The sequence below is a fragment of the Magallana gigas genome, chromosome 2 (assembly GCF_963853765.1).
Source record: "Magallana gigas chromosome 2, xbMagGiga1.1, whole genome shotgun sequence".
Classification (NCBI taxonomy): Eukaryota; Metazoa; Mollusca; class Bivalvia; order Ostreida; family Ostreidae; genus Magallana; species Magallana gigas.
This window is the reverse complement of record NC_088854.1, coordinates 14,292,402-14,364,255: the sequence shown is the minus strand read 5'-3', so window position 1 is coordinate 14,364,255 and position 71,854 is coordinate 14,292,402. Positions and strand designations below refer to the sequence as shown.

Sequence of the window (71,854 nt, the reverse complement as noted above, 5' to 3'; positions counted from 1 at the left end):
ATCGGCCCAGGTTTTTTTTAAAGGAATGATGAAGTTCACTTTATTCGCTCAAAACCATCCGGGAAATGCATGGTGCATGAGGTTATTACATATAAAATACCTGTATTACAAATAAATAACGTCATAAAAATATGTGCTTAAAGGATAATATATATAATTCTATAGATGTATGTAAATAAATATCTACATAATACACAAATCGGGCATGAACTGTTTTACAAAGAAGGATACATTTAGTGAGATAGTTTCAGTAATACACTAAGTGTTTTGAGGTTACTAATTGATTAAATTACTTGAGATTTTATGATATATGGTTTCGTGCATTACTTTGGTGATATTTCTGTAAATTAATTGATCATATGGTACATTCTAGTTCTGAGTTTCAGAATCATGATTGAGAATCATGTACTAGTCTCTAATTGGGTAGCAACGATTTTTTAGCGCAAAATTAAAAAAAAAATAACTTTGGGGTATTTAAGGTTATTCTTTTATATATCTTTGCATGACACAATTTATCTTTAAAAATTCTATACATTGATTGTTTATAAAAATGAATATAAAAATAATAAATTATAAAAATGATCTACAAAGAAGGGTTAAATATCAGGAACAGTACAAGCTAATATTGGTTTCAAAAGATAAATATATCATTAATATATGCATTATTTCAAAATATCTAAAAGGCATGAAGAAAAAACTTTTTACGGTTAAAAAAATGTTATGTTTTTTGTTAAGAAAGGGTCTAAAGAGAGTTCGGAAATCAACCCTCCAGAAAAATTCAAAATTTCTTAAATTTACATTGTTAAATACAAATAACCCAAATTTGCATTGCACCACAAGCAAACTTACATCCTTAAGACCCCCTCCACCCGGAATAGATTTCTTGATCCGCGTATAAAATGATTAACAATGTAATGCAATGATCAGAATTTTTTGAACATACATTATTTTTACTTTTTACCACTGATCTGCGTTACTATTGTAAAAAAAAAAAAAACAATTGTAAAGATAATCTTTATCTTGTCATGGAATTTATTCTACAGGGTATGAATTACTTCAAGCTGGAAAGTAATATCTTTTATACAGGACCTGCTCTAAAACTTTCACCAGGTTCGGACGCCGATGCTGCTGGTAAAGCATAACAACCCCCCCCCCCCCCCCCCCCACCACCAATCGGCTTCGTCTCAGTGAGCCAAAATTCAAACCACGTAGATTCATCAGGAACGTATACGTTCCTGATTCATGATAAATAAGAAATTTTAGGATTAAAAAGGGTATCCATCGCATCCGGATTTTTTTTTATGAAAGTAAGCCTTATTGTTGAGAAAAAAGTATATAATGGGCATGTTTCTATATTGTAAGCCTACTTCACGATAATTTTTTTAAATTCCTTTTTTCACCTTTTTCATTGGTTCTGTAATATTCTCAGCCCAAAGTAATTTCTATAAACTACATGGAAAATAAACGATTAAGTCTAACCATGCAAGTAATCATCAGTTTATTTAAAAATAAAAATGTGTAGTAATTAATTTAAGCACTCAAAGATTTTTTTTACCGGCTTGATCCTCTTATTTCCTATATAAACAAGATATCTGTGAGCCAATGCTCACTAGTGATACCCCCGCTCTGATGTGAATATGCAAAATAAGCAAAGTCGACATTTAACAGAAAGCTGGCATCCGATTGGTACAGAAATATATCCCACAATATGGCATGCCTAAACAAATTCTGTGTTAAAATTTCAATCATCTACAATAAATAGCTGCTGAGAAATCTTTGAGGAAAATTTGTTTGAAAATTTTGGCTAAAATAAACAAAGTACTCATTTGACAGGAAGTTGACGTCCGATTGGTACAAAAATATATCCCACGATATGGCATGCGCCTAAACAAACACTGTGTAAAAATTTCAAGCATCTGCGATAAATAGCTGCTAAGAAATCTTTGACGAAAATTTGTTTGAAAATTTTGGCTAAAAATGAACAAAGTCATTATTTAACAGGAAGTTGACGTCCGATTGATACAAAAATATATCCCACAATATGGCATGCCAAAACAAATAGTGTGTTAAAATTTCAAGCATCAGCGATAAATAGTTGCTGAGAAATCTTTGAGGAAAATTTGTTTGAAAATTTTGGCTAAAAATAAACAAAGTACTCATTAAACAGGAAGTTGACGTCCAATTGGTACAAAAATACATCCCACGATATAGCATGCCTATACAAATACTGATAAAAAATTTAAGCATCTGCAATAAACAGTTGCTGAGAATTCTTTGACAATAATTTGTTTGAAAATTTTTGCTAAAAATTAATAAAGTCGTCATTTAACAGGAAGATGACGTCTGATTGGTACAAACATACATCCCACGATATGGCATGCCTATACAAATATTGTGTAAAAATTTCAAGCATCTGCGATAAATAGTTGCTGAGAAATCTTTGACGAAAATTTGTTTGAAAATTTTGGTTAAAAAATAAGCAAAGTCGTCATTTAACAGGAAGTTGACGTCCGATTGGTACAAAAATATATCCCACGATATGGCATGCCTTAACAAACACCCTGTTAAAATTTCAAGCATCTGTAATAAATAGTTGCTGAGATAAATGCGACAGAAATTTTTGTTACGGACGGACAGACAGACAGACAGACAGACACACCAGGGTAAAACAGTATACCCCCTCTCCTTCCGAACGGGGGTATAATAAGGAAATTCTATGCATTTACGAGTGCAATAAATGGGCTTTTTTATGTAGAAAATATAGTTGTATATCTCTATTCATCACTCGAATTAGTCTTAAATTATGTTAGGATTCTTAAAGCAACACACTGATATTTACTTTGATAGCTGCTCTGTGAACAATCGTGTGACGCAATGCAAGCATGTTGATGTCTTTATCGTAGCCTCCTCCGATCACGGTGGCGACTGGAATCCCACGTGACACACACAAATTGATTACATAAAAGTCTCTTTGAAATAACCCTAAACAAAAAGAAAAAAATATACCAAAAAATAGGATTTTTAAGACTGGCGACAAGTTTTTGCTTTTATTTGAAAATGATGATTTCATTAAAACAAATGAATATTCTTTTGGTGATTCATGTGGGTATGAAGGTAGTAAACATTGCAAAAATAATTCATAACCCGTTTCTTTTCCAATTTGATGGCTTTCTTATAGCCCACATGAATCATCAAATTTTTCATATATATTAAACTACCAGCAATGCATAACCACATGTAAAACTAAATAGAGCATTACTCTATATAAATGACTCCCCGCCAAGGGACGGTTTGTTTTTCTGTTTTTTAAAAGCAAATAAACAAATTCATAACATGTATCTAATTAAGAGCAAGTATTCCAATCGCTTTCTTAAGATCGATATTCATCATTTATAATTGAGCTTTCATTTATGACTAAGAAAATGTATGATTACCTGTTTCATATAAACATACACTAAATTCTGGAGCTAGAAAATTTGATACTGTGGTTTCATCAATATTCATTGAATACCAATTTTCGGGGATTTTATTGTTAAGTTAATCCATGAAATAAAATGTTCATTGAAGTGCAATTTCTATTAACATTTAGTATTGATAGGGTCACTGGCCACGAATTAATCCTCGAAACTGTGATTTTCACTTTATCCACGAAAATTGATACCCTCGAATATTAATGAAACCACAATATTATAACTAGAATCAAATGAATTATGAGGAATGACAAGGTATTACCATAATAGGATGTTATGGATAATTTGAGTTGTTTTTAATGCCATATTGATGCAGGCACAGTATGAAATAAAACCCAGAGTGAATATCCCTAAACATCTTTAACCAGTCCTAAAAAATAATCTCTCTTTTTTTAATTCAATACATGTAATTATCTTATCATGAATCTTATCAAAACACTACTGCTATTAATTCTAATCATGCAATTAAAGTTCTTTTATAAATTAAAGTTCTTTTATACATACATGTACACACACACACTATGAATTCTGGAAAGATTTTGATTCAAATTTCTCGTTAAAATAATAATTTTAGTATTTTTGGACAAAAATTTATATTTTCAAATTATTTCATAAGAAAGGCATTGTCTGTGAAACACTTACTGAAATAAGACCTCTTACCATTATCTGTGAGGTTAAGTTTACCCAGCTCATCTTTTTCGTGTGGGTCCACCCCAGCGTCGTAGAGGACAATGTCTGGTCTGAAACTTTCCAACAACCAAGGAAGGTAGGAATGTAGGTGAGCTAAGTAGTCCTTGTCCTGTCAATAAAGAATTTAGGCCAAATAAAATGGTCCTAAAGGGACTGTTACATTCCATCCACATAACCTTCCCAAAAAGCAAAATTTGTCGCAACCATTGCAAAAAAAACCCCGTATCTTTTTTAAAGCATTTGGTATTCCTTTTGTGTTTAGAAATTTAAGTATGGGATTCATTTTATCTAAGCACTTTATTGTTCTTACCAGTAATTCTTAATGCCAAAAGAAGGAAGAATATGTATGGCAAATTCAGTATAAAAGCACTCAAAAATCCAACTTTTAACATTTTTACACATCAAGCATACATTTCTTCCAATATCTCTTCAACAAGCTGCGACAGAGGATATCAAGGGTTTTTATTTGGTGGGGGGGGGGGGGGGGGGGGGGGGGGGGTGGGGGTGGGAGGGGGGGGGGGGGGGAGGGGATTATGGTTGCAAAATGTGTCATTTTTTTTTTTTTAACATTAACTGGTAAAAGTATTTGGCACTCATTTTACATTTATGTCATTATATATGTAATATCATCTTCGGGAAAATGTGCTATATATCACCAATTTGAACTGAAAATCAAAGTGATATCACCAATTCAAATAACTGATAAGACCCTCATGACAATAACTACCAATACAGCTCCCAATATGTAAAGACCTTTAAGTTAATATAAACAAACTATTAAGATTTTGCTCATATTAGGCTGACAAAATTTGAGAAAAAATAAGTTTGTTTTTTTTTGAAAAGTCAAGAGCTTCAAATAGGTAGTAATGACAAAATATTATAATGTTAATTATGTTTTATATATACAGGTAACTGTTAAAAAAACTTAATCATTATCTAAAGCAATCTGTCTGCATATGAGTAAACATGTCAACAGGTTATGTATGTTTGCATTACCAAATACCTTCATACCCAACGGCATATGAATCCCCACCAAAAAATTTTATTGTTGTATACACAACTTGTAATTTGTAATTACAACAGGAAACATACTTATAACATACTTACAATTTTGAACTTGTTTAAAAATCTTTTGTAACTTCTGGTAATTATACACTAATTATACACTATAAATTTTGTTTACTTCATAACATACACATAGTACGGTTTACAATATGTACAAAATCTAATAAGACATCTTTGAGATGTCAACCATCTCAAAGGCCCTGCTTTAATAATGGACATTGGGATGAAAAGCATTTCAGGGACTTTTGCTTTGACCTTAACCTCTGACTTTGAATTTTCCAGTAAGTTAGAACTTTAATTTGAGCTCCTTGTGCACCCCTTATGTACAGGCATTCTTTTGGTTTAATCTGAGCAAGATTAAGCCAATGGGAAATAATGTAAATGTTTGGACTATTGGTATATTACTTCAACTGGATTTTAAACAAATCTGTATTTCCTTAAAACGTGATTCAAGGTCACTGCACACTCTCTACCCAAAAGCTCTGTTTATGTGAAGTATGAGCAAGTTAGGGCTAAAGTGAGAGTGTATATGTTCTGATTTAAGACTTTGTTTAGTTTTCTGTTATGAACTTGACCCTTGACCTATAAACTTAATTTAAGGCCACTGCACACTTGTAAACCATTAAGACACTCTGTGAGAGAAGTTTGAACCAAGGGGAGAGAATATATAATACAGACTGGATTTTTCACATAATTCTGCTATGACCTTAACCTTCGACCTAGAAACTTGGTTTCATGTCACCGCACGCCCTTCACCCAAAGGCACTCTGCGATTGAAGTATGAGCCAATTTGGGTCAAGAGAAGATATGCTCCAGACAAGTGATCCCGAATGGACAGACAGATGGACGGACTGATTATAATAGGGTGCCCACAGAGAGAGGGCCCTAATTATGACTGCATGGTTTCATTTGCTTACTTGGCATTTTTACTCCAAGATTGTACTTTAATTGCATTTTGTTTCTACCAAATTGAATGTGATACATGGAATGGAATTTATGGGGTACTCACAGTTATTCCAGTTACAAGACCAACATCCATATCACTCATCTGCTTCTTGAGGGGATAATTTTTCTCGCAGTGCATAGAAAATGTGAAGACTGCACAGTTGTCGCTGAATATGCAGGCTGTCCCATCGCCCTGTTAAAAATAATTCGAATGACAAGAGACAGAGTTGTACAATCAAGTTCCTTATAGTTGAAAGCAATATGAGCTGCATTTTTCATGTTTAATTTTTTTTTTAACTAAAATGTTCTTTTCTACTAAAATGACCAAAATATCATGGTTTTTAAATTTCTGTTAGCCATATTTTTGTGGAAAAGGCCGTAAAGAAGCCTTATTTGGAGCAAAATTGAATTATTGTTGTCCTGTACAAAAATTGATTTGCTATATATTCCTTAGAAGAGAAATATTTCCTTTGACAAAAATTAATGATTTTTTCAAATCATTCTTATCATAAAAGTTTAAATTATATGCAGACTTATCGTACTAGCAGGTTTTTGCAGCAAAATAAAATTCTAAAAAAATACAGCTCATATTGCTTTAATATGAAAGTAAGATGTTTAGCAATGGGAGGGATTCTCTTCAGTTATACTTTTTCTCCTCCCCGTCCCGACTCAGTTGGAATAATGTGCAGAATAGTTATGACAGTGTCACTTGGCATTTTTAGATTGATGTATAGTTTCCTTAAATCCAATTAATGGAATTTCATTTGATAAACTGTTGCTTAGAGAATATAAAATTATTTTATTGTTTATATTGTGTCTCATCTGTGAAGTGAGAGTTTTAACTTCAAATTTGCATCCAATCTCATAGGTGCTTGAGGACAGGACCCCCTCCCCCTCTTTCGGTTTAGACCCATGGGGTAGATGAATTTCCTTACAATAGAAATTCCTATGATGTAAAATATCTGAAGATTAAAAGGAAATAATCTCTGTAAGCAGTCAGTGAGTTACAAAACAATAACTCTACATTTTTAAGGAATGAGATCAAATGAACAATGTCTGCTTAAAAAGTAATCTCATATACATGCATGTACATGTAGATTGGAAAAGGTGTAAATTTTAATAATGCTGACTGCACAATAAGCTGGATTTTAATAATGAAACCTCATTTGGATAGCTTATTATTAGATAAAACACAACATTTTGCAAAAGAACTACACTTCAGCTTTGAGGTCCTCCTTTTTATCCCACATGGACTTAAATGCTCATTCTCCACATGACCACCAATCATATTGTGATCAATGATATATGCCCATTTTGTTAGTGGGAAAATTGAAGAGGAGCTGAGGAAGACTTAAGATTGAAAATAATTATTTTTAGTATATAAACAAATGTAATTTGTAAGCAAATACATAAACACAAAACACCTGATGAACATCCAGATCTACGATGAGGACCTTTTTGACTTGGCATTCTTTGAACAATACTGCAGCTGTTACTGCAAGGTCATTAAGAAGGCAGTACCCAGCCCCGTGACTGGGGAAGGCGTGGTGGGTTCCTCCCCCTGTGCTGCAAGCTATTCCATGCTCCATTGCTAACTGACCTGCCAGCAGGGTCCCTCCTAAATAACCAAATTTAAAAGCAACTTGAAATGTTCTACAATTAATGCTCCTGCAGATTCTTATTTATACAGTTGTGCAATAACTGACGTCATTAAGGTATACACTTATACCAATGAAGTCATAAAACTCAAGGGGAGATCATTTATCTTCTACTGACTGTGTATGAAATATACATGTTTCTTATATTAAATTAGCAGGAGGTAAGATATCTGTATAAACCTGTTTCAAGCCGGCATCGTGATACAATTCCAGTACTCCACTGAAAGCCCTGTAAGCCTCTGTTCCTCAACAGACGTGTTTCCACTGAGGAAGCGTTCTACATAATCAGGAGTGTGTACCAGTTTCAGAAAATCAGGATCTATAGCAGACGGCTCTAGGACTTGTTTCATGGATATAACGTTGTCAGTCTTCAAAAATCTCAAAACTCCATGAAATTTCCTCATGGCGAATCTATGCTTCATGGGGAATTCACAAACATAGCCATCATGGTGGATAATAGGAAGCCCATTTATCTCCATCCTTTTTACCTTAATTATAAAAGCATAATTGAAGTATGTGCTAGGCTTTAGCATCATTTTTGAAAGGGGCGCAGACTCCTTAAAAAAAATCTTCACAAGCCAAAAAAATTAAAAGGGGGGGGGGGGGGGGGGGACTTCCCAAAATCATGATAAACTTCAATTCACTGTTAATTCATTTCCTTATTTTACTTCTATTTTTTACATGCTCCAAAAGGGGGGGGGGGGAACTTTATGATCATTCAATGTTTTACAATGTACGTAAATTAAAATGGTACTTGTTGCAACAAAAAGCCAGCTCCCCCCCCCCCCCCCCCCCCCCCCCTTTATTGATGCTACATGTCTGCGAACTGTAAATCAGAATTAATTTAAAAACAGGATGAAGCCCACTCCAATAAAAATGAGAATAAACTAGCTTCCATACAACATAATCAATGTGTAGAAAACATATCGTATCAGATAAGCCATTAACAACATTTTGGAAATAATAGCTAAAAGTTCTTAAACTCAGATTATCAAATATCCATGCATGCACTCTGACAAGGACATTCAAATTTGACTGCATGCATGTATATATTTGATTATTTGATGGATTTACCTTTAAAGAAGCGTGACATCATACTAACTTTTGAGAGAGTGTCCTTGCTGTTTTTAAGTATAAAGCTGTCAAGATTAGCAGTACATAATCTCCTTTCCACTGCACAAGAATTATTGCAAGCTAGTACTCTTGGAAGTCTTTAAAACATCTTAAATAACATCTTAAATAAATCCTCATCTTTTCATTCTCCACAAAGCATTTGGAAATCTCAAATCATTACATAAAAGTTTATCTACAATCAATATTAGTTTTGCGATTGTCATATAGGCTTAGTGTTAAACAGGTAAAATGATGAATCAGGGGTCTATAACCGTACATCAACCACTTATATAAGCCTAACGTTATTCTTTCAATTAAGCATGCAATAGTTAAAATGTCAAACGATGCTTTTGTCCTGATGATGGGTATAATAATTCGTAAAGATTGTCTTTACAACAAAAAGCAGTTTGCAACACATGTCATTAAGGAAAAGCATAGAAATCATCAACATTAACAAGTCAAGTGTGATGTGCTATGTGGTTACTTTGCTTTGTTTATATTTTGGCGTACAAAATAGCTCGTACCTAGTTACAGTTCACAATGTAAATATTATGGATGAAAAAGCAATAAAACTTTTCCAATCTATATTTTTATCATATCGACTAAGTCCTATTCATTTACTGATAAGAATTATATTTGATTTACTTGAAAGATTCCGTACTTACGAAATATTTAGTGAACAACCTACCAATAAAAGGCAAACTTGTAGGTAGACATAAGACAATCTGAAAAAAAGTCACTTGTCATAAAGAGAATTAATGCTGTTGTCTGAGCTTGGAACGTTATGATGATTTGACGCTATAACATATACCTTTAATAACTTATGAACCATATTTCATGGACAACGTTTTGCAGTAAGTTTTAGCATGATAATATTTATAGCCTCGGTCAACCGGGCCAAGGAAAGAACAGTGTAAACATCCGATTGCTTACATGTTTCTGAAAGTTGAGGTGCAGGTTGTTTTGAGGTAGACTACTCTTCTTTTATTTTTGGATTTCAAGTTTGTTACATTCGAACAAATGTTTTTTTTAAAAGACCATTTGTAAATTTACCCCTCCATTTCGACTTTCACTGTTCAGTGACCAATGAAATTGCAGGATTTGATCACACCTACCAAAACAGCTGATGTCGAATTTTGCATGTTTTCCCTAAATTCTTTTTTTTTTTTTTCAATTTTAATTGATTTCATTATCTATTATTTTACATACTGTTATAATTTGTTAATTTTCAAATTTTTATTTTCCCCAATTTGTAACTGCGTGTTTTAAAATATTTAATGTATGAGAGTGTTGCAATTACATTGTATTTACCAAATTGAATTAAACTCTTTTATTACTATAATGTTTATGCTGTCTTTATAAGAATTAATAATTGAAGTATTTGTGTATGTGTGGTAAAAATAAATACAGAGGTTTGGCTCTAAATTTGGTTAAAATTTATATCAGAGGAAGATGAAGATGTTTGAAATATTAGTACTTTACTGGCAAATGACCAATTCTCGCCAAGGACCATTTTCGTAAGTGCTTTGTTACATCATTTTTCGTATTTAATTTTATGTGTTGACAGAATGACATAACAGTGCACTGGCGAGAAATGGTCTTTGGCAAGAATTGGTCATATGCCAGTACAACTTTAAGTATTCAACTTTTAAATTTTTTTCTTAAATTTTTATACTGTGATAATTGCAGGTCATGTTATTAAAGCTTATTCTTCATGATGGAAAGTTATTGCTACAAAAACGTCTACTACAATATCCTGCAAATTTGCACAGAAAACAACAGCATCATTTATTGACTGGTTCATGGAATAGAGCAGGTAAAAATGCAATATTTTATATTATGTCATCGTTTGTTATATTTATAAATGTTACAGAGTTGGTTATATGGCAATCCTACTCTGGCTGGCTGTGCCTAGTGGTTTTCTCTTTAGCTCGATTGGTAGAGAACTGGGCTGCATTTTACACAAGAACTTACAACAAAGTCGTAAATATTTAATTACTTTCTCGTAAAATGATCTTTAGCGAACAAAATTGACATAAAACCATTTGTTTAAAAGTATTTTAATTCCCACAATTATATTTTCCAGCCATAAGAATAAATCATTGATTAGTTGATGATTAATTAGCATTCATTAATTTGGTCTTAAGTCGTAAGTTCTTTTGTCAAACGCAGCCCTGGATAATCATACCAGAGGACCCAGGCTCAAACCCTAGTAGAGGCAATGTGTTTATGTTACGTAAAGTGTATATATGTAGAAAAAAAAAATTCATAAATTAGACTTCGCATTTAAGATCTACCTTGGGTTCCCGTCATTCATTTACCGGTATCTTACAAACAATATGATCTGCATGCACATCATTCTATTTTCCTGAAAAATGTGCTGTTTTGATGTTTCTACTTGTACTGGTAGCTAAACTTTCTCACAGATAAGACATAGAGTGCTGGATTTTATATAATACAGGTGTTATATTCATTATTACCCATTACATGTATTACCCTTTAGTTATTTAATTTTGCTTTAACAGGACCTCTAGATGTGCACTTTGATCACACACAAACACCCTTTTTTTTTTTACAGCTGAACAGACCAGCTTTAGGAAATGGCATTCCTTTTTATACAATCCCAATAGTTGTTTATTGGATCTAGTCAAGCCATGCATCTCTTGTTGTGAAAGACACATATCTAGTTCTAGCAAAAAGGGGGATGATGCTGTTTTTCGTCAAGCAGGTATGTTTGGTTTTGAATAAGGGTAAAAATCACTGTGACATTAAATGAATATTGTGTTTCTATATATTCTATTAATGAGTTGTCAGGCTTCTCTGTTGTTTTTTTTTTCAGAATGTGAATTGATGAGTAGATTAGACTGGTAAGTGATTATTAATGTTGACATTGTCTACATGGAAATCTTCATCTCATTTACCTATTATTGCCCTCATAGTCATTTGGCATATTTAAACATGCACACTGAATACTGATTGTAAAGGGTATATATTATATCATTTCATTTGGAACTTTGTTAAGGCAGATATAAAATTTGGCAAATTGTTTACAATGGGTATTGAGTGAAAATAATACAAGATGAAAATAAATACAGTTTGCACTGCACTGATATGAAAATTTTCTTTATAGTTGGTAAAAGCCCCCTCCCCCTTCCTCATTTAATACTTAATTATAATTGATTGTTTTAAAAATGATAAGTTAATAGTAGTTATTTTGTTGTAACATGCAGGCAATTTATAGCCAAGAGATTACAGCATGATGGAAAAGCAAAGACACCAAAGGATGAGGGGGTTTATCTATTTAAAAGAGAGCCTATCTATGGTATGAAGAAGTAGTGCTTTGATATTAAGATATTAACTTTTAAATATTTTACATTATATCTGCTCAAGTTTCCTACATTAGAAAACTAGATGTTCTTTGACATTTTAAAGGCGTTTTTGTATTCTCACACAGGCATATATCATTTTCTTAAAAACTTAGTTGATCATTATGAAGAGTTGTAGAGTAAAAATGGAATTACAAAGTAAATGTAGGCCTTTGTAGCATAGAACCAAGAATATGTCTGTAAAAGTACATTTAAGAACATTTTCCAAAAGCAATTTTGTTGATATTTTAGTTTAAAAATGAGTTTTTCTGCTATTGTGTTAAATAATATTTTCACATTCTGGTAATTAAGGATGTAGACATACTTGTTTTAGTTTGTTTTTCTTTTCTTTTTTTTTTTTCAGAAAAAATGGAGAATACTATCATCTATGAAGAGGATCTGTACAGAGAATATGGATTGACACAAAAGTATGCATGTTTGTAGCTTTGGATAAGTCTCTAATCTTGTCTTTGTGTTTTGCATACAAAAATCCAGCTTTTGAGATTTTGAACCATAGTTTCTGCAATAGATCGAGAGCCATCTTTTTTAAGTTATGATCATAGAAAACATTGATTGCATTACCTTCAAATTCAATTTTCTCAAACCCAGACATACAACTGTCATCATTATTGCATTTTCATCGTAGCTCCTTCACAAGATTCTTGTGTATAATATGTGGAAGTATTCATTTATACTTGTGTGTTTATTTGAGAAATAAACAGCATATTAAAAATTTCACCGGGAAATGAACTTGGTTGGTCACGTGATCAAATTCTGTGAAGCGCAAAGGGTTTCTCAGAAGATTTGATCACACATGCCAACCAAGTTCATATTTTGGTGAATTTTTTACCGTCGCTATTTATTACTTACATGTACATTCGAAAAAAGCAAATTGTTCAGAATTGTTAAAATTACAGAGATTTTATATTTACAATAATCTAAGCGATAAGCGCGTGCTATGATCATTGTGACATCATGAAAAAGATCATACAGAATTGAACGTTTTCATTAATCTATAGGTTTATATAAGGAAAAATACATGTACATGTATTTGCATATGTAAATATAGATAAATGTACATGTATATTAAACAGTAGGAACAGTAAAAAGTAGTTAAAGTGAACAAAGTTAAAACTTAAAAATGAATTCATGCTTTCAATTAATAATGTCAGTTTACATAACTGTAGATTCCTTATTTTACGCGGGTACTTACGGTAATTTTACGATTCACCTGTTTTCTACTAAACTGTGAGAACATAAAATCGCGTATGCCGAATTGTGATCAAATTTTCATGTAGTTTACATATGCCTGAAAAATAAAAGGGAGATTTTAAAATTAGTGAGATGTGCTTCTCGCGATTTTATGCGGATATTAATTTCTTGCTTTTAATTAGGAATCTACAGGATATAAAAATATAACTTGATAAATTTTTGTATGATTTCCAGAGATGTTGAAAACTTACCTAGAGAGAAGATGAGGAGTGGATGGTCCTTAAATCAAACAGAGGACATCAAATATGGCTACCGAAAACATCTTGTGCACTCTGCGTAATATTTTTTGCTCTTATTTGCTTGTAATTTTTCTTTCCACTCTTTATTTACTATGAAGTTTTACTACACCTTGCAAACTAAGTTTGGGGGTATATTGGTATCACCTTGTCCATCAACTTGTCCATCCAACCATCTGTCTCTGGAAGCAATCTTGACCAGATCATATCATATTCTAATAGAGAGACATTGAAAGTTTTTTCTTCACACAGTTCACTCTATATCACTGAGTTAATTCAAATTCTTTTCAGCAGAGATATATACCCATTTATTCCTGTCATGAACATATTTTGATTGGAAGCTAATAGTTTACACAAAGATCAAATTACTTCTGATCTAATAATGTGCTGTGGTCTTGATTCAAGGTTTAACATCAGGGAATACTGATAAATTGTTTTGCTGCATCATCAGACTACTTTAATGATTGAAAATATTATTGTTCAGCTTGAAGGTACATTAGACTTGTAAACCATTAAGACACTAGACTTTTGATTTATTATGGTACTTAAAATTATAAATTTTGTATCTACAGTGCATTACAAAAATGGGGTTCAGAAGAGGCCATCAAATTACGAAGACTGATCATAAAAATAGAAATGGATAAAAAAGGTAGGAATATCTGAATCTCGTTAAATGCAAAGAATTTTGTTTAAGACTGTAAGCTTTTGAAATGTTAAAATGAAATCTGACAATAAATTGCCTCAGAATACTAGAATATCTTAGTATAGTTATAAAACATGCATGAACAATATTGTTATCGGAGTAGTAGATTTAAGCTTTCAATATATTAATAGATTTTTATTATGCCAAGCTTAAGATTAGATCTAAATATTTTTTTTCTCAGAGAAAGAAAAAGTGCCGTAACTCTGAAATTTTGTACTTTAAATACTGGTGTTTTACTGCGTAGATAGACATAGTTATATGTAAATAGCATAAAAATATGTCAAGTATGTGAAATACTAGTATAGAAATCACATGGATTTGATATTATTCAGAATAATTGGTAAATTCTAACTCATTGGATTATTCTTTTGCAGAGGAGTTTGAAAATGAACAAAAGGTATTTTTTAAATGTTAAATTGTCTAGATTTGATTGCATATAATCTTTTTGATAAATGGATTTTTAAGCCTTTGTATTATATGTGTTTGATTAAATGCTCAACTTGGAACTACAACATTGAAGTTTATTTATGGTGAAAATACTTTATGGTTTATTTACAAAATTCCCAAGTACGTAATTCATTTTTTCATTTCCTTTTTTTCAGAACTATGATATATTTTCTTTTGGATTCAAAGACAGACAAGGAAGAGTCATTTCCATAGCTCTTGTTGTGTAAGTCATTTTTTGCATTGATTATCATTGTGTTACGAGATATGGGAGAAATAATGATGGACCAGACCAGAATTCGAACCCAGGTCCCCTGAATCTCTAGTTATGTACTATATCATCTATTTGGTGCCAGCCATTGAACATGTCTGACCATGCATCGCCTTCCCCCCTCCCCCACCCCCTGTTATATGATCTTCGCCCTCAATGATCACCTTCCTAGGTTCTTTCCCCTGGCAGGAGTGGTCAAGACACCGACTGAATCTCTAGTCAGGTGCTCTGTCAACTGAGCTATCTGGCACTGGTGATCAAAATGATTTTGACCCACATTTGTTTACACCCCTTCTTTATTCAACACAAGAAATTTGAATTATGTAGTATCTTGCTATATATTTAAGTATTTAAGCATTAAATGCTTATTTTTGGATATCATCGGTCTTATAACAGTGCAGACAACCAGGTTATGCAGACAAAATGAATACCAAGCATTAGCACGGTATAATTTGTCTGCACCGCCCTGTGTGTTATAGGACCAGCAATATTCAAAAACAAGAATTTTAAAAATTTCTTGCCTTGTCTGAAATTTGAAATATACCTCAAAATCACTATATTATTCTGTGGGAAAGCTTGAATTAATGAAAGAGCCATTGTAACAGCCACAATCATGAACTTTGATTTTTGCTTGCGACATTGAATTTAAACAGCATTCAATGTTTGTGACATAACAATACTCATCATTTTACCTTTCAGTACCCTGTGTGTGTTACAGTATTATAACTGCATTAGCTTTCCACACACTTTTTACATGCAAAAAATATGTGGAATGTAAATATTTACTATTATTAAAGAGTGTATTGTTATAAAATACTTAACACAAATCTACAGTTTAATTGATTTGGTTTTCTCCTGATGATAGGAATTTCACTGTGTGCATGATGAAGATGGTAGTCTATGCTGTTTCCATGTCTCCCAGCATGCTGGCTGAGTTTCTTCACTCAATGCTGGACACTGCTAACCAGGTAGTACATGTAGTAAATACATATAAATGCAGTTTTAGTCATTGGGTGTTCTAATTTTTGATGGAGATGGACGCATAGCAACTATTTAATGGACTTATTTAAACTTGTTTTGTGACAGGGAATGATTTACTGGGGCCTGTATGTTTCAAAGAAAGCACCAGATAAGCATCACCCGTAAGTACAATAACAGTCTATGTACATGTACATGCTTTTCGCCCTATTTCCCCCCTGAGATGCTATAGATTAATAAGTCAAGTAAGTACATGCATAACAAAGAATTAAAAAAGACGCATATTTTGATATCAACTTGTAGATTTTTTTTATGGAAGAAGGAACATTAATTCATAAGTTAAAAAACATGTAGTTAAAAACTTGAGGTGTTAAAAATTTTAAAAATCTTGGTATAACTTGATCTACAAGAAAAAAAAGCTGAACTCTTAGCTGTTCTGCAGCAATGACATACATCTGTTTTATAAATAGCATAAAAATTATGTAGACTAGAATATACAAGTAGTTAACAATACATGTACTTTCATTGTTTATTTCAGGTATGGCTATGCCAGCTTTCAGAATATTACTTCCCTTTGTAGTGGATTCTCTTTCTTTGTCTTTGGATTTCTTCTCTCTTCTATTATGAATTTTTATTTTTTCTTTGGAGCTGAAACAACACTATCACTTGTAAGTCCAAATTTTAAATGATGAATTATTTAACTTTAGAATTCAGTTGAAAGAAAAACCTCTTTTCTGTGCAGAAATTGAAGGTTGTATGGGACAACAGTCGATATTGATGTGGATATTAGTACACTATAATTAAAATACTTTCACTGGTTTAGAATTTTAAAATTTTACAATATTTGACCCCAAAAATATGTTTAAAAAATTTTTTTGTATGGTAAAAATTATAAAAGCCCCAGCAGGATTCAAACTCATGACTTACAAATTCATAGGTAACACTCTAACCCATTGCACTATGGTGTTAAAATTACGGTATACCTGATTTTAATGTTTATTTCGATAGGAAGTACGTCATAATATGGAAGTGTCCCATTACACCTTAAAATTGATTTTAATTGTAATCCATTATTATCGATTGTCATTCTTTTCAGAGTCATCTAGGAGTAATGTATATAACTTTTCTAATGGAAGGAGGTAATGAGAAGAATTTTTTAGTGCAAAAATTTATGATTTGGCTGGTGCGTTTCATCAATAATAAATACTTGAGACCAAATTTGCTATTTTTATTGTAGCTTCCTTGTATTTTGCTACCAGAGAACTCAAGAGAAAAGCTAAGGAAAGGAATATGAAACTGTTTCCATATAGTAAGAAAAGATCTGATTCAGAAGTATTGTACATAAGCATGGTTTTGGAAAAAAATACTTTAATTGGTATTTGCCCATCATCTTTAAAGTCATTTATTTCCAACAGTATACTTTCATTGAAAGTAAATTAAATTAGAACTTGCTGGTGTTATAATCCGTGTTTTCCAAAGGAAAAATCCTGTTATTGAAATGGTGAAAATGGAGTTTTACAGGCGGCTGCCAAAAGGGTACCCCTATTGTGTGGATAACTCCTCTTAAAGTTTACAAGATTTTTGTTATGCATATCAATTGAACATGTATCAAAGATGTGCATATTACATGAATTTAAATTTTATTAGCTTTTGTTGTTGAACATAGTCTTTTTTGCAAAATATTGCTTATAAAGTACCCTATTTCTCTGTATAGGTAGTATTTATCAATTCATGGTGACAACTATATTATGGATATTGTTCACACAAAAGAAAACCCATTTTGCTGTCACGTGGACAGCTTTTCTCTTGATTTTACAATTTTATAATTGAAATGCACATTTTTTGTTTAACTTTCAACAAGGAGAAAATAGATTTTTAAATGAATGTTCTCTTTAAAACAAAACCTGATCTTCCACGTGCATTTCTAGTTTGAAGTTGGAAACATATTTTTGTTAAATTATTATACCTCTGCTTATTTTTCAATATTTAAGAGTTATTCGATATATTTCACTGATTACCTGAAAATCACTGTAAACAGACCGATTCCCTGCAAAGAGGTGTGTCAGTTTGATGAACTGATACACACATACCATATTCTTAGTAATTCGTTTTAACCAAAGGAAAAATTCTGTTATGGTCCAAATAAAATCATGAATATTCATTATCATATAATTTAATTCTTGTTGCAACATCTTTTTCATTGGCTATACTAATTCATCTGAATTGTATAACATAATTTGCCTATTTCACAATACGACGCTTGTGCCATATGATATATTGACATTATAACTTGAATACATGAAGAATTAACATTATATTAATTTGAACTTTTTCTGATTGATTGTTTGTATCAGTATAATAAAACAGTTAATGTATACCATTAAGGGAGTCATCAGGATTTCAGTTCCTGTCAAGAAAGCTATTTCCCTCAGCTTCAGCCCAGGAAACAAACTTGTTTTCGGGCAACTGGAATCTTGCTGACTCCCTCAATGGTGGCCGAGGGAAATAGCTTGTTTGGGAGGACTGGAATCTTGCTGACTCTCTCAATGGTATGCTTTAATTGTACATTTGTGTATAATGAAGTTCTAGATAGAGTAATACTAGATTTTCCATTCTCTCTTTCACACAGTAAGGAGAGGGTTTGACCCTAACGTTGTGGTTGTGTTTATGGAGGATATGGCAGCGGTGACTGGGGTCCTTATTGCCTCCGCTGGGATGACCCTGTCACACCTCTACGCACAGCCATTCTGGGACACGGCAGCTTCAGGCTGTGTAGCAGGCCTGATGGGAATTGTAGCTGCTTACCTTATCAAATCCAATATTCCATCTTTGGTTGGAAAGTAAGTGACACTTTGAGGAGAGAGATATACTAGTATATGAATGTTTCATTTGTACAAAATCTTTGTATTGTTGCATGGGGCATGAAAATAAAGATTGAAAGGCATTCACTTGCACAATTTTGTAATATATTTGTTTGATTTTTTAAGTCTTTTGGCTTGGCAAGGCCTTTTTAAGACTCATTATTTTATCAAATTTAAGATACCGTTTATTTAAATTTTTATTGTTGAAAATTCTTATCCTTACAGAAGCAAATTATTTATGAAAACTTTAAACTATTAATACGTTTATATAGATAAATAACTTTGACCTCTTTTTTTAATCAGGTCAATTCCAGAGGAGGAAAGAAAAGATATGGCTGACTTTTTGCAAAGAGATAGAATCGTCAAGTAAGCTGATGCATATTAGATTTACATGTACATAAAGCACTTATAATTTTTTTTTAAATGAATTAATCATTAGAATTGGTATTTTCTGTATTAAGGAAATGTAGATCCTGAAGGTTTTATGAGTAATCAACTTTTCATAGCAATGCAATGAAATCTGCATGAAAAGAACAGTAGTTTAAATTCTTTCACTGCATTCCATCTGTCATTAAAGTATATTTCACTGACCGACATCTGACCACATGTCAATTCAGAGACATAAAAAACACCTTCCTAAGGCAGGTGATTTAACAGATTTCACTTTGCATTGTAATACCATATCTATCATTCTTTACATGTGTGCTATTCCAAGTATCCTTCTCAAGTTACCAGAGTCAGACAGTGATTAATTGTACATTCAATACTTCTTGAAATTTTTAATGAAAATAAATGTAATTTAGAGACTATTGCTATATCACTGCTATGTGTTTTTGATGACATAAGGCATTAGACCGGTAACAAAGCATTCTGTTAATTCTGTTCTGTAATTGATACAGGTATGTGTCTGATGTTAAAGCTGTTGAGATTGGGCATGAGGTGCGCTTTAAGGCTGAAGTAGCTTTTGATGGAAAGGAACTGGCCCAGCTTTTATTTGAATCCAAGGAGGGCATGGACATTTTAAAGGTGGGCAAATAAATAAAATTTATATTAAAATGAAGTAACTTTTAATTTGATAGGTGCAGGCTGTAATATGATTCTTCATTTTGTTGAAATGTGGAAATTTGAGAAGTTGTTAGATTCTCTTTTGATATATCATACTCTTTTATTCCAGTTTTATGTACCCCTTTTTTCTAAAACTCATGTCCATATCAGTGTAGTATTTTTATTAGAATTAAAAATTCAAGTCTCAGATAGTGGACGTTTCTAATGCATTGTTATTTAATATTTTATGCACCGATATGCTTTTATATTGTTGTCTGTAATTGATGTTCTGCAATTTAAAACCTCTTTGCACCCTATGATCTGTATCATGTTTAATTGAATAATGAACTTTAAATGCTGCTTAAAATACCTGTATGTTTTATAGTTTGATTGTACCTGACGTTTTATTACATAAAGTGCTTGTCAATGAATGACTATCTAATAAGACAGGAGATTTACTGGGTTTAACCCTACCTGAATTACTATATACAGGGAAATATTCTCCCCTGTTTTATTTTCGCCCCCTTTGTCTTCGTTGTCAGGGGGTGAATTTAAGACTTAAGATAAGGTCTCATATTATCTCTCTTTAAATACAACTGTATCTGGGCGAATTCAATACGGGACGAAATTGTTTGCAAGTGTAGAAGGGCGAAAATTACCCTGTATACAGTACTCATATTGTCTGACACTATCTCATTTTATCTGTCTAGGTGCATGAAAATATTACAACATATTTAAAAGCTTCTTTCCAAAAAAAATTTTCACTAAAAACAATTTTAATTTGTAAAGTCACTACTTTAAAAAACATGTAAACACTGATATTGTAGGGTTTCCAGAATGTTAAAAAGGAGCCAGAAGCTATTGAGTATATGAAAAAATTTGCAGATGAACTTCAAAATATACAAGGCAGAGAAGTGGATCGGATAGAGAGACAAATGAGGGTAGGTTTAAAGAGGAACTTTGTGTATGAGAATGCTTGATAATTCCACTCAACTGAGCAGTATATTTATTGAACAGGCACATGTATGTTTCAACTTTCTGTTACTTTATACATGGATATATGACATTTTTAATCCAATGGATTGAAAACAGTTGTGTTTATTATATGTATATATCTATGCAATGCATATCGTCCCGATCCTGTCAAATTGTCATTTAACTGTATTCCACCTGCTTCTCAAACAACTGTGTAGTAGGCAACCAGTGCACTAGTTCCGTTAGTCATCAAAAGCAAGATTTTTGTCTAGCCCAGTGGTTGCTCATTGCTAGGGGAGGCTTGGAGTTCAAGTCCCGGCCAAGGTGGAGGTGGAGCTCAAATAAAGCGAATTTCCCTGTGGTTTAAATATCTATAATGTACCGGTATATAAATCTTATTTCAGGCTGAATTTGAAGCAAAATACCACATAAGACTAAGACATGTAGATTTGGAGCCCCTTTGATTAAAGAAACTGGGATATAGAAAAGTCTCAACATGTTACAACATCTAGTCAATGAAGAAAAAAGTGAAGATTGCATGACATCAATTCCAATGGTTTACCAGATTCCAAATGAAACTTAACCAGGATATGTACCAAGGATCCCAAATTCCCTCAAGACAGTGCCATTTATGAGATATTCCAGTTTTGGGATCCTTTTTGTACTATGCATCTCCTCATTTAGACCTTTTTATTTTGCGACATTTTTGTTGGATTGGTACTATTTACATTGGACAGGACTTTAGATGTCAGGAGAGTTTTGACAGCAAATTCTTTTTATGCAGATGTACAAGAGTTTTCTTTAGCTCACCTGAGCTGAAGGCTTAACTTAGCTTTTCTGATCAAGATTTGTCTGTTGTCTGTCATTGTCAGTTTTCAGATTTTCATCTTCTTCTCCAGAACCACAGGGCCAATTTCAATTAAACTTGCCACAAAGCATCATTGGGTGAAAGGGATTTAAATTTGTTCAAATGAAGGACCATGTCCTCTTTATAGGAGAGATAATTTAGAATAAAAATTTGTTGCTATTCTTCAAAAATCTTTTTCTCAAAAACAATGTGGCGGGGAAAGCTGGAACTTGTGTGAAAACATCCTCAGGTAGTGTAGATTCAAGTTTGTTCAAATCATGGTCCTCGGGAATAGGGTGGGGTCACATGGGGGAATTAACTTTAAATAAGAATACATAGAGAAGATCACTAAAAATCTTCTAAAAAAAACCATTAGGCCAGAAATGCTGTAACTTGTGTGGAAGCATCCTCATGTAGTGTATTTAATTTTGTTCAAATCATGATCCCCGTGGATAGGGTGGGGCCACAATGGATGGATAAGAATACATACAGAAAATCTTTGAAAATCTTCTTCTCAAAAGCCATTTGTCCAGAAAAGCTCAAACTTATATGGAGGCATCCTCAGATAGTGTAGATGCAGGTTTGTACAAATCATGATCCCCAGGGGTAGGGTGGGACCACAATTTGGGAGGGTGTTAAATTTTTACATCGGAGGATTTAGAGAAAAAACTTCCAGAAAAGCATGTAGCCAAAAAAGCTAAATCTTAGGTAGAAGCACAGGTTGTGAAGATTAAAATTTGATCAAACCATGATTCCCTGGAGAAAAGTGGGGCCACAAGGGGAGATTTTTCATATAAGAATTGAGAAATATTCTCATGAATACTGAAGCAACATAAGGGGGATTGGTATTTACCATAAATATATACATATGTGGATAAAAATCGCAGATTTTGTAACTTTTTGTGTACTTGGTTGTCAAGATATTTTAATTTTGAAACTGTAATGCTGATTTGATTAGCATTGTTGCTCATATGAGCGATGTGGCCCCTGTGCCTCTTGTTAATTTATAGCTCCAAGTATTTGGTTCGTGACACATTAACATGTATATTATGTTTTTACTGACATGCAGAGTGGCAGATTCATTGCATTAAATAAAAAAAAAAAAACAATCTTCTTTAAAGTCTTCTATTCCATGGAACTGTCATGATATCCCTTTACACATATATCTGTATAATTTACGATATAGATACACTGTTTAACATGATAGAGAAACAGAATTGATGAAAATAATTTTTACTCTCCAGGGTAATAAAACATCGACAATGTTAGCTGGCAGAAAGTGTCCAAGTAGCGTAGTGGACAATGCACTCGCTATTCACCGCTACGACCCGAGTTCGATCCCCGTGATCGACGGTGGTTGTATGTGATAGGGTATGGCGGTCGCCCGCGTGGACACGTGGGTTCACAAACATTATCACATATCGTATAAAGTAATCGTCGGGTACTCCAGCTTCTTCCCGCAACAATGACCCCCTCGCGCTAACGTCCGTGCCAACGAGAGATATTAATATAAGTTGTAGAACTTGTTTATCAATCGTGGTAAAATAAATAAGTTCATTTTGAAAGGTGTTATTACCAAAAATTGCTGACTTTGCATAATTGATTTAACAGGATGAAGGGGAGCAATGGGAGCTATTTCTAGAGCAATTTTGATGCATTAGGCGTTTTAGTGTACATAAGATGACATTTAATGTTTCAGTTATGTAACGTAATATATGAGACTAGGTAAATTTATGCTAATTATGTTATGTATATGTTATTTTTTGCTGTTTTACTGATTTTCTTAAAGCGTTTTGGTCAGAGGTCCTCTATCATGCATACCTTGTCATTTCAAAGGGAAGATGTAAAGAAAAAGTGTGAAAATTTAAAACAAAATCCTGAACCTCTTTGGCAGTACATGTATTACATGTTTCAGATATACAGTATACAATGTGCAGTAATACAGAAACTCAGGCTAAGCAACAAAAAATTGAGGTGGGGGGGGGGGGGGGGTCCAAATGATTTGTAGCAACTATCATTTTGTTGTTAAAGGCTAATCGTTCCTCTTTTCTTATACTTTTATTAACTTTAATGGTTTAATAGAAATGCAGACGGTTTCAAGTATATATACTATATACCTTGCATAGTAATAGGCCCTATTTGAAAGATATAAAGAAATAAACAATAAAAATATCCAGGTCTTATTCAAAAGACCTTTCAATCTACTTAGTAACATGCAGGTGCCAAAGAATGTTAAATGACTATTTAACAGTCACAACAGCCACAAATTTATAGGTGGTAGGGTTTTGGAAGAGGAATCGGACAGTATCCACCTAATCAGTTAATATTTAATCGGAGAAAAAATTGGGTCGAAGGAGGCTATCTAAAAGCAAAGAGGGTCATAGTTCGCTTAACTCATTTAAATTAAATTTCTGTACCATCTTCGATATTCTTCTACGCTACCCATGAACTCCAATTGTGGCCATAACCTGATCTGGCATGGAATGGTAATTATTAGAATTATCAATTACGAAGCCATCCCCTTTTAATTTTATACAATCTTTATCCCCATAACAATTTTTCTGGATCTTTCTAAATAACCAAAAAAGTACTTCTCAACTCTAATAAAGCTCCATAAATCGTCTGATAATCATGAACAATATATAAATAGTGCCTGTTTGGGAGGGTAACTGTTGAAATTGACACCCCGAGAAAACCATTGTCGACCGACGCGAAGCGGAGGGTGACAATGGTTTTCGAGGGGTGTCAATTTCAACAGTTACCCTCCCAAACAGGCACTATTTATTTTATTATACGGAATGTCTTAATTTTAAAGAAAATTTTACTGCTTTTATATAGAAATGAAGAGAATTCGACGGCGAACCATAAGCGCATAATTTACGCGCATGTAACAATTCTTTGAGTTACCCGTTGCCATGTATGTTGCTAACGCTGAGGGTAATAAAACGGATTATTATACTTTCATGTTAAATACTGAAATCTGATTGGTTAAGACATAGTTGATAATCCGTTCTATTACCCTCAGCGTTAGCAACACACTTAGCAACGGGTAACACAACGAATTGTTACATGCGCGTAAATTATGCGCATGCGGTTTGGCGTAGAATTCACGTCATTTCTATATAAAAGCAGTAAAAAAAAATTCTCTAATATTTAGACATTCAGTATAATAAAATAAATAGGATAACAGTTGAAATTGACACCTCTCGAAAACCATTGTCAACCTCCGCTTTGCGTCGGTTTCAACTGTCACCCTCCCAAACAGGCATTATTTATATATTACCAACTGCGTCTAAACTAATCAGATTTCAGTATTTAACATCAAAGTATTATAATATTAAATATTCTCTAAAGCCGCATGCGTATACACGTACATTTGTATCGTTTTCGTTCTTGAGAGGATTGTTCCATATGTACACAATTTCATATGCATTTGTATCGTTTTCGTTCTTAAGAAGATATTTCCATATGTACACAATTTTCTTTGCTTAAATTCGCGTTTTCCTTGTCTCAATTTTTGGTTCAGGGGTCAAAGTTGCATTGGTTTTTAAAAATTGAATTAATAAAAATATTAGTACCTACATTAATTTAAAACAAAATTATAGCGATGAAATTCTTAGAAAGAAGATATTTGAGCTTACTTTGAACTGGATCAGTTTTGTGATCCCTGAGGTGTGAAGGGACCCGTTACGTCTACTTATGGTATTTAAAGTAAAAAATTTTAGTGTCTGTGTGATATTCCTACGAATCGATTTTGTAATGTACAGTCCAATAAAATTCTAATGACGTATTGTTGGATAATCATGGATTAATTTGCATAATTATCTAAAAGTTATCTTCGGTCATGTCTTGGAATAACATTTCTGCTTATATGAAGACACTTGCTTTGTCCAGCAGCCCAAATCTGCGTATCAATAAAGTAGTGAAACTAACCCTGTCGTTTACAGGGCCCCCAACAAAGCGTAATCTAAACTTTAGAATAAGTACATTCAAACGGTACATGCGCAGGGTAAATTCACTAATCCCATTTTCCGGATACAAATACTCACGGCTATATATATGCCGTATTAAACAGAATTTTTGCAATATCGGAAACCGACCAAAATATTATGGCTGTTCAAAGTCGGTAGAATTTTTATGCATATTTTTCAGACATCACGTGATACTGAATAATTTAAAATTGGGCGTTTACTAACTGACTCGAAGAATTAAATTAATAATTAAATAGATTATGTAATAAAGATGGATTCAATAGTTTTTGCAGTATAGAGGAGCAAAGTTCAAAATGCTTAATTATTTAGGAAAGGTTTTGGTATTCACGCAAAGGGTTTTTGAATTTTGCTATGAAAAAATACCAAAAATATTTGCAAGTACGTGTTAGCAGCTAGTACTACAATGTTGCAACGCCACTGATTTCCAAACCTTATCATATGCCCTGATAATGATGATCATTATTATTCATTACATTCAAAACACTTCATCGTTTCTGTCATCCAATTACATGTATTTATTTTCAAGAACTAAAATTTTCTATATATGATACGGTGAGAAAACTCCACCCTTTTCAAATTTTCATATCATACTTTTTTGTTCAATTTACTTTCAACGTAGTTTGTGTTATGAAATACGACACTTTAATATAAAATACAATACATGTATTATGATATAATTTTATCAAGGTGGAAGTAAGATACCCAAGGTCACATTTGGAATCATTGGGGAAATGTCCGTCCTTTTATACATGTCGAGTGGCACGTACGTACTTGTGTACACGTCACAATGAAAGGGCGTCATATTACCACTTCCCGAGAAATAAGGGTTGTCCTTATACCTAAATACATTACAGGTATCTGTGCATTGAAATTCCGATTCTGTTGATAAGTTTATTGTAAAAATGCATACCATTGATTACCATTACACCAGACGCATGTCTGGGCTCATATTTCTTTGACACATCCTGAATATTTCTAGAGATTTATTATCTGGTTTGACCAGACGAATTTGAAATTCAAATTAGTATTTTTCTTCCATGATATTTTTCACTTACAGTATTACATCCATATGTTTTTCTATTATTTTCTACATTTGAGAATCGATCCATTAATAAGAAAATATGTCATTTGATAGGCCTTGTTTGTGGAAACTTTGCACTTTATATTGTTTTTTCTGGTGTGAATGGGTTTTTTTTCTCTAAATTTAAAATTATAACTTCTACAACCGACTGTGTTAAAAATAATAATACCGGTGTATTGACATTTTTAATCTTGATTCATCAAATGACACAACTGATATGATATACATGTATATATATATACATGACGGTTTCATTTTTTTAAATAAAAAGTTAATTTGTCGAGGAGTTTTTCACCACTTGCACTTCGGTACTAAGCACCTGTCGAAAAGTTATCAAACACTTAAAAAAATAATGCATCTCTGATCCATTGTGATGCTGATATCAAATACAATGAACTGTATGTAACTATATACATGTGAAAATACACCAGCTTAAAAAATTTTACTTTGTCTAGTACAAAGAACTGATGTATATTTTTCAAGAATATAAATATGAATGATGGAAATTTAGAAATTCTCGAAAGATAAGTGAACTTAGACGGCGGGCATGCGTCGCTTCCAAGCGCTCTTCCAAATGTTAGACAAACACACGGTGGAGTGAAACCGGAAGAAGATGGTCAGAGGAACTGATAGGTGATTGAAAATTGTCCACGCTACGGGTCCAAAGAACTCCAGCTGTACTGGGTTAGCATGAGATCGCTGAATTTCAAAAGTGTTCAAGCCCCACATGGCGATGTTACTGACCAGAAGAAATGTGACGTATTCCCGCCCCGGCTTCTGTCTCTCTTGCTCCCGTCGCCATGACGATTTGCGCATTCCACTCAAAAGGAAGACCGTTTGTAATGATCCTTGGAACACACGGAACACACTGGATAAAACGACTAAATAATCCAACGGTCCCTCCTTTAATGTGGCAGAAATAATACTGAGAAAGGCATACACATACAAGCCCCCTAACCCCAAGAGAAGTAGCGACTCCTCCAAGTCTATTTCTCTGTCCGAATTTACTCGTAACATCTGCATTCTGTGGAACGCTAGCACTACGGCGATTGACGTCACCACGTAGATCACAACGGCGGATAAATGTTCCAGTTTGACCGCCGTGGACAGGTAGGTATCGGACCGTATCAGAACAAAGAACGTTATCATGGTGATCACTGTCCCCACCAGAATGAAGATCCCCAGGAAGAGGCCACGACTAGAGCGGGAACAGTCCACCGTCATCCGCTGAGATTTGGCCTTGCTTTCCTCCTCGTTTGCCACTTCCTCGGGCACCTGCCCACGTTTTCCAATATTTCTCCACATCACGTACAGAATCCCTATACGAGAAGGTTTAAAATTTACTGATCAAATGTAGTTACTGTCAGGAACAAGGGAAATAGCTTTCAGATAAATCTTGCTTTTATTTTTTGCGGCCTTTTTAGACCGTTTGGTATTAATTTTATTTACCTGCACAAATGAGACTGTATTCTATGGTACATGGGTATAGATAGGAACTGGAAGTTTCCACAACGTCAGACATCAAAGAATTCATGTGACATCCGAGACGGTATCTTGTGATATTGCTTGATGAAACTAAGCCTTTTAGGATAGAGTGAGAATGAGCAAGTTAATTAAACAGAGGAAAAAGTAGGGTAATTCAATAATTTCTTTTAGGTTCAAGATAAAATTAGAGTAAATTAGTGTACATATTCTTTCCTCGACTACGATAGGTTTACAACGTAAATGACATCGAACATATTGTAAAGGATCGAGGTGTTACTGTACAGGGGATCTGAATGAACCCTTTGTTGTATAGATTATAACAGATGTCGGGTTAGGCGGGTTTCGCTATAAATAAATGTGTTGAATTGATCGCTACTGTGTTCTTTCTCCACTTACTTATCTCTTTATCGGAGCTCTCGTTGCTTCCTCTGTCGGGCTGGTGCAGATGTCTTATTTCACGTAGGGTCTCCTGGACAATATTCTGGGTCCACACACAAAGGTTTGTAGCCACCATATGCATCATCCCGAATCTCGCTATAGTTTTATACCGGTGTACGCACATCTGAAAATATATAGCATGAAAACGCTGCTCTAACCTTGTAACGCATGCAATTAAGACTTAAGTGGGATATATATAAACGTGAGTCATTCACAAACCTACATGGTTTTAAGAATTATAAAATAATACGGCTTATTAAGTTATCTTCAAAACTCAATAATTAAGACCTCTTATACAGTAAATTGTTTTATCTAATATTCAAAACTAATACTAATTTTATAAAATTAATAAAAATATATATATATATATATATATATATATATATATATATATATATATATATATATATATATATATATATATATATATATATATATATATATATATATATATATATATATATATATATATATATATATATAATTAGTCTGTTTCTATTCGAGTTTATAATGTTCTTTTAATCGTTTGATCGCAAATAACCTGAGTAGCCTATGATCAAATATTTAGGACCCGGTGAAAATTAAAAACACGTCTTGGTCGAAGTTAGTTTAACCCCTGCGATGCTCCCCCCGATACTTTAGGGATCTAAAGCTTTGATGTTGCTTTCTCCAGACAGGTAACAGAATGGCCGTGTTATCGCCAGATGGTTTGTCTAACTGTCGGTATAAATGTACCGATGCCATGTTAACAGAAATGCCACGGCGTCGGGTGTGATTTACTAGATATCTCAACAACACCTTACAAAAAAGATAGGCCTCTTCAGTAAATAATATATCATATATGATCTTGTCTAGGGGTGTGGGACAGAGTGGCAGTTTATCTCAGAAGAAGCGAACAGCGGCAGTTGTGCGAGTACAGGTGGTTGGACACACCCAATGAAACTCGCTCTCTATTCAATGAGGATATGACTTTTTATTACTTTATTTTAATGATACTTGTACTTGTTTTATTCTTAAATATTTACAAACAGGAAAATGCAAGAATGTGTTGTTTTTGTATTTAAGTTTGTTTTGCTTACTGTTTTGTTTGTTGTTTTTTTAATGGGGTGATGATCAAGAACTGTACAAAAGAATCGGTCCCTAAATCAAACTAAGTCACATTGTTGTTCAGATATTTATTTACACAACTTGAATATGCTTTTAAGAAATAAAACAGTCGTCGTTATAAAAATATAACATAAGATTCCTATGAAATACAATACAGTTTGTGAATATGTAGATACATTGAAAATCAATAACATTCCACAGACATTTCGGCGCTGTGAACCATATTTACCACATAAATTACAGAATAAAAGTAATATAATTATACAAAACCCCTATACATGTATACTTTACATTAATATCTTTAAAATCATTTGAAAGATAAATGGTGTTACCTTTGAATTCAAGAAGACAAAATAAAGCTGCACAAAAGTAAAGATGAGACGGATGATGGGCCTTGCCCCCTGGGCGATGCTTTTACAGGGGTGGGTCAGGGGGTCGGTATCCGTGTCAAATACCTCCCCAAACTGAAGACCACTCTGAATCATGCTTCCGATTCCAAAACCTTAAGTAAATTTTGAAATTAGTAAATAAACCAATAAAAAACCTTACTAATATCGAAATAAATAAAATACAATGTAAAACTACGCAAATAAATTAAAAAGTAAAGTCAAAATACTTTATTTTTCTGAACATATCATTTGTTTGCGAACCAAAATATCCGAAAATGTATCTGCCTACCTACGGCACCTAATCTCAGATAAAAGCTTCCGGTATGATAGGTCCGGGAATCATCAAAGGAGTACTTCCGTTTTAAGTTGCTTCGAGAACCGGAAGATGGTGAGCTGTAGTGATTCCTGCGAAGGTTGCGTCGAAGTTTGAGGGATTTGTTTCGAAGGAGGTAGACATACGCATAAATGAGGAAAATAATACTGACTGTGTAAATGTAGATGTAAAATCCCTGCAAAAAAAAATCAATGCAACACTTATTAGGTAAATAAATTTCATATCAACGATAAATAAAAGCATATGACCGTACTGTTTTGCTGTAATGTTAACTGAATACTTGCAACTTGCAAGATTGTACCATTACCAGTATTCATTTATTTATACAGTTCGTATACTTCTTTCAATACAGAACCCCCCCCCCCCCCAACCGATTTGGGAACATTGAAAAATATGTTATCAAGCTTCTCACGGAGATAAAACAAACAATTAATCAATTCATTTTCAACGTGCTTTCACTGAAGTCTATAACGCAGAGTGCTTTTATAGATAGAATTAATTTTTGTTATTAAAGATGAATGCAATAAAACTAAGCATCTATCGAAGGAGTGTTTTCACACGCCATCGCAGACATGAGTGATGAATAAATCGTAATGAACACAGACGTACATCAAAGAGGAAGGAGAAGTTGAAAGCTTCGCTGGAGAAGATCTGTGATACTGGAATAACGCAGCCCAGGACCACGATCGCCATGGCGTAAAGGCCGCTGATGCTGGTGAACATACTGTCCCTGAGAAACAGTCAGAATTATTCGATATTATAATAATATATTATTATTCTTATTGCACTGTTACATTAAAGAAGGTTATAACAATTACCAAAAGGCAGATCATTTCAATTACTGAAATTTCCAATCACATTAAGAATTCTACTAAATTGTCATATTTTCAATACATGTAGTAATTTACCTATAAGAGACTGAGTGTTCAATACTAGTAGTTGGTCCACACGGTAAACTTCAAACATAAGTTTTCACTAATAATATTATTCATTGTCGATTAACTTTTACAATATATACTAGTATTTCGAAGATTAAGGAGAATCATGGTTTGAGTATCATAAGGTGATCAAATCCGGTCGGGTGTGATCAAGTCTATGATAAAGTCATTCGGTTATTGTAGAATTAAAATCAAATGTATTGGACAATACATTGTGCTTGTGCGTAAAAAAATCGATTCAAAGTGAAATCACAGACAAAGACACTGAAAAATGTAGATATTGTGTTATAATTCGTAGGACTTTTTTTCTGTGGGGTAGAAAATTACAATAAAATGACCAAAAAGCCCAAAGACCCTGCATTTTGTTGTTTGTAAAATTGTTTATGAACACATTAAATCATTTTATCTTGTTTCAACAAATTATTTTGTCAAAGAAATGGTAATTTCTTTACTTTACATTATTTGTAAACAAATATAAGACTCGAGCTTTATTACATAACAAAGACTTCTTTCCTGTGTATCTCGCTTGTAACATGACTTCCAAAATTCAAATTTTGGTAAATAATTCAAAATACACAAGTAAACTATTTTTTGCATAAAAATCAAAAATAAATTTTTCATCTGAAATCGTGTCTAGGTCCCTTTAAGGAAGTATTGGACTGACGATTTTGAATCTACCGCGCAACTCTGAATGAAGTAAACCAATTTTATTTTGTTGAAAAATCCTGCTTTAGTTTGAAATTAAGGTATTCAATGTATAATGAAGGGATATTGAACAATTTTGAATCATTTTAAATTGTAAAATGTTTATTAAAGGGACCTAGGCATGATTTACGCTGAATATTTTCACATTTTATTTTTATTTTTTTCGTTTTTATTATCTAGAATGATTAAAGCAATATGAGCTGCAATTTTCACGTTGAATTTTTTTTTTTACGAAAATGTTATTTTCTACTTAAATGACAAAAAATATCATGGTTTTTAAATTTCTGTAAGCCATATTTTTATGCGAAAAGCCGTTGAGAACCCTTAATTGGAGCAAAATTGAATTACTGTCGTCCTGTGCAAAACTTGATCTGCTCTATATATTCCTTAGAAGGGAAATCTTTCCTCTGACAAAAATTAATGATTTGTTTAAATATAATTTATCATAAAAGTTAGCAGGGTTTTGCAGCAAAATAAAATTTTTAAAAATACAAATCATACCGCTTTAATATGGGTATGTTTAATGCCTCGTCAAAATTTGAAAGTCCAATATCGATTTACATGTAAAGTACAAAGTTTGAAAATTCAATTTTTTGGTAAACAAAACTGCAGTCTTGTTATTGTCTACACATGTACTGTAATGGTATAAGTTTTAATCAAATGTTGCTTTCTTTTGTTGATAATATTATTTATGAACGCATTGAATCAGAGCGGCAATAATGATGTAATTTTGCCTAAACCAGGGCCTCTAAAAAGATTTTCCCTTGAATTTATGAGTAATATAGTTTAGTGGTAAACCATAGCTTTTTTGTATTTTAGTAGTTGATTATACATGTAATTAAATACGTGAACAAAATAAAGTTCCAACGTGAAAATTGCAGTTCATGTAGCTTTTAAAAGAGGTTTGTAAGATTAGATTTATTTTTAGAAAAAATGTTTTCAAGAATCAGTTTGTATCAGTTCGTAATCGTCTAAATACTTACATGAGAGTGGAGTCAACTGGAATATTGACGTCATTATATCGACCATTTTTCTTCTTCAGAATTGACCATGATGCATTAGATGGCGAGTCCGGATAAAAGAGTTCCTCCGAGGTTGAATGGACATCATGGCCGAGTCCTGTAATTACAAATTGGGGATTTTGACACAAATGATAAATAATAGACAATCTTCAAGAAGTGATGTATAAGATCATAAACGGATTGCGTTTAATTATTGGATTTAGAAACCAGACTAGATTAATGTTTATAAATGATAGTAAAACAGTGGAAACTAATGAGTCGCTTGACACATTTTTCAAAGATATAAAGATCGTCTTGCGTGAGAAATATCAGTTGATATCCGATGTTATCAGATGGATGATAATCAATGTGACAATGAAAATTGTTTACAGATACATTGTTGGCAAATACAAATTGCTTTTATTTATGCGTTTACTTAAAAAATACTGTATGTAGAATATTTTACACTTGAAAATTTCATTATTATTATTATCATTATTATCATCATCATCATCATCATCATCATCATCATCATCATTTGTTTATTTATTTATTTATTTATCTATTTAATATAATACAATATCAAAAAGAAGCCAAATCAATAATAAAGAAAGATACTTCCTTTGTGCAGAAACATTTCATGATCACCGACCTCTTAGTGACTATGGAGAAGAATCGTGCGCATTTTTAGGCCAGTGTATGAAGTCTGAAAATCCATTTAGTATTATGTTTCAAAATAATTTGTGTAGGCCGTTTGGTTTCTTATGGTTAGTTGGTTTTCACGATGTACAATAGCTGGACACGGAGTATTTGATTTCTTGTGTAGATTAAGACGAATATGTTTGTTTTCTGTGATATCAGGAATTAGGTTTAATAACACTATTATTTTGTGTCAATTTTTGTTATAAAGCCAGATAGTGTCTCAATTTGTGCAATATATAATATTAAGTACATTTAGTTTTTTGTTTGTTTGTTTTGGTTGTTTTTTTTTTTTTTTTTTTGGGGGGGGGGGGGGTCTTTTTAAATGTGCCATAATTTACAAGTAGAGTTGACAAAAGAAAAGATGAATGCAAATCATTCAATCATTTGATTTTAAATGTAAAACACAATCATGGTTATTTTTCTGAGATCTATTCTTTTCTATTTGTTTGTTGTTTTGTTGATTTTATTTTAGTTTAAGGCTAACCCGGAGTGGTAGCCACTTAAACGCCATCCGCACTGATCAAGGTATATCTCTTACACCATTTGTTTTGAATTGTTTCGAATTATAACAAATCCAGACTTCTTTGACTTCAAACTTTTAACGTAACAAAAAATATTTAATAAGTGTATTCAATTGCCAGTGTAACTATGGATATTTTAGAAACATAATTTTAAGCTTTAGTGTCTTCCAGATCAACTTTACAAACAACAAGTTTCCATGGTGTATTTACTGTCATCTGTTAACTCTAACAACATAACACGCCTTTTTTACAATTAGAACAATATTCAATATCAACGTTTCAATTTCTTTCTTAAATCATAAAATATATCCCTACCTTCACCATAGGAATCAAAGTCAATATCCCCATGGTTAGAGCCATCCATGTCTATTCTAATATTTAAGTTCATTTTCATAACTTTTCAATTCACATAAAATCCATTTTGCGTCTGTAACTTTTCTGACAATAGAAATAATTCCTGCTTTTTCACAAAACGGCGTACGTGATGTGTTCATACTCATTAAATCGCCAGGTAGATATTCTAATACAGTGACATTTAATGTTTTTAAAAAGAGAGGTATACGGAAATCTATGTCTCTATGTCAGTATTTTAGGATGTCAAACACATGACACCCCCAGGAGATGTTTGGGGTGATATCATTGATATCGTTAATCGCCATTGTGCATGGCTTTAGACCGGGTGTATTAATCTACGGTCGACTGAAGGTCAATCTGTACCCGAGTTTTCATCCAATGACTCACTCGATCCTATTTCAATCCAAAACTATTTCTATTAATATCCCAGCTTTTATTTTTTTCCTTAAAAAAATACGGTCATGCTTTAACCATAAGTGAACTAGAAAGCAGACAAAAAACTTTATTGTTATAATAAAGATGGAATTATGAAATTGCAATAAGTACATAATATTAATGTGATTAAAATATACATGCAATTAAGCAGCATGTACATGTACTTCAATTTATTATCTATAGCCGGTCTGTCCCAAGTTATTGCTTCCATCACTTTTTGATGATTTTTGATAAAAATACACATACCTGTGAAAAAAGTACAGTTGAAATCGATGAAATGGAAAATATCCAAGATAGCGTCTTTAAAAAATTATCCTTTTTCACTCATAAAAGTTTACAGGGACGAAAACAAATTTCTTACGGATATTTATAATGGGAAATGCATGTTTACATCTTTTCTTCATTCGAAAGTACTAGGGACATCTTGCGTAATTTTTCAACGTTATCATCCGGGCTTATTAATGGCTAATGCAATGCAAAATCCCCGTAGACTTTCTATTTTGGGATGTGTGTTGAAACCTGAATCGGTAGAGGGGGCGTTTCAAAACAGATAATCTGGACATTTTTTATATTAGTGGATGAACGTAGTTTGAGCACAAAGGTATTTATGATTATCTAAATATCAAGCGAAAAGTGGTGGAAGCAAAAACTCGGGACAGAGTACAGGAAAAGAATTCTCGAGTTGCTCTTACTTGTTCCTTTTCCTTTACATTCACATTTAAGACTAACGATTTACGTTAGAAGTGATGTTTTGTTTTATAGGATAATTTTTTTTATTTTAAACCTAAAAAAATACATTGCAGTACTTTTTCTTAGGAAATCAGAGAGATATAATTCTTATGTATATCTGATGTGTTATTTGTTGAGCATTATTAAACTTCTTTTTAATAAAATAGAACATAATTATTTAAGGGTACCTGAATCTCCATTGGGGTGAGTTTCAATCACTATAGTTTCGGTGTTTCCGGTTCTAGGATTATGACGCAGCAGGCTGATATTTCGGGACGACCTCCTCTGGATCTGACATTCTACGTCACTCGGAAGTTCGTGCCAAGAGTGGCTCCGGTCCCGACCAATGTTCGCCTCGTCGCCGGTGCCCGCTAGTGACGTCACAACTGACGCGTTTCCAGACGAGGACACTTCCCGCGAAGAATACCTAGGTATTGTGTTATTCCTGTGGCTTGGACTCTGCACGCGACTGTCGCTAGCGTTTGAGCTGGTCAGGCTGGGGAGAGGGGGTGTAGAGACACTACCACTGGTTCGAGTCCTGTTCCCTACCCATCTGAAACAACGAGAAAAATTATACCTTTGAAGAGCAAACTGATAAGCTTGGCATACTAGTCATTGAAATTTGAATAAAACTTTAGTTGGGAATTAATTTTACAATGGGACAGTATTAAACCTGTTTGAAAGATCCGTTCGTATAATCTTAATCGACCTAACTGTACAAAAGGAACATAGAGATATGAATCATGTAAGTACATGGTATACACAGTTAAAGTTATATAACTCTGTCATAAAATGGAAACGGCAGCATCGATATCAATTTGTAGCCGATTGTCTTCTTCATAGAACTAAGTCAAGCGCTCCTCAATACTTGTATGAATAATAAAGGCTTTGTATGAACTTCTACACATGGGATTTACGAATACTCGTCAAAATTATTACAAAAAGTACACTAGGGATGTCGCTCTAACGAAAGATAAATTTATACACCAATTCTAACAGTCTTATGAAGATCACTTGGACCATTCAATTATCACACATGTTTCCATGTGTTTCCAAGCATAGAGTCACGAAGGGATTTCGGAAACACCCAATATACAAATACAAGATTTGGATATGATACAATATATCAAATACTTTGACGGAGAATATCTTTTTGAGAAACTTTTCTCACATCTTAATTTTAACAAAAACACGAAACAAAATTTGCTAACATCTTTAAACAAAAAATCGTACAAATTAAAAAAAGAAATTTAAAAAAATGCCTTTTGCCGAAAACTGATGTTGACATACTTTTTGATGAAGCTTTTCTAGAGTGGGGACAAACCAGGAAAAAGTGTCATTTGTCCCCAATTGCCAATTCAAAACAAATATAAACCAGCATCTGTATTCCATAAGTACATGTGCTTGTATTTTGTTATGGTGCCCTCTCTCAAATTCAAGATTGTCAGAGGATATTCTTAAAGCGACTTATTTAAAAAAAAAATTGCTTTATATATGGTAAATCAGATAGGTACACACAATTTAACAAATCAAACATTTTGTTAGAATCTATTTTAAAAGAAAAAAAAGCAAAGAGTATGATTCAACCTTTTCCTTGATTTGAGCTCAAACCTTTTGGCCATGTTAAGGAATTCCTTGCCAAACAAGTTGTGAAAAAGTCATTTGAGGAAGAAATGGTGGTACCATGAGTTAGTACATGTAGTTAAAAAAAATTAATCAAATTTCACACGGGGTTCCCCAAACAGATGTCAAAGCTAAAATGTATGTCACAAAATCTCGGCTGGAAATCACTAGGCCAAGTTTCAGGTTCCTGCAGCAAGGTCTTTTCAATGACATGATTAAACAAGCAGACCCCAAAACGAGTTGTAGGATTGGATGCGATAAAAGAAAATCATAATTGAAAAAACAATAACAGGTCTAGAGTGAAATAAGCTTGAAATACTAATAATAAAATACAACTCATTGTCTGAATTGATAAACTTGAAAATCTCGTCATTTAACATTTTAAACTACTAAAATATTGATAATCCATTGAACTGAACGTATTTATCAAAAACCATCGTAAAACCATGTAATTTTTTCATATTCAAAACATAAGTTATTTGATGCACCGAGAACAATCTTAACATTAACATCGAGTTTCCTAAATGAACTGTCCACTATGTTTAATATTTCTTGTCAGAACTATAAAACTCTTCACTCAATCATATTATAAGTCAATAATCTTCAATTTTGTCACAAAATGCAGTGAATTAATCTAGTGAGTGCTATCGACCGAGGTATCCGCCGGGATTTTCTTCGCCACCTCTATGTCTGGTCCCTTCGTTCTGTCAGGAGTTCACACCGGGAGGTGAGGATGACATACCGTAAAAGCCCTGGGCTACGACACAGAATCCGCCGTGATAATGGATAGCGTCGAAGAGTTTTCTGCGATTCCACACCTCGACTAAAATGCGTGCAGTTGCGAATTACTGGGCAGAATAACGGAACTTTGAATCTGAACTCTCTCTCTCTCTCTTTCTCTCTCTCTCTCTCTCTCTCTCTCTCTCTCTCTCTCTCTCTCTCTCTCTCATATCAATTTAAATAAAAGGGGGCTATTTTCCTTAACTTTACTGCTACTTTTCAATCAGGGTTTGGACGGGCCCTAACAATAGCGACCGATGGTTTCTGCGGACACAATGACTTCTGCCCTCCGTCGGGATTTCTCAAATTCACCATCCTTCGCAGACAAAACCAGAGAAAGCTTTTCTGGGTAATTGCCCTAAAATACCGAATCAATTAGTGTCGTAACGCAATCAACATAAAACAAAACGAGATAACCCTCAATCAACATTAACATTTAATTGTACCGAATCCATTTCACTAAAACATTTGTTGTTACGAACTCATTGCATTCCAAGTATTTGAATCATTTTGGTAGCACTTTCTCCTCCCGAGAGCGCGTTCTTAGTTAGAGCCAACATCTGTTCATCGTTTGTTATTCTTGTTTTAATGTTTTTATGAATACATGTTCATTAAAACTACATCGTAAATAAATTCACTCATGTTTGAAGAGAGTGTTTGATGCAACTTTACGCAACTTATCACATGAGGTGCGAAGAAATCAATTTATCTTATTTTTAGGAAGATTTTTTTTCTCAAAAATACTGAAACCAATGCTTACAGAAAATTCATTTTACAGTCCCGATGAACTTTATACTCTTGTGTATGAAAATAGTTACAAACAATATTTGCGCTTAATCGTTTTATATTAAAACACATCTTGACAGAGTTAGTAAACCATTAGCGTTGAATTTGTAAGCCTTTGAAAAATCTTGTAAACCAATTTTCTTTGCGTTTGACCCTTCTACTTACATCTGTGTCTCATCAGATTCCGAGGACGTGCTGGTTTCGTCTGTCGTCTGCCCGCCGCGGTCCAAGATAAACTCTCCCTCCGTACAGCTATCCGAGTCACTACTGATCACACTGCTTACTATGTTCAGGTTATTCAACAAGCACCTGTCGGCTGCCCGGGGGACGGGCGGGGACGGGGGGTCCCCCTCATCCTGGGTGTTGCTGACGTCAGTGTCCACGTTGTCGCTGTAATGTCTGTAGGTATTCTCCGAGTCATCGCCGCTGTCCGACTCGGGTATACCCAAATTACAGTCGTTTTTGTGAAGTCCAATTTTTGGTTCCTGTTTATTAATGTTAATTGCCTTTGTGGAGTCCTTATTGTTGGTCACTGTCGTGTATCCGTTCATGATGACCCTATTCAATGATAAAATCGCCGATTCTTATACGAAAATTATCTGTTGGTCTTTGATGAAGTACACAGGCAATCCATTACTAGAGCAGTTTTGTCAAAAGACGTCTGCATCGCGGTTCGCGCTTCTCCTCTGCATTCATTAGCCCAGCGGTTTGCTGATTTTCACTAGTGCTGCCCCGCATCAAAAGCAATCTGGGATTTTTCTTTTCTCCTTTGTCATAACAATATTCCATACAAAGATCACACTGTGATATTCAAGTTACTGTTTACTTGCGGAGGATACCGAAAATCCCTCTCTTCATAACTCCCTACAAAATGAAATACATGTACTGACTGAACGTTATAGAAACGATAGAATGAGAGCGATAAATCTGTTAGTAAATATATACAGCCAATATTATGCAATCTGTATCAAAGATGAGTAAAACAATAACCTAATTAACATCTCGTTCCTCAGAACAGCGAAATTGTATAGTTAGCATTGAGTGTTTATCTGTAGATGGGGTCTGTTATAGATGAGTAAGCAACTATTGATTTTCGATAACTTTGGGGTTTCCTAACAAATGATTCATGAAAAATAGTGGGTGGTCTGTGAACTAGCCCCCCCCCCCCCTTCCACCTCCCCCTCCTTCTCTTGGTGCTACTTCACATCTTTCTAATAACATGCTTTGAAGTTTACGGATGATAAAAATTTATAGGTAATTTTTTTTGGCTATCCATAGGGTTGAAAATTTAAATAATAAAATTTATGTACATGCGCGATTTAACAGGAGGGGAGGTTCAGGTGATCGCCACCTCCTGGACATTCAATCTCATTACATTTACATAGCAAAGATACCGAAAAAGGCATTTAACATGAAATCCCCTAAAAAAATATTCTCTCGGAACCCCCAACCCCTCAGGGAAAAATTTTCTGGATCCGTGCACGATGTAAAATGAATTTTTCGTATCAAGAACTGGAGTGTTTCACATCAAAATTATTTTTTTAATATTTCAATTGAAATTCATATTTATGTATAAGTTATTGATGACCACGATTTTGAAACTGATAATATACGCATCGGTGTCATCTCAGTTCATTTAAGGTATTAATTTGATTATTTAACTCAAGAAATCGAAATTTTATTATTTTACGACAGTAATTACTGTTTGATATCAGTCTTTTATAATTTGATTTTACGTAATAATTTTAATTCTGGCGATGAAAACATCATATGCGCGGATCTAGAGGCCAAACCTCCTACCCCTTGTAAATTCAAATTTCTTTAAATTTACAAAAATATGCCTCAGGACCCCCCCCCCCCCCCCTCCCCCTAACGGCAAACTCAACCCCCCCCCCCCCAAAAAAAATCAATTCTGGATCCGCGCATGCAGTGAAAACGATTTTGAAATAACGTCGGGTTCGGTTTCCGAAATATATAAAATGGACCTGGATGCTGTGAGTACCTTTGTTCAGATTCTCTTCGCATATTTATCATTTACGAGATGTGCATTCGTTGTTTCATATTTTCTAATTGTTTCTAGAGCCCCGATCATCATGGAGGGCCAAGAAGTGGGAGATACATGGTGAAACGAAGAGTAAACAGAGAGCACAACACCAACTTCAATGCCGGCTACATCAACATCGATGAGCAGTATCTCCACAGAACGGGGGTCAGAGGTCGCAGGGCTTATCTTCTGTATTGCCTAGTCGTCATACTCATTGTGTTGGCACTGCTCAATATTCTGGTATTTTATTAATTTTATTTCTGTACTCATGCAATGATATGAATTCCATAGTGCAAATTTGAGTAAAGATTTTTGTAAAATGTTATAATCAGTAAGTAAGTTTTATGGTCTAAGACAAATTCTCACCAAGTACCATTTCTTGCCAGTGCATGTGCATTGTTAAGTCATTTTTCGTAAATGATTTTATGTGCTGATAAATGGAACTAAGTGGCAAGATTTGGTCTTAGGCCCTTATAGATGTTTTAAAAAAAAATAGCAAGTTTATTGTCCTCATACAGCAACTACCATTCTAAATGGCACAAATTGCTTAACTAAATAATGCAACTTGTGTGTGGAATTTTAGGAAAACCCTTCTAAATGTATGTGTCTGCGGGCCTGGTGTCTGTGGAAAAAAGAGTGTAAATGCTGTTTATATAAGATGTTGCTACTTGTAATTTCCATTTGAATACTATTCAATACTTAAATCAAACTTGTATCATTTGTAAAGTTGATAGGCCAGAAAAAAAAATAAAGAAGGTGTCAATTTTGTGTTGGAAGCTGATTTGCTATAGAAAAATATTTGGTTATTTTAGCATATGTTACTTTGTAGCTGAACTGACATACAATGTAGTATTAAGAATAAAAAAAAAATAAATCTCCATTTTTTTTAGATGACAGCAGGGATTCTATACATGCTGAAAGTGACCACAGCAGGATTGGAGATGTTGGAGTTTATCCCTGCAGACAGTAATTTACTACGATTCCTAGCAGGCACCACTCTGCCTTCAGTGAAAGTGTTTCAAGGAGGAGTTGGCAGCAGGCACTCCTCATCAATACAGCTTGATTCTGATAAACAGGTACATCAGTAATCATAGTAAATATTACATAAATATGTTTAAGGCTAAAGCATCACTTTCTTGAAATTTGTTAAACTTTTTGAGACCACCTATGTACTTGAAAGACAGTCCAGCAACTTTAAGTTATTTTGCAGCAGGTGACACCAGCAAAATTATACCATTACCAGCCAAAAATTATTATTATTCAAAAATTGATTATTTGCCAGCTTTTTTCTGTGGTCAGTAATATTAGGTACCAGTAGGGTAACTGTATTTGCTGAATTGAAAGGTGAAATACATATAACATTAATATACCCGGTATACATTCTAAACAATGCACAGGTTTACTTTAAAACCAATGAATTGCATGCTTTGAAAAATTATCTTTCAAATAGTTTCTTAAGGCCAAAGCAAGACACCTGTATCATATAATATTTTCTTTCTTTTGATTATACAGATTGTATTTAATACATCATCTATCAAGAAAAAGGATGTTGAAGGTAAGAGTTTTTAGAAGCTTTTGTGAATGGACATGAATTAAAGCGTATTTTTGTGGACTAGTCTTTGTCTTATGCACGTAGAAAACAAGTATGATTTTAGTGATGATAAATGTTAACAAATTTACAAATGATCCAATTAAACTTATGTTTTAGGTTTAATTGGACCAAATAAGATTCAGTTTCAGTCTTTGGATGAATTTATTCTAGAAGATTTGGAGTCAAAATCAACATTGTTCTCAACCAAATCACAAACATGGACCAATGTTCAAAATCCGGGTATAAACCTCCACGTTCCATCCCTCACTACGGCTCACGTAAGTTGACGACCTGAACAGGAAACTCTGTCCTCTAAACTTGGTCAGATCAAATAACATAAATTGATGCGGCTATTGACCTTAAACTGGCCTACAAGAGAATGCTGACCTTGATTTATTACGGGCAAGATGTCTTGGGGAAGGGGGTGTTATAGATTTTGTTTTCCATTTGGGTCCATGGCCTTTTTTTTTGGCTTCCCCCAATAGATTCAGGCATGGATATAGAGTTGTACATGTATAATGTTTACCTTTGATAATTTTTATCCAGTTGGTGTACTAAGTAAGTAACCAAATATGGTATTAAAAAGATGAGACATACACAGTATTCCTGTGGTATGTGTTTCTATGCACATTTAATGGTCTTATTTAAAGAGAGAGTAAATATCATCACTGTAGAGCAATTGATTGTACATGTAGTTACTTTTGAGATATTTCTGTATCATAAATAAAATGTATTGAATTATGTAAATAAGTCAAATGATACCTAATTTGATTGTTGTTGTCTGCGGTTTTTCATTTAGATACAAAGTAAAACTGGAGTGGAAAGACTTGTGATGGAAGCAGACAAAATGTACCTGACAGGATTTGAGGGAGTAGTGATGACATCAGAGAGGGAGTATTTCCATGCTGATCTAGGTCGGCGTCTTTATATACAGTCCAAGGTAGGTAACTTCAATAAGGTACATAATGCATTTCCTATGTGTCGTCTGTGTCTATAAACTTATAAATTTACAATTACCTAAATTTAATAGAGCATCACTTTAATATTTGCTTATATGTATTGCTTAAATCAAAATTGTTCACTTTATGTAATATGTAAATGGGGAGGTGCTTTGTCAATAGATTCATAGCACATTCATATTTTATAGCAAAGAAAACTGGATATGTAATATTTTATTTCAACAGCATGATTTATGCCTTTAATTTTTATTTTCTTGGTACATTTTTGTTTAACATATTTATATCATGTTGCAAAGAATTTTTGAATAGTAAACTAAATAAATGCATGTAGTTTTTTAGTTGCATGCACAGTGTCATTAATTCTGATTAAATAAGTTTAAATAGTTAGTTATAGCTTTATCACGGTTTTATTAAAGAATAGATGACAAATGTTGAATCTGAATTTTTAGGATGGAGATATCAATATTGAAGCAACAAACCATACGTTCATCAACAAGAATATCCCAAATAGCAGTCAGTTTTCACCAGTGACCAACATCACAGTATATAAAGTGTGCCTCTGTATACCAAGTGGTAGATTGTTCATAGTGGAACCACTGTCAAACTGCACAACAAATAATGTGAATGACTGTCTGTAAAGAAGCAATAGTATTTGAGTACTTGGTACTTAATTAATAAGTATGCATTTGTTTAGTTATTAACCTAAATGCTGGAAACATTTGAAATCTATGCAAAGTTTGTATTTCTATATACATGTAGTTGCAAATGTATTACTATTATTATATATGTGTCGTTCTTACAGAAACTTGGTGCTAAAGTAAATATTTTTTGTATTTATTACCATATATTTATGAACTGGTATGTATATTGAGAGGCAGGTACTTAATTTTTTTATGTGCGGGGGTTTGAGACTTGCATGAGCATATCTTTTTAAGAATTAAGAGGACTCGATGGTTATGGCCATTTTTACACTGTATTGATCTCCTTTAGATGAAGAGCTCTGTATAAAAATACTGGAAAATGCCTAAATTTAAATGTTAAAGCATATGGATTTTTTCTGTAGTAAATAGTAGATAATTACTTATCCATATCTTAAAATTTTTGGAAGATCTGATAGTTAAATTGTTGACGATTCAGCCCCCTTATTTGTAACTTTATTTGTACGTGAACATGAATTTGTTTACAATAAAAAAAAATTGCTTTAAAATTTTTTTTAAAATTCTTTTTAAGGATAAAATAAAAAGAATAAAAGAAAATCCGACGGAATGAAAGAAGAGTTTGTTTTGACAACATTAAAAGTGTTATAAATCATAAAAACAGATTAGTATTTTCATTTAATAACATCGGGTTCACTATTCAAAATTAAGGCGGCGTGTTAAAAATAACCACCAATGAAAACGAGGGTCTTATATTACATACCTCAACAGGTGAAGTTTTAATTACAGGTAAGACTTTTATATGTTTTGATAAAACCAATTATCATGTTAGTTCATATTTTGCAATTGAAGTATAAATGCACGGAAGATGTCTTGCGTAACAGCATTATTTTGGCAATTTGCTCGCCATATGGTTTGCAACGCAATATATTTTAGCGTCCGTATGAATTCCAACCCCTCCAACCAAAACATGGCCGAAAAACAGGAAGTGATTTTGATGTAAACTTGCACAATTGTGTACATTTAAGTACGTGAATATACCAATGCTGTCGGTATTGATTGATTGATGTTAGCAAGCCTATATATTTCTACCTTCTCGTATTATACACGTATATCTTGATCGCGATCGATGTCAATAGTATAGATTCTGAGTACCTAAATAATATTTTTATCATGTAATTCTTAAAAAAACTTAATACTTTATATCGCAAGAAAATTAAAGCCCCCAAAACTTGTTATAATGCATCTAAATGTTAGTGAAAATCTCCCTTTTCAGGACTTCATTACTGAATTAAAATGCCAGCGGCCACACGAGAAGCCCAGGATTCGGGCTTAGGTAAGATTGAACCAAATACTATGTTAATCATGAAACCAGAAAAATGTTCAGCTAATTATTAAAGGTTTTGTGCACAACAGAATCTTGATATGCGAGCAGATTATTGATTTTATATTATATTTGGGTTTTTGTGTGTCAGATTAAAAAATCAATTCATCTTTAATCACGTCAAGGGCTATACTTTTACATCAACACATATAAAAAAAAAAAAATGATGTACAACGGATGTTTTTTAAGCAGTACTTTGTACTTTCAGGGACTGATATATATACATCCTTGGTTTTGCATATTGATAATTACAATTTATGGCAAATTTTAATTAAAGTATGTAATAATGTTTGATGTTTGTTCAGTGTATGACAGTTCAGTTGGCAGGGTCATTGATGAAAAATAGCCTTTAGATTGAATGAACCATGTACCAAATAACCTTTCATAAATATTTTTCTGTATTTCAGTGTCCCTTCACAAATTAAAAACTAATCTGAATGAAATAGGAGATATTGTGGAGGCTGACCAAGATGATTTGGACTTTCTGAAGAATTTCTTAAATAACCCAGCATTAAAAAGCATATTGCAGGTAAGAATTTGTGTATTGACATGGATTAAGACACAACTTTACTCCTAATTATGTAATCAAACTCCCAGTTAGATATATTGGACAAATGTTTTGGCCTGGGTCTAGCTAATACATTAAATCTGTATATTAGTCATCGCAGCTGAGTCAGGTGTGATGAATAGAAATATACATCTGAGTAGGATATAGCATGTCAATCAAGCATTTTAAAAACATGATTATTACACTACATACCTTAGGGTAAGCTGCTAGGCTGTTAATGATGCAATGTTGATTGAATCTTGTAGTGGTATACTATAGTCATGGGTGCTCTGACCTGGTCAATTATAAGTCATCTGTGTATTCAGTGGATACCTTAATAAGCAGTCTACTTAACTCCACAGTTCCTTTTTATCACTGTTAATATTGTAAATAATGATAATAAACTAAGGAAGTAGTGAATGAGTTTTATTACACAGATGCTTACATTAATTTTAAAATGTTTTCAAAAGATATCAATTTCAAGCCATTGGATAAAATAATATAAAGATGACATTTTATGATATATTGGTACATGTGTATATATCTAGAGATAGCTTTGGCTTGTTTGATATGTTACTTCATATTAATAAGGCCTAAACGCTTGTTATGGTATTCAGAACAAAATTTTGAATTTGGTTAATGTCATTGTGTTTAATGTACTGTCATTAAACTATCATAATTAAAATTTAAGATGTCACAGTATAAAAAAAAAAATCCTATTCATAATTGACAAAGATGTTTAAATTCATTAATGTGAAACAAAGTTAAGAGGTTTAAATAAAAGTTTGTGACTTCTTCTCTATTCAATCTTATAATTCATAAATTCCCATTTAGACCAAAGATACACTAGAAGATGACAATCCTCTAGAGCCAGTGACAGAGGAGAGTGCAGGAAAGCTGGCATCCGATGCAGTGAACGCCCTTGGGCCCTCATTGGATGACAATGAACAGGCTCAGGAACTGGAGGACATCTTGTCCAATCCTCATATTGGGGTGAGAGTTTAATTAGAAAATTTCTTAGAGATGTAGATACTCGTCATTCTATTTTTTATAGAGAAAAGAATCTTTACCAGTCGGCTGATAATCATATGCACACATATCGGTGATTAATTTAAATATTGGTTGCAGGCATTACTGAGGGCACATGATGACGTTGCTGACCGTAACTATGGGGATGAAACTGAGGAAGACTCCCAGCTGTTCTCTCCACCACCCCCACTTTCTATGTTCAGTAACATGCCTGACCAGGTTCGACTTGTTGGCATTAGAAGGGAGAAAAATGCTCCACTGGTAAGTCATATACTTACTATATTGACTGGGGTTGAGGGCAATATCATTGATTTTATTAGCCCTTGAGGAATGAAATATTGCCCGACACGAAGCCAAGGGCAATATATTCGTCCCAAGGGGGCTAATACGATCAATGTTGCCCGAAAACACAATCAACATTTGTTTTGTTATATGAGGAATCAAACCAAAATTCAAGAAAGGATTTAAAAACAGATCACCCTAATTTTTTCAGCTCAACACAGAATTCACAAATTCAATATTACACAAAGTTCATTTCCAAAAATATTGTCAGCATTGGTGATATTCTGCTTCTTGTAGAAATATAGTTTCAGATGCTGATATTACTTCACAGTAGTTCGCTAATCCTTATATCCGTTACGGTAGCAAACGTCGCATTGCGCATCGGTTGTTTACTGGTACTTGCCTTGACTGGTTGCCTATTATAAAGTCATCTTGTTTTGGAGTTCCAAAGAGTTATTTACGTCACCATTTACAAATTAAATAATAAAAGGCGATCAATTGAAATAAAGGGAATATCCTCTAAATATTATTCCTAGTCAGTCAATATTTTAAAAATAATGACCGCTCAGTATTTTTTGGATGAGCTTATATTACAGTTATTGATTATGTTGATATAGAGTTATATTGTGAGAATAAACTATTAAATATAACAATGTTAAATATTCAACCAAATATGAATATCTAGCTTAGAACTTAAATATGAATGAGATTTAATCCGAGGAACTTTTGAATGTTGGTTTTAACTGTACCATTGGATAACCCAAATTGAGTACAAGTTCACTTGTTATTTGTCACAACCAGAATTTTAATATATCTTAAGAATAAGAACAAAAATTATATAATGTGCTTTTTTCAGGGAATAACAGTGAAGATAGATGAGAGAGCAGAGTTGGTAATTGCCCGTATCTTATCAGGCAGCCAGATTGATAAACAAGGTATTGTTATTGTTTAATCAAAGCTGATTAATTGAATAACCTCAGAAAAATTGTTCAAAATCTACTTTTATGTACAGGTATGTGTTATTAACACTATTTATCAGTCTTGGTCAATATTTTGCTGAAAAAAACTTGTTGTTTGTACATAAACATGTAATTAAAAGAATTCTTAGAAATATGCTACCAGCGTATGTACATGTAATGAAAGGCTAATTTCGAACAACCAACTCCTTTAGATGTGGTAGAAAGATAGGACAATTTGTTTAAAAGATGTTATTGATTTTTGAAGGACTTTTGCATGTGGGAGATGTGATAAAAGAGGTGAATGGAATCCCTGTGTCGACCCCTGAACAGTTGATGGACATCATACGCAGCACTGACCAAGGAATCACCCTCAAGATTGTCCAGAACTTCGCCGAACACCAACCCCAAGCCCAGGTATCCCGGTCACTCCCACTTAGATACTAAAATACTGTGAAGAGAAAGGGAGAGTCATTAACTTGTATCTTTATAATATATATGTATGAATGCTGTACAAAGCATGTATTAATGCTGATTTCTTGCCCCTTTTTTGTGCTGACTTGGAATATCCTTGACAGTTTCATGTAGGTTATGATTGTTGTATATTGTACAGATAATGTTCTAATTTTTCTTGTGTGATTTTTTTGTTTGGGGTCAAAATACATAATTTTTTCGTTATGCTTATGATTGCATGTTAGACAGTGTTCAGGTGGTACATGTAAATGGATTTAGTTTTCTATTTTTCATCAGTATCATTTTTCTTCCTCTCTTATCATTTGGAATAAAAATTCTTTTTATAGAAATATGTGAAGGCACATTTTAACTATGATCCTCAAAGAGACCGTCTGATACCTTGTAAAGACGCTGGTCTGCCCTTCAAAGATGGAGACATACTGCACATCATGAGCACTGAGGATCCAAACTGGTGGCAGGTAGGAAGAATGGATCTTACCTGTTTATTTTATCCTTAGAAATTTAGTTCAAGTGTCTAGTTTTAGAGGGCTACCAGGAAGATTGTATTTATGTTTTTGTGTTTGAGGGTTTTATTTTTAGGGGAGACATTTTTTGAATTTTTAGAAAAAAAATTTTGTCTGATATTTTTTTAGGCTCTGGTAAGAATTCATTTGCCGTAGTTGAAATGTTGAAATTATCATTTGATAGACATCATGATATGACTTATGCTCATAGTTTCTTGATTTTGTAGGCAAAGATAGTGAATGAGGAAGGTGATGGACCCACCGGACTAATCCCCGCTCAGCAGCTAGAGGAGAAACGTCAGGCATATGTCCAGCCTGATTATGATTATTCCAAAAGCAGTCTTTGTAAGTATTGCTAGATTTACACGTATGCAAATATATACACACATGTATAAGCTACTATTGTCTTATCTTTATTGAGATTTAGGCAGTGTAGTTGAAACAATAAAGAATATTTTTTTTTAAACCAGTAATATAGTATGTTACAAACAGAATTAAATTTGAAATACCCAGTTCTGGCATATATTAAATTCTGGTTTGTTGAACCCTGAGACTATAGATATTCTGTTGGTTTTGTAGTCTGTGGATTGAAGAAGAGGAAGAAGAGAACAATTAAATATACAACAAGGAACCACAAAGGTAAGTCATTAGATTCGTCACAAATTTTCTCTGTTTTTATACTGTTTATTTTAAAAAAAAAAGGTTAACAGAATGATATGATTAAAGATCTAGCTATTTATGCTTTCAGATTTTGATAAGTGTAACATTACAATATATGAGGAGGTAACAAGGATGCCACCTTTCCAGCGCAAAACCCTGGTCCTAGTGGGAGCTAACCATGTGGGCAGAAGGTCCATGAAGGAACGATTAATCCGGGACGACCCGAGGAGATTTGGTGCTGTCATGCCTCGTTAGTGTCTCCATCTTGAACACTTTATGATAGATATAGATTTATTTTTATACCCCCCGCAAACGAAGTTTGGGGGGGTATATAGGAATCACCTTGTCCGTCTGTCCGTCCGTCTGTCTGTCCGTCTGTCCGTCTGTCTGTCTGTGCAATCGTGTCCGGTCCATATCTTTCTTATGGAGAAACATTGAAAGTTCTTACTTCATACAAAGATTGCTTATGACATAAGGGTGTGTCATGACCTTGACCCAAGATCATTTGGGCAAGGTCAAGGTCACTGGCAAATAAAATACAAAATTCGTGTCCGGTCCATATCTTTCTTATGGAGAATTATTGGAAGTTCTTACTTCACACAAAGATTGCTTATGACCTAAGGGTGTGTCATGACCCTGACCCAAGGTCATTCGGGGAAGGTCAAGGTCATTAGCAGAAAAAATACAAAATTTGTGTCCAGTCCATATCTTTCTTATGGAGAGTTATTGGAAGTTCTTACTTCACACAAAGATTGCCTATGACCTAAGGGTGTGTCATGACCTTGACCCAAGGTCATTTGGGCAAGGTCACTGGCAGAAAAAGTGCAAAGTTTGTGTACCGTCCATATCTTTGTTATGGAGAAACATTGGAAGTTCTTAATTCAAACAAAGATTTCTTATGACCTAAGGGTATGTCATGACCTTGACCCAAGGTCATTTTGGCAAGGTCAAGGTCGTTGGGGAAAATAATGCAAAATTCGTGTCCGGTCATTATCTTTCTTATGGAGAAGCATTGAATGTTCTAACTTCACACAAATATTGCTTAGGACCAATGGGTGTGTCATGACCTTGACCTAAGGTCATTTGGGCATTGTCAAGGTCACTGGCAGAAAAAGTGCAAAATTTATGTCCGGTCATTGTTTTTCTTATGGAGAAGCATTGAATGTTCTTACTTCACACAAATATTGCTTATGACCAACAGTTTAAAAAAAAAAATAGAGCAGTTGTTATTTATAGAAAATGGACGGTGAAATAGATTCATCCAATATTTTCTATAATTGGAGAAATGCACGCATTATGATTTTTATCTTAGCGGGGGGTATCAATTGTGAGCTTGCTCACAGTACCTCTAGTTCACCTTTATTATTCTAACACCAGTGACAGAGCCCACCTTTATAAAAAAAAAAAAATTGCACTCCTTAGATTCTTTAAAATATGGGTTAGTTAAGTAGAAAATTATTTTGTTTTTAAAGTTTAAAAAGAATTAGGGAAAGATTTGAAAGCAGCTTATTTAAAAAATATGTTACTTTATTTACATGTATGATTTTTTCCCCATTTTAAGATACTTCAAGAACCCCGCGTCAAGGCGAGGAACATGGAAAGGGTTACTTTTTTGATACCCGTGAAAACATGGAGGCAGACATTAAGGCTGGGAAATATTTGGAGTTTGGAGAATTTAATGGAAACCTTTATGGAACAAAGCTTGAATCCATTCACTACACGGTTCAGCAGGGCAAGATGTGTGTCCTGGATGTAAACCCAACAGTAAGTCCAACATGTTAGTTTGGTCATTCCAGTTGCTGATGGTAGTATAAAATCCATCATCAAAGGCAAGGAAAAAGATATGAAATTCACCAATATATACGGTATACAATTCCTGCATTTAGGTCACTCACAATTTAAAATAAGTTTTCATATCACTGGGTTAATTGCTACTGGGTTGATCAGTTAATTATTGCAATATTATAAAAGTTCATTTTCTTGCAGAGGTCTACAAGGGTTGGGGCATAAGTGTTTCACAAACATCTCTTGTTTTCTTTTAACTGCAGTTAATAGTCATGCAAAAGAGATAACTCTTGCACCTACTTTAATGTTTTCTTTTATAATTTTAAAGAAATATTCTATTTGTGAAACAAAGGAATGTAATTTCCCTTTCAGCAATTGTGTTTTTAAAACACTACTATTTTTTTTCATTTCTAGTCACTTAAAGTCTTAAAGAATGCCGAGTACATGCCTTACATAGTTTTTTTGGCTGCCCCCAGTGCAGATGTCCAGAGAATTATGTGGGAGGAGGGAAGGAGGAAAGGTGTGGCCGGAAAAAAAGGGGTAAGGATTAATTCTAGTAACTGATCCAGGGGAGATAAAGTACCAGTTATCCAAAATGTATTATATAGATCTAAGGATTGATGATTTTAATACTAAATAATAATAATACACACGAGTTAGATCTATAGTTTAAAGGCGACTTTACACTGTAGAAGAGAATACATACATATATAAGCATTATTACTATTTAACCCTTTTTGCATTTATTTTTGTAGCATGGAACAGTTGAAATGAGAAGTGTAAGTATTCTTTGTGTAAATCCAAATAAAATTAGATATAATTTATGACATTACACATTATAATTTTTGCAATAAATCAGTTTGAATATGTGTACATTGTAAAATCTATAAAAATTATCACATATTTTACGGTATATGTACTGATGAATCAGTTCCAGATTTGCATTATCTAATATTTGCTATTGTGTATTTTCTTTTGTTTAACAGGAAAAAGACTTTTTGAGAACAGTGGAAGAAAGTGCCCAAATAGAGCGTGTGTACAAACAGTACTTTGACGTGACTTTGGTGAACGATGATTTTGAGGAGACCTACCGGGAACTTAAGAAGGCCTTGTCAGACCTCAGTGCAGCCACTCAGTGGGTGCCTGTGGATTGGGTGTATTGAAATTATTGTTCTGCCATAATACCTTCATCTAACACCCATCATTTTCTATGCAGAGTTTCATTACAATATCATTAGGAAGTATAGTTTGTCCACGTCTACTTATTATCCTGAAATCCGCCACTGCTAGGAAGGGTATGTGCACACTTTGAGATGAATAGAGCTAAAATTGTTGAGCACAGCTGCACTAAATCTAAAGCACGAAGACTAAAACTATAACAAATGTTCTAAGTTAAACGATGAAATCAAGTTTAGACACCTTCTTGCATGTACATGTACTGGCACTAGAATCGAAAGATTTTTTATTGCCAGAAAAGTGTTTTGTTATCAGTTCTGATTTTACTCAATGAATTTGATTAATTGGATTTGGAACAAGATTAATGTAACCCAGTTTGTATGAATCATATTTCAGAGGTTGTATTAGCAGAATTGATTGTAAAATTAACACAGAATACAGAACAGAATATTTTCTGAACATGTATGTATATTTTTTCGGATGTGCTATTTTTGTTGATGAAATTTATATCCGTATACATCATACCATGTACATTTATTTGCATTGTATATTTATAATTTCTACAAATGTTATTTCATTTATTACTAGGGTATTTTAATTTGTATAACCAATTTTGCATGCAGTAGAGTTTTTTTATGGAAAAGATTCTGGTTGTGAGTCTTAAGATTGTGTTTTTAACGTAACACTTGTATAGTTTGAAGGTTGTAACCACCCATTATACAATTTTTCATGTTGATTGCTTAGAACACAGCTTGGTTACTAAATCTGCATTTATGAATTTTATGAAAAAAATCCACAGGATGAATTTAAGGTACTGAGAAATTTGTATGCAACTTCACTGTAAGACTTACAGAATCTCATACTCAAATAATCACCACAGTGACCCGCTCATCTTGCTTTGTGAGTCCCTATCATTCATATCAATTTAAAACATTTACAGAGGTTTCAAACGAAGAGTGTTGGTGCCTTGACTTCACACTTACAATATTCAATGCAAATTTTATATATATGAAAAAAAACCTGCTATGAAATTCATTCCATGTAATTGTATGCAGTAGTGGTTAGTGCAAAATCGGGAACAATGGTGTCAGGTGATAGTTTTATTTATTGTAGAGTCAAGTGACCAATATTTTCAGGGTTTAACTTTAAGATGCAGATTTCTTCCATTTCTTTTTTTTCCCCTGAAAGAAAGACAATTTGATATTTTATTGAATCATGTCTTACATTCCTTTGAAATTTCTGAAGATTTTGTATGAACTTTTTTAAAAGTTGTCATTTATACCACACAAACACATTCCATACATGGAGGACACATTCAGTAAGAATTTACAGCTGTGTACAATCCTTAATCTTGAAAAAAAAATGTTGGCAGTGCATATTTTATATGATGTGCAATGTTCTACAGCATTCCATTTATTGTTTACAATAGTGATTATTTTATTATAATAAATACTGGAAATGTACATGTTTTTTATAAGATTCGTCATTTTATCTCAAGTATTAACAGAGTGTCCATTACATTTTTTGCTCCCTTTCTTCCTATGATGAGGAACAGTATATAATTTAGCCAAAGTATCTGTCGGCAGCGACATTATGTGCCCATTTGCTACCCATGTGGTGTTGGGTGCCTTTGGAGATGTACAAAATTATAGAAAAGAATTTACATGTGGGGTCTGTGTTCATGCTTTACCTCTTTTATAAAAATTTTTAAAAAAAAGCTAAAGCAGTATTCTTGCGTCATATGCTTTACAAGCTTTGTTTTGTGTATCAGACTACTTAAAATTGGTTAAGGAATAAATAACAGTGTTGACGTTTGAGTAACAGATATGACACCACACTCCTCCCTTCTAACTTACCAGTCATAATGGATTGCGATTTTGAAGATCATGAAAGTACGGGGTTTTTTTTTTTAGCTCGCCTCACCTGAACCAGAGGTTCAAGTGTGCTTTCCTGATCATCTGTTGTTCATTGTCCGTCTGGCCATCTGTCTGTAAACTTTTTACATTTTTTACTTCTTCTCTAGAAACACTAGGCCAAATTTAATGAAGAGAGATTCCTTATTTTTATTTATTATTCCCTTGCCGTATTACATATTTTTTTCCTGTCCTTCTACAATGTGAGTAACTTTCCATTTAAACAAGCTTAGTTTTAAAAAAAAAACGATAAGGAAGATATAGCGCATTTTGCTGTAAATAATAACAGGAAAAGTTAATTAAGAAATTTTTATCATCCAACTAATATATATATAACTGATTCTTGGCTTAGCTTTCCTGAGTTTTTAACTACTATACACTGTACAAAATCATTAAATTATCACAGAAAGTAAAATAAAAAGTAAGTTCGTACCGGAGCTCTGTATAGAAATACAGATAAAGCTTTAACGTACTCAGTTACATGTAATGTACGTCTGCTTGACAAAGTCCATATTTCTGGTGAGGCGAATAAAATTTTCATCGATGACCAAACCTTTTGTCTGTATATAAAACATGTATTAATTAACTTTTTTATAAAGCAAAATTAAAAAAAAAGATTTGGTTATATTGTTGTCCGAACCATCCAGAAATAAAGAAGGCGATTACCAGAATTTTTTGGTCTCCGACAAAATAAAGAAAAGTGTGAGATGGTGTCATCTGGCAACAATCGTGTTGCGCGATTTATACACGGACAGTGCGACATCTTTTTTTTTTTTAAATTGCAAAAACAAAGCTGTTGCTGTGTCACATGGCACGGGGTGGGATAAAACTAAAGCAAGCGTACACTGCAAGATGACAAACATACAAATTGGCTAGAGCAAGGGTGCATATTTCCCGGAATTCCTACTCATAATTCTAAGCATGCGCAATTTCAGCAAAAAAAACAAAAACAAAAAGAAACAAAGAAACACACCAAAAAAACCTCAAAACCAACGTAGATGCTCATACGCTAGCGACACTTGGTGTCAATTTGTATAAATCTTTGCAACATGGCCACATATGTACAATGTAGCCAAACACACATAATGCTAATATGTTTTGTACATTTAGTTGCCATTTCTGCAGAAGAAAAAAGTCGCATGTCGCGCTCACATTTGAAATATTCCGAATACAGGATTTCTGTATAAAAATTACAGACAGGGCAATCATAAAATTTTTGCAAGAAAGTGACATTGATATGAAAACACGTTTGATATTTTATTAAACTACCGGTATTCGATTTGTTATGCACAGGTTTTTTAAAACTCGTGCAATTCCATTCCACAGAGATCGGCGAAATCCTTTTTAGTTGAATTTGGCTTTGGTAATAGAATGAAAGACAAAACGAATGAAACAATAATTTTATTAAGCTCAATACAAACAAAATATAAAACGGAATAAAAATTAAAAAACAACAACCTACTGAAAGCATCTTAGAGAATCGCGCCGAATCTTGTAATCAATTACTGAGCAGTCCGAAAAAGACGAAGGGTTTTTCTCTTTATCTTGTCGATGGTTTCCTTATAGACGGGCAGTCGTATCATTGCGATGATTGGGTTGGCAATGAAATTGGAAAACATTGCTAGGCGCAAAATTGCAACAATTTCGTAGAAAAGGTCTGGCTGAAGTGTCTTAGGAAAAAGGATTTGCAAAGTCATTGCAACATAGAATGGACCAGAAAGCAGAACAAATACTAAGACAAAAACGGCCAGAGTAAGGTTTCCCTTCATTGGTCTGTATTTTCGCAGTCGTCGTTTTCGATCAGTCGATTGTAAGTCGCTATTTTGTGCCCCGTTTAGACTACTTTTCGTCGATGTTGAATTGTTCTTCGTAACGCAGAAAATTTTGGATTGCCTAACTCGTCGAGAAAAGCTATCTTCACGCTTCATCAAACCTCCAGATGCTGAAGAGACGCTAGTTTCGGTAGAAAGTTCTTTATTGGTGCGTTCACATCGTGTCCAGCTGAACCGACTTGAGAGGATTTCGCATTTCTGTGCCTGGCTTTGATAAGATGCAACAAGAGGGGTTATCGTGTTGTTTTCAGTGGAAGTCTGGGATATCTTCGACATTGTTATACAATTTTGGTTGAGACCCGGTGTCTTGAGTTCTTCCAAGTAGTTGTTTGACTTCGGTGGCCAGTCGTTCCGTGTTGAATACCTTTTCGATGCTCTGGAATCACCGTCTCTTCTACATGTGGCCGAAGACAGACTGGAGAGAGAAGAGGACCTTGCCATAACAAATGACTTGGCCCTAGGTCTTGGCGAGCTTTCTACAACATAAATATTGCGGACGTGCTCTTGTATTGTCTCGGTTTCGCTATTATTATTGTTACTGTTATTGTTTTTAATGGAAAGTCTATTTTCTTCCGTAAGGGATATTCGGCCGATGAACATGGGAGCTACTGATGCGCTGATCTTCTTCAAACGGCGCCAATAAGTAGTAACTGTTGAAGAATTGGATGGTCTAGACTCCTTGGTTGAACTCTCCCTTGCTAGAGCCCCCCACGCGTGCCTCTCTCGTCTCTCTACCGCCTTCACCATAGACAAAGTATTGATGGTCACGAGCAGAACTAGTTGAAGCCAAAAAGCAATAGCCATGATGTGTTTCTCGTTGTTAAAAAGGTACTGAAAATGTACCTTCCAACTGATAATCCAGAAAGTATCCTTGATATGGGACCACTTTTGAGGCAAAGTCAACGCAAAGCTTAAAACAATCACAAGCATCCAGGTCGCCATGCATGTCGTCACCACAAAAGAAATTGTAATACTTTTGGTGTGTTTTACCGGAAACCACACCGAGTGGAACTGGACAAATGATATAAGCACCAGCATAAAGTACGAGATGTTAATCGACGCGAAGAAAACGTATTCCGCGGAAACTATCGCTCTTCCCCCTACGTGCATGTTGTGAAGGTTCAAAAGACGTATTGCACACTGCAAGAGAATGGAGACACCCACCAGCAAATCAGCAGAGGAATAGCACAGGTGATAAAGAAAACGGGGGTCTTTCAGGATACATTTGCTGTAAATTGTGATAGATATCACCCCTGAGTTTAGGAATACAATGAAGAATCCAATAGTATCGGAACAGATTAAGGTGTAAAAGGCGAAACTCTCATTCTGAAAGCCGCCATGATCGCTGTCGGATACATTGGTTGCGTTGGAGAAACTTTCAAAGTAGACGGGGAGAGAGGACTCCATTTCTGCTGATATTCATGAACATATTACTCAGGAGAAGGGAAAAATAGTTTATAAACAAAAGGAATTATCACTTAATATCGCAATGTAGTTATAGCAATTGATGCCATTATCGCTCTTCACACATCATCCCCTAATATTACCCCAAATGAACGATAAAAATCCAAGTTAATAAATGTCAACAGCAAATTCGGGGTCTTAGAGATAGCGTTGTTACCCTTTTACCAAAGTCCACATGTTTCATCTGACAGTGGCAATGTATCCAAAAGATGCATTAATATGATATTATTAAAACATAAGTAAAACACGTCACAAAATCTATTTCGGGGGGGGGGGGGGGGTATAGAAAATCAAATACCTTTTATGCGGAATTCTATGATGCTGTATGAAAAATCAAAGTCAAAATTAATAAGAAATAAAAAAAATCACCAAGCAGATGTAAATATATGTAATTGGAAGCAGCTTTTCCTTAATGGTAACAATGCATCATCATACCCTTGCTTTGTAAAGAATTTTTGTATTGCAACGAAATCATAAATTCTTTACAAAATTATATCAACTAAATGTGTGACATGATCAATATGGATGCAAGATAAGCACCTTAGATATGACATATTATCGGATTCCTACAAATTATATTTATTTAGGAGAGTCTGTTGGGAGGTGGATAATGCAGGTAAATCAGTAATTGATGGTACGTGAAGTCATAGCTGTGACGTCTTGTGGCCAAAGGCACGAACACGCGTAATATGCAGTCTCTGTTTGTATGGAAAATTTTCCAAGGTTATCGCATGCAGCGAATAACGAGCCGAGTTTTTTAGGGAAACGAACGAAGACTTCGGCGGGCTTTCGAATAATAATATTTGATGATTGCGGAAAACACAGGACACATCAATACATGGATTGAATGTTCGCTTAATAATATTGCTCAAGTTAGAAAATTGTGACCATGCTCCTTTACATGTTTCCAGTTCACGGCGATTTTTTTTTTATTGAAAACCCTATTTTTACCTCAAAATTCCTTCAATATTTGTTGTCAAAGTTTAAAATCATTTAATCATATTCAGTCCTTTCATTTAAGATCATAAGAAATTGACAATGTTTTGATTTTATTCAGTTATGAAATTTTGTTAGATTTCTGCAATTTTTAAAATGAAAACCCGTTTTTTCACCCCAAAAATTCTTCAATATATTTGATAAAAATTGTTAAATCGGTTGCACATATTTAATCCTATATTTTAGTCCAGCATAAAGTGATACCCATTTGATTCAATTTATAATTTAGTTATGAAATTTTTTCCAGATTTTTGGAATTTTTCTTTAAAAATCCTATTTTTAACCCAAAAATTTCTTACAATATTTGTTGTCAAAGTTTTTAAATCAGTTGTATATATAAAATCCTTTTATTACATACTTAGTAATAAATACAGGGGTTTTTTTTTGGCAAATGATACAGATGAAATCACAAAACTCGTATCGGCCTCCGGGGCTGATACGGATCCGTAGCACACCCCTTGCGGAACTCCTCTGCCTTCTTTCGTTTCGGCATTTGTGCATGTTTATAAACGAAAAATAAAACACTTGTTACAGTCGACATTCTCAAGTGCAATTTAATACTACAAATGCTAGCAACTGTTTTGGAGCAGTTAATTTGAAAACCTAGGGAAATTCTTGTTCTGTAGCTATATGATAAAATCTCAAATTTTGATTTAATACATGTACAGACTACTTTCAAATGATATTTAAAATCAATTTGTTCAATCTGTGGTTTTATTTTATTACTAAGAATGTAATAAATATAATAATAGATACCCTTTTTCCATATCAAAGCTTCTATCAGCCCTCGAACAATATCATATATGAAGATGCTTAGATTTCATATGTAAGAGAGAGAGAGAGAGAGAGAGAGAGAGAGAGAGATCAAACATTAGGATGACAGTGTGAATGTTATATGTACATGCGCTACATTTCTCATAAATGCATTGTGATTCTTGTTCAATTTATCATTCGTTGCATGCAGCCATATTTTTGATAAATGATAACATACGAAGGACTATTGACGAAATATTCATTTTCAGGAATATGTGATGTTGAAAGTATTATTTAGATCAGATATATATGAAGTCCCTGAAGTGCCCTGCAAAGTTTTCATATGAATTCGGTCATTTCTAAGACCATCATTGAGTCCTTCATTCAACATAAAATGACGCATTTGTAACAGAATCAGGCGCTTGTTTCCAAAAGGGTATGGCCATCACATTCCTCACCCTTCAATGATCTCCTCCATCAAAGATACAGTTAACCTGTATTTGGGATTGATATGGCACGCTAGTTTCTCAAAAATGAGCTTAAAAATACTTTCACAGTTGATACATTAGGTTTATCGACTGCACATTAACTGTAAACTACATGTGTAGTTAACGATTTGTTAACTATAGTTTTCATCTGTAAAAGTTGTAAGCTATAGTTTACGCGAATGATAATCTAAGTTTATCTGTCTGCAAATAACGTTAACAATAGATTTTGCTGATAAATATAGATTCACATCTATAAACTATAATCTACATTAGTTAACTATAGGTAATATTGTTAAACATAGTTTCGCAATCGTGTAGTTATATTTATTAGATAAACTTTGTTTTGCTACAGTAATGGTTTTTTAAATTGTAAATTTTAGTTTTAGACTTCTGAAACATTGATGATCGCGTTAACTATGATTTACAGATGTGAAATATAGATTAACCTTGATAACTTCAGTTTTCTGTCCGTAAACTATACATGTAGTTTACAACCGTTAAAACTAGGTTATTCACAGTTCATCGACTGTGAAATAATGGTAAGTCATTTTTGTGAATTGGGTTTGCCTTAGTTTGACACAGCATCAACTGTTACAGTATGGAAGAAAAAATGACGGACGTGAGCGGGATTTTGAACCCGGTCCCCCTAATCTTTAAACCCATTTGCTCTACCCACTGGGCTATCTGGCACCGGTATTGGAAAGGGTCTGACTATCATCCCTTTTAATGATCTTCTCCACGATCAGGCTTTGTATCTGAATCTAGCCTTATGTTACATAACTATAATTGCACAAAACATGCAAAGCAGCAACTAAAGTCTGTCCCAGTGTATCGATCACTGTTGATTTTCTTTTAAAAAAATAACTTCTGAGAAAAGCAAATATTTACATTTTCCAGTGTCTTTGCCGATAATAACATTACGTATCGATTTTGTACTATTTTACTTCATAACTTCAAATGAAGCCAAATTGAGGCGCCAGCGGGGTTTGCTTATTTATATTAAAATATTTAATCGTACGATGGTTTAAAATTATATAAGTAATAAGGAATTATTCTTTGAATATTATGAGGTGATAATTTCGGTCGTGGCATGATCAAATCTATCATAAAGCCCTTCGGGCTTAATTGGATTTGACCATGCCCCTACCAAAATTATAACCTCATAATACTCAAAGAATGATTCCTTATTCCTTATAATTAAAATCAATATATGACCAACATTTAAAAAATTGTTTCTTTTACATATTCCTTCTTCATACCCGTAGAAAATTCACAGAAACAAAAATGTGTTTATTACAGGGAATTATATTGGGGATATATGACACCTTTTATCCATTTGGAAATTATTGGGACTCCTAGCACAATTGTTTAACATTATTATCCGGGTACATTTCATATCATTTGAAATGCAAAGTCCCTGTAGAATGGAGGGTTTCAAAATAGAACATCTTGACTTTTTTCATTCTAATGGATGAATGTAGCTTGGGCGAAAGGGTATTTAGGTAGCAAGGGACTGTTTCGGATAAAGTACCCTCAATATTTTTGTAAAATTGAGAGTTGCTGTACTTGAAGGCTTATGAGTGTTGCTAAAATTCATGAAATGATTTTTAATGATTATCATTAGTTAGAGGGGTGTCTCTTGTTACGGGCCGCCAGGAGGCGGTCCGTTATTTGATACACATTTAAATATTGTAACTGCGTTTCTGCGGGATAGTTTTTTTTTCATGAATTAATATTATGCTCATTTTTATCAATTATAAGTAAAATTGTATGTAGAAATATGTTTTATGCCTTTTAAAAATATTACATATTTTTTGTTTTGCTTGTAAACGAAAAGTTGGTCATAGACGTGTTTTTATCGAGATTATAATCTATTCGGAAAATTTCGGAGTTTTCCATTGTATTGGGATCAGTATACGGGACATACTAAAGACCTGAAATACTAAAGACCTGAATGACATGAACTTTTATATAAATGATGTATTTGAATTTCTATGTGCTGCGTCAAATAAAATGACCTTGTGTGTGAATTTATTATATTGCCATGTGCTTTGTGGTAGAAAATTATCATGAAATGACATCCATATCATTTTTTTACGCAAAAATATGAAAAAACATTTGTATTGACCTGAAAATTTGAGCTAACCTGATTTATTTTTTTTTAAATTCTTTTGAAATAACAATGATTATCTTTATAAACTGTAGTGTATAGAAGATTTATAATTCCATTTTGGAAAAAAAATTATCGAACTCTATTCTGAATAAAAGTAAAATGTTATAAACGAGTTGCTGAAAATATAGTTATTAAAATTAAAATCTACCATTAAATATATATTAGTACAACCAACTCGTTATTTTCTTTGTAGTTATGATTTATACAACAATTATATTTTTGCGGCCCATTTGACGCTTGCGTCAATGTGATTTCTTGTTGCAATTGATATGCAATATGTAGGCCCCATATCAGTGTTAGGTACATGAGATCAGAAGTAAAATGCGAAACACGCGGCTATGACTGTTGTGTTGACTTTACACAGTGAAATTGCAAGTTACAGACGGGAGGTAAAATAACACGAAAAGTAGGTAGATGGGACATTGTAAACAATACACCGGTAAGTTTCTGACATGTGATAGTGCAACATGCATGCGGTACGGAAGGTCAACCCTCTGCAGGGAATTAGCTGGGAGAGGTCTAAAAAGCTGCAAAATCATGAAAAATCAGCAAAATATGAAAGGGTCAAAATCTCATAACAAGAGGCCCATGGGCCACATCGCTCACCTGAACAGCAGTTCCTTGTAACATTACATTTCGTAGCATATGCTTTTTCTATTTTAAACATTGAACCCCTTTCTGGGGACCCAGTTATGGTCCGAGGTTTATGGTTGGCTTGAACAACATAAACAGTAACATAGAAATGAAAATGTGTAGCACTGCGGTAGGACCGCACGTACACAACCTGAAAAACTGAACGTAGCAGAGTTCCACTTCAAGAGAAATAACTCTCAGACTGTACAGAACATCAAGAAAGATAACTCTTGGTTCCACTACATTAGAGTTTACACAATTTGAGGATCCTTGCATAATAATCTCACAAACTGTAGCATTATAGTTCTCGAGAAAAACTTTTTAAAAACATTTTCAATATATCTTTCTATGTTAAACTTTGAACCCCTCTTGGGGCCACAGTATTAGTCCAGGACTAAAGTTTTAATTATTTGGAATCTACATTATTTAAGGATGCTTGCATAGTTATCTCACAAGCTGAAGCATTATAGTTCCCTAGAAAAAGATTTTTCAACATTTTCCCTCTATATTTCTATGCTAAACTTTGAACACCTCTTGGGGCCCCAGTATTAGATTGAGGTCACAGCTTTTATAATTTCGAATCTACACTATTTGAGGGTGCTTACGTAGTTATCTGACAAATTGATGCATTGTAGTTCTCGAAAAGAAGATTTTTAAACATTTTCCATATATACCGGTACTTCTACATTTAACTTTAAACCCATGTTGGGTCCCTAGTATTAGTCCAGGGGTCACTATTTTAAAACTGTCGAACCTTCATTATCCAAGGTTGTATGCATGATAGTAATCTCACAAATTGAGGCATTGTAGTTCTCGAGAAGAAGATATTTTAACGTTACCTTTATATTTCTATAATAAACTTTGACCCCATCTTGGGGCCCCAGTATTGGTCCGGGGGTAACGATTTTACCAATTAGGAATCTACATGAGCGAAGGCATAGAAATTCCACAAACTAAAACATTGTAGTTCTTGAGAAGAAAATTTTTAAACTTTTCCTTTATGTTTTTTAAAATGTTTAAATTTTGAACCCCTCTTGGTGCCCATCAATTGTCCGGGAGTTACAAATTTTTGAATCTACATTATTTAAGGATGTACATGTATGCATAGTAATATCCCAAACAGTTGCACTATAGTTCTTGAGAAGAAGATTTTAAAACATTTTCCTATATATGTTAAAATCTAAACCCCTACTGGGGCCCCACTTTTTTGTTCAGGGGTCACGATTTTTACAATCTTCACTATATATACAACCGTTTGTGTATGTATTGGCATTTTTGGTGAAGTGGTTTTTGAGAAGAAAATTTTTAAACATTTTTCATATGTAATTCTATGTTAAACTTTGAACCCCGCCTGGGGCCCCAGTTTTGGTCCGAGGGTCACGATTTCTACAATTTAGAATCTTCATTATATATACAAGCTTTTGTGTAAATATTGGCATTTCTGGTGCAGTGGTTCTTGAGAAGAAGATTTTTTAAACATTTTCCTAAGGTATATCTATGTTAAACTTTGAACCCCGCCTGGGGCCCCAGTTTTGGTCCGAGGGTCACGATTGTTACAATTTAGAATCTTCACTATATATACAAGCTTTTGTGTAAATATTGGCATTTCTGGTGCAGTGGTTCTTGAGAAGAAGATTTTTAAAACATTTTCCTAAGGTATATCTATGTTAAATTTGAAACCCGCCTGGGGCCCCAGTTTTGGTCCGAGGGTCACGATTGTTACAATTTAGAATCTTCACTATGTATACAAGCTTATATGTAAATATTGGCATTTCTGGTGCAGTGGTTCTTGAGAAGAAGATTTTTAAAACATTTTCCTATGTATTTCTATGTTAAACTTTGAACCCCGCCTGGGGCCCCAATTTTGGTCCGAGGGTCACGATTTCTACAATTTAGAATCTTCACTATATATACAAGTTTTTGTGTAAATATTGGCATTTCTGGTGCAGTGGTTCTTGAGAAGAAGATTTTTAAAACATTTTCCTATGTATTTCTATGTTAAACTTTGAACCCCGCCTGGGGCCCCAGTTTTGGTCCGAGGGTCACGATTTTTACAATTTAGAATCTTCACTATATATACAAGCTTTTGTGTAAATATTGGCATTTCTGGTGCAGTGGTTTTTGAGAAGAAGATTTTAAAGACATGCACCCTATACTTACTGTTTCGCAATTATCTCCCTTTTGAAAAGGGCTGTGCCCTTTATTTTTACAATTTATAACCCCCTTTCCATAAGGATGCTTTGTACCAAATTTGGTTAAATTTGGCCCAGTGGTTTTTGAGAAGAAGTTGAAAATGTGAAAAGTTTACAGACGGACGGACAGACAGACAGACGGACGGACGGACGGACGGACGGACGACGGACAACGGGTGATCAGAAAAGCTCACTTGAACCTTCGGTTCAGGTGAGCTAAAAACCAGTATGTAGAGAATTTTACAGGTTTTGACTAGTAATTTTCTTCAGAAATTGGTGATTGATCTCATAAAGAGTGAATTAAAGGTATTTGTGCTGAATGGGACCTGAGGAAATTCTAGTTACAGAGTTCGGAAGACATGCATCCCTTGGCTACAATGAATTGTGTAAAAAAAAAAAAACTGTCCCCTGCCACCTTATGATTAACAAAACATTTTACAAAAGTAGTGGTAGCATAAACTATAGTATGTATGGGTTAAATTAAGGCCAGTATTTACTTTCATAGGTAACCAGCTCTGACACTCAAACCAACCTCGAACTGCTTCAAAACCTTTAACCCGCGATAAAATCTGGATAATCAAAGTTAGTACATTTTGTACTTAACATACTTAGTTACATCAACCATGCAAGTCTGAATAGTTAAATAGTCACTTCTATGGCCTGCTTCGAAATCTGCATGTTCCAAAAATTTTATCCTCCTCTGGGGTTCAAAATTTATGGCTTTTATTCAGCATCCATGCCTTTCCATGCTATCACAACATGCATTATCCTTCTAAGTTTGGCGGCTTTTTGACCAGAACTGCTGGTACTTGCATATGACCATCTAAAACTTTAACAAAGTGAAGTTAGGACGTGCGTACAAGTAATTTAAATTTATTACTTAAATATGGCCATCACAAAACATTTGATCTTCTCTGAAAACTTTATCATCCTCCAACATCTAAATTTTATAACTCATATTTAACATCCAATCCTGTCAAGTGCAATAGATTCTCAAAATCCATCACCCAAGTAAGTTTGGAGAAGCTAGGACCTGTAATAACTTAGATACAGTATCTGCTTCATAACCTCCAACCAGACACAGTTGCTATAGGGGTGGAACATTAGACTTGCTGTGTGTTCAAAAACAAACTTTTAAAGACTTCAATTATGTTTATTCATTTCTCAAGGAACAGAGCCATAAGAAAATATATCAGTTCTTCTTATCAATTTCATCCTCATATCAGTTCTTCTTCTCTGTTTCATCGTCAATGATGTTTTGCATATTTAAAGTGTTTCCATTTTTCTTCCCTTCCTTCATAATCATGGTAAGTGAAGTACTTCCCTTTAATTTGTGCACAAATAATTCCCAATATGATTCCCGGTACCAACATTCTGCCTAACGCCTGCCAATATGTATAGACTCTAGTTGTGTTAATTTTGTGCCACATAGGAACTTCGAATCTACAAAGAGAGAATTGTTTGTATTATAATCATCAAAATCTGGTTACAAATGAGTGAGACATTGTACTTCAATATTGCTTGGATAACCTCTGGCCCAGATACATTACAAGAGTTCCCGAAAGTTAAAATTGCATTGTCATTGGATAATATACATTTCAATAACCCTTCCCTTTCAAAAAAAAAATTTATAATAAACTTAAAGAAGATGGTGGAATAAGATGGCACAAATGCCCATTGAAATACAATTTTGAATTTATTTTGCCTTTGGCCACGAATTTACGGACTTGTATTATTTTTTAAAACGTTGTTCAAATTGTTGGGGGTACAAAATGTCCCCCTCATCCAAGCATTCCCCCGGATGTGATGGATGAGGGGCATTCTTGGAAGACAGCCTGAGGCTGAGGAGTATCAAGTAGCATTATTTCCTGGCTATTATGCTCGGGATCGCCCTTCAAAAAAAGCTAAAAACCTACCTGGAAGTGACGTCATATACCGTATAAATAGTGCGTCCATTGTGATAAACACTCATAATTTTAAAGCAGATTTAGTCAAATATGTATTTTTATCTGAGGTGGGATAAACAATTCTCAAAACCCATACAGGGAGGGAACCTTGATACTCCTCAGCCTCAGGCTGTCTTCCAAGAATGCCCCTCATCCATCACATCCGGGGGAATGCTTGGATGAGGGGGACATTCTTTTCATCCAGCCTTCGGCATATCGGAGTATCAAGTAGCATCTTCAAAGTATTTGACAATAAATAAAAAACCTTCCAAATAGAGAAGATTCTCAATCAATGATTTAAATAAACATAGACCATTTTAATAAATCAACTTTAGTTTCATCATGTGGAAACACAAAATTGCTTGATCATCTTAGCCACAAAACACATCAAATGTACCCATTATTTTCCCCACCAATTTCTATAATAATTGTCCATATTGTGGCTGCATGATTAATGTTTTCTCAGAAAATAATGTTTTAAAACCATTCTTCCTCATTTCTCTGTGATATTAATAAAATACATTGTTTGTAAAATCCAAAAACTATATCTAATTTTCTGTCTGTAAGATGTTAATAGAAAGAAGAATGAATTGCATTCATTGAAATGTCAGATTTTACTGTCTGATATATAGGGTACATTATAATAAACATATAATACAGCTATAATGTAATTAAATGTATGATCTTCTAGCTTCCAATGTAATGTAGAAAACAAATGTTTTCTTCCTTGAATATAAAGTCTCATCTTCTGATGTATGATTAAGTTTTGCAACATAACTAAGGTACAATTACCCTCTGTTCAGAAAAATATTTACTCTTCATGAATTACCTATATGTCAATCATTCTTTTATAAACTAAAATCATATTTATATATACATGTATGTCCTATTTTGTCCAGCTCATATAGCTATATATTAGGATAAGTTAAGTTTTCTTTGAAACTTAGATATTATCAGTAAAAGCAATAGTATTCACTTGTGTACAGAAGGATGTCAGGTATAATCTTGTCTGATGTCTTTGAACATCAACATTCCTTCCTTTGAAATTTCTTTAATCAATATCTATGAATTTCCTGGTATGTGGTATTTATACAAAAAATTAAAATGTTAATCCTTCATAACACATCCATTTTGATATATTAATACACTGTACAACCAAACTCTGCATGAATTAATTAGTTTTAAGAAAACTAATTTCAAAACTTGCAATCTTTTCTAAATTTGATAATTACATCTTCAATATGAAATAAGTTAATATAAATGACCTATGTAAAGATTTTAACCTCTAGCTAGGTACTGTTTTCTCTTAAAAAATATGGAATTCATATTTCATTTTCCATAAATCTAATATATGTATCATAATAAACAATTTATTACATGTATTTACATATACATGTATATTCATGGAGTATATATAACTTTATATAAAAAGTGGGAACATTGTATGACGTTAATTTTTTGTGTATTAACAATTTATGACAAGATATGAAATATAATTTTAAGTTCTTTGTAATGTCATTTTTTGGTCGTCAATATATCTATATTCATGTAATCACAATAAGACCAACAATTGGGAACTATAAACAGGACTATTTTAGCCCCATGTTACTTTCTTAGATTGTGAACAGTTTTATCCCAATTAAAACTTGCCCAGACAAAGCTTTGTTTATAGAGAGACAATGTAGGGCATTGTAATTCGCCTAGTCTTCATTAATTCACCCACTGGCAAAGAGACAAAAAATAAAACAGGAATAAATGTGTTCCCTGTAATCTTTCTTGGAATTTATGAATCAGATATGTTATATCCAGGGTAACATTATTTACATATATGCCAGCAGCTAAATATGAGTAAACATTTCTTCAATAGTAAATATTGTACCGTAATATAATATCTTTGTCCTTTGATCGAGTGATATGATTAAACACAATCACTATCTTGAAATAACTTATTATAATCAAATTTCATAATATGAAGTAAGCAAAAATATAAATCCTGTTAATTCATATATTCAATCAATATAACACAATTAGAAAATACAAAAAGAGAACTTTCTCAATCTTTTGCAAAAGAAATTCAATCATCTTTAATATTTAAAAGTTTTTCCCATCATTTTAATTTTTTGTTGCAGCTACTACATAGCCTTAATGTTCACACAATGTCTTAACACATATATCTGTAAAGTTAATATTTTCTATTCTGATTCAAATTCTGAATATTACCAGAAACGTTCTAAAATCTGTTTTAAATTTGTAGTATCATATATACTAAACACCATTAGCAAGTAAATACATGCAACATTTGTCTTTTCATGAAGACTTCAGTTCTGATGATAAGTTCTGTAGAGATAATCAATAATTATTCACTTATACTGGAAACCATATATTCCAATGCATCAACTAATACATATATGGTAAGTATATAATAAATGTATGAAAATCAGTTTGTTCTTTGCTTTTTCTCAATATGAACATTGTAAACATGTTTCTAGCTAGTGTATCGTAATTCCAAATTAAAGTTACTCATGTAACCCCTCTTGTATTAAGAGAATCTAAAAAAATCAAATTTCAGTGTCTCTAAATATATAATCAAACATAATCTCATGTTTCATATCGTATATTCAGTACTCTATTCAATAACTTGTATATTGTCAATTTACCATTCAATTATATCTCTTCCATTGTAATATTCTATTACAAATGTATTTTTACATTCATAATCCTTTTCACTGGATTTTTCCCTAAAGAGGAAGGTTGTAAAACAACTGATCTCCATTGACAATTTGTCTTGGTAGAAAATTGCTTGCATTTCATGATCTAGACAGGCTAGTATATATAGCTTTTATATTTGATCTAATTGTAAAAGTTTAATTCACCAAATTCTTAGGATAAAATTAAAGAGGGTCACCTATAGTCTCTTTCTTTAATATATACCATACTCTTTCATTTCAATCTAATTGAACATGTACCATACTTTAGTAATAAGTTTTAATGTTATAACAAATAGGGTTATAGTGAACACTGTATCATTTCTGGATTTTCATTCCGATCACACTGATCCTCTTTCACTCTGAACCTTTTCTTTTGGTATTATATCTCAGGATTTCAGCAATGTATCAAACAACTTCATTTCTTTATATCATACAGTGTCATAACAATACTTATCAAGCCTTAGTTCCCAGGAAGTCTTCATTTAAATTAGCTTAAAATAAATTCATGTATGGTGTCTGAAATCAAATCATCTAAGTCAATAAATGTTTGGTTCTTTGTTCCTCAAATCATTCCCATGAATCATATAATGATGTGAAGGTTTATGACTTTTGTAATAATTATGGATGCAAAAAACAATTAAATAGTAAAACCATATTAATTATTTGACTGTATATTACCGGTACATGTACTTATTTTAAAAGTACTTTTCAAGTCAAGTATCCTAATGTTTGTTTGATTTCTCTCTATTACTAACTTAGACATATATATGTCTTTCATTCAAATTTTTTCATCAATACCGGTACTCCTGTTTTCAACATTCACTGTCACTTCAGTCAAACCTTATAACTCTTAACTCAAACTTTATATCTGAATAAAACTGCACAAACAATTGATACGATTCAAAACACTGCATGAATTGTCTTTTGCACTCATTCCAAACAGTGATCAGTTTAATTCTCTAATATTTTATGTCTTTCTAAAAATTTATGATTCTCCAAGATTTTAAGCTTCTTTCTTCCAAACTTCACAACATGCACAACTTCGACTGTACAATGTAATATAAATAAATGTAATGTAGACAATCATCTTTTCTGTGACAATAACTTGAAAACACCATATATTATGTGGTATAGAAAACATATGTTTACATAAGCTTCTCATCCCAGAATTAAAACATTTCACAGCCAATGTATTGCTCTGAGAAGCAAAATAAATTCCTGTTCATTCGTGCAATTTCTTGTTTGGTCTTCAATGACACCAAATAATTTTACTGATATCATCAGCTGTACTTATTTCCAACCATGTGCAAAGTGATGCTTTGAATACTTCTTTTTTATTATGATCAATAAACCAACATTAATTTCATGTAAAA

At 33.4% G+C, this 71,854-nt stretch overlaps 5 protein-coding genes and 2 long non-coding RNA genes across 15 annotated transcripts in view; 4 read left to right on the top strand and 3 right to left on the bottom strand.

Moving 5' to 3' along the window:
• Positions 1–9,440, bottom strand: part of LOC105347097 (uncharacterized protein SYNPCC7002_A1628) — a 15,072-nt gene extending 5,632 nt beyond the window's left edge. Inside the window, 7 exon segments of the mRNA XM_011455993.4 lie at positions 2,840–2,982; positions 4,131–4,269; positions 6,235–6,363; positions 7,595–7,788; positions 8,009–8,057; positions 8,059–8,316; positions 8,903–9,440. Of these exon segments, the coding sequence (XP_011454295.3) occupies positions 2,840–2,982; positions 4,131–4,269; positions 6,235–6,363; positions 7,595–7,788; positions 8,009–8,057; positions 8,059–8,307 (903 nt within the window). The 5' untranslated portion in view covers positions 8,308–8,316; positions 8,903–9,440.
• Positions 9,441–9,621: 181 nt separating this feature from the next.
• On the top strand, positions 9,622–23,046 carry LOC105347098 (proton-coupled zinc antiporter SLC30A9, mitochondrial). Of its 2 annotated transcripts, none has more exons than XM_011455995.4 (20): positions 9,622–9,795; positions 10,631–10,757; positions 11,520–11,669; positions 11,781–11,808; positions 12,172–12,263; positions 12,671–12,734; positions 13,753–13,854; positions 14,387–14,463; positions 14,892–14,914; positions 15,120–15,187; positions 16,098–16,200; positions 16,319–16,374; positions 16,749–16,878; positions 17,307–17,349; positions 17,448–17,519; positions 18,840–19,050; positions 19,375–19,437; positions 19,971–20,097; positions 20,943–21,056; positions 21,495–23,046. In XM_011455995.4, the coding sequence occupies exons 2-20, from the start codon at positions 10,634–10,636 to the stop codon at positions 21,552–21,554; spliced, it is 1,707 nt and encodes a 568-aa protein (XP_011454297.2). In that variant the 5' UTR covers positions 9,622–9,795; positions 10,631–10,633; the 3' UTR covers positions 21,555–23,046. The 2 variants fall into 2 exon arrangements, with proteins under 2 accessions (XP_011454297.2, XP_034303991.1); XM_034448100.2 differs by having other exon boundaries at positions 9,622–9,909.
• A 4,136-nt stretch (positions 23,047–27,182) lies between these two features.
• Positions 27,183–40,342, bottom strand: LOC105347113 (proton channel OtopLc). Of its 5 annotated transcripts, XM_066075163.1 has the most exons (11): positions 40,328–40,342; positions 39,503–40,201; positions 36,337–36,701; positions 33,390–33,525; positions 31,672–31,719; positions 31,373–31,493; positions 30,719–30,938; positions 30,373–30,542; positions 28,892–29,057; positions 28,460–28,591; positions 27,183–28,329 (listed from the first exon to the last, which is right to left on the bottom strand). In XM_066075163.1, exons 2-11 carry the CDS (start codon positions 39,886–39,888, stop codon positions 27,545–27,547), a joined length of 2,529 nt encoding a protein of 842 aa, XP_065931235.1. In that variant the 5' UTR covers positions 39,889–40,201; positions 40,328–40,342; the 3' UTR covers positions 27,183–27,544. The 5 variants fall into 5 exon arrangements, with proteins under 5 accessions (XP_065931235.1, XP_065931233.1, XP_065931236.1 ...); XM_066075161.1 differs by lacking the exon at positions 40,328–40,342 and having other exon boundaries at positions 39,503–40,254; XM_066075164.1 differs by lacking the exon at positions 40,328–40,342 and having other exon boundaries at positions 28,460–28,585; positions 39,503–40,254.
• LOC136272746 (uncharacterized) lies at positions 28,869–30,169 on the top strand. Its single transcript, XR_010710793.1, has 2 exons — positions 28,869–28,994; positions 29,789–30,169. It is a non-coding gene; the product is annotated as an uncharacterized lncRNA (long non-coding RNA).
• A 931-nt stretch (positions 40,343–41,273) lies between the features above and the next one.
• On the top strand, positions 41,274–45,138 carry LOC105347100 (beta-sarcoglycan). Its single transcript, XM_011455998.4, has 7 exons — positions 41,274–41,331; positions 41,418–41,621; positions 42,272–42,457; positions 42,894–42,936; positions 43,090–43,250; positions 43,772–43,912; positions 44,381–45,138. The coding sequence occupies exons 1-7, from the start codon at positions 41,317–41,319 to the stop codon at positions 44,567–44,569; spliced, it is 939 nt and encodes a 312-aa protein (XP_011454300.3). The 5' UTR covers positions 41,274–41,316; the 3' UTR covers positions 44,570–45,138.
• A 146-nt stretch (positions 45,139–45,284) lies between these two features.
• On the top strand, positions 45,285–54,846 carry LOC105347101 (protein PALS2). 4 transcript variants are annotated; one of them, XM_034448095.2, is made up of 15 exons: positions 45,285–45,376; positions 45,864–45,923; positions 46,379–46,500; positions 47,353–47,511; positions 47,647–47,808; positions 48,686–48,764; positions 49,054–49,202; positions 49,586–49,717; positions 49,990–50,107; positions 50,342–50,401; positions 50,511–50,672; positions 51,984–52,186; positions 52,622–52,747; positions 52,963–52,986; positions 53,194–54,846. In XM_034448095.2, exons 2-15 carry the CDS (start codon positions 45,884–45,886, stop codon positions 53,368–53,370), a joined length of 1,713 nt encoding a protein of 570 aa, XP_034303986.2. In that variant the 5' UTR covers positions 45,285–45,376; positions 45,864–45,883; the 3' UTR covers positions 53,371–54,846. The 4 variants fall into 4 exon arrangements, with proteins under 4 accessions (XP_034303986.2, XP_034303987.2, XP_065931231.1 ...); XM_034448096.2 differs by lacking the exon at positions 45,285–45,376 and adding an exon at positions 45,596–45,614; XM_066075159.1 differs by lacking the exon at positions 45,285–45,376 and adding an exon at positions 45,720–45,738.
• A 12,113-nt stretch (positions 54,847–66,959) lies between these two features.
• LOC105347102 (uncharacterized) overlaps positions 66,960–71,854 on the bottom strand; it is a 14,291-nt gene continuing 9,396 nt past the window's right edge. Inside the window, exon 2 of the long non-coding RNA XR_010710791.1 lies at positions 66,960–67,270. This is a non-coding gene — a long non-coding RNA (uncharacterized lncRNA). The remainder of the gene's footprint in view (positions 67,271–71,854) is intronic.

Coding starts and splice junctions, on each gene's coding strand:
- LOC105347098 (XM_011455995.4), top strand. CDS start 10,634: ATGTTATTAAAGCTTATTCTTCATGATGGAAAGTTATTGCTACAAAAA. Junction 15,188..16,097: donor ATTTCCATAGCTCTTGTTGT/GTAAGTCATTTT, acceptor TCCTGATGATAG/GAATTTCACTGTGTGCATGA. Junction 17,350..17,447: donor AACTTTTCTAATGGAAGGAG/GTAATGAGAAGA, acceptor TTTTTATTGTAG/CTTCCTTGTATTTTGCTACC.
- LOC105347101 (XM_034448095.2), top strand. CDS start 45,884: ATGCCAGCGGCCACACGAGAAGCCCAGGATTCGGGCTTAG. Junction 45,924..46,378: donor AGCCCAGGATTCGGGCTTAG/GTAAGATTGAAC, acceptor TCTGTATTTCAG/TGTCCCTTCACAAATTAAAA. Junction 46,501..47,352: donor CATTAAAAAGCATATTGCAG/GTAAGAATTTGT, acceptor ATTCCCATTTAG/ACCAAAGATACACTAGAAGA.
- LOC105347113 (XM_066075163.1), bottom strand. CDS start 39,888: ATGAACGGATACACGACAGTGACCAACAATAAGGACTCCACAAAGGCA. Junction 33,526..36,336: donor TCACCCCAATGGAGATTCAG/GTACCCTTAAAT, acceptor TTGTAATTACAG/GACTCGGCCATGATGTCCAT. Junction 28,330..28,459: donor ATACAGTCTCATTTGTGCAG/GTAAATAAAATT, acceptor CTTCTCGTATAG/GGATTCTGTACGTGATGTGG.
- LOC105347100 (XM_011455998.4), top strand. Junction 42,458..42,893: donor AGCTTGATTCTGATAAACAG/GTACATCAGTAA, acceptor TTGATTATACAG/ATTGTATTTAATACATCATC. Junction 42,937..43,089: donor CAAGAAAAAGGATGTTGAAG/GTAAGAGTTTTT, acceptor CTTATGTTTTAG/GTTTAATTGGACCAAATAAG.